The sequence below is a fragment of the Grampus griseus genome, assembly GCF_964374135.1.
Source record: "Grampus griseus genome assembly, chromosome: 19".
Taxonomy (NCBI): Eukaryota; Metazoa; Chordata; class Mammalia; order Artiodactyla; family Delphinidae; genus Grampus; species Grampus griseus.
Genome location: NC_139013.1, coordinates 1,057,163 through 1,129,251, shown reverse-complemented (window position 1 = coordinate 1,129,251; position 72,089 = coordinate 1,057,163). Strand labels below are relative to the sequence as shown.

Sequence of the window (72,089 nt, the reverse complement as noted above, 5' to 3'; positions counted from 1 at the left end):
GAATGCCATGTAGTTGGAATCATACGGTATATAGCTTTTTCAGATTGGCTGTTTTCACTTAGTAACATGCACTTAAGGTTCCTCCATGTCTTCTTATGGCCTGATAGTACATTTCTTTTTTAAAACTGAATGATATTCCATTGTCTGGATATGCCACCATTTATACATTCACCTACTGAAGGAGACATCTTGGTTGTTTCCAAGTTTTGGCAATATGAATAAAGCTACTATAAACAATTATGTACAGGTTTTTGTGTGAACATAAGTTTTTGACTCCTTTGGGTACATACCAAGGAGCACAATTGCTGATAAGAGTATGTTTGTTTTCTAGGAAACTGCCAATGTCTCTTCCAAAGTGTCTGCAGTATTCTCACCAGCAATGAATGAGAGTTTCTGTTGTTACACATCCTCACCAGCATTTGGTGTTTTCAGTGTTCTAGATTTTGGATTCTAATAGATGTGTAGTGGTAGTTCATTGTTGAGGATTTTTGCATCAATGTTCATGAGCAATATTGGTCTGAAATTTTCTTGTAATGTCTTTTGTTTTGGTATTAGGGTAATGCTAGTCTCTGAAAATGAGTTAGGAATTATTCCCTCTGCTTCTAGCCTCTGAAACAGGTAGTAGAGAATTGGTATAATTTCTTCCTTAAATGTTCACTAGAATACACCAGTGAACCCATTTCAGTATGATGTACTCTGTTTGGAGAGGTTGTTAATTACTGATTCAATTTCTTCTGTTGCTTTATTTTTATCTTTTTCTTTTCCTGTTATTCCTGTTACTCATAATTTATAGCTTTTGTAGTTGTCTAACAGTTCTTGAGTATTCTGTTTTGTTTTTCAATCCTCACCCCTCCCCGTTTTGGGGGTTTCTATTGAGATATCCTCAGGTCAGATTCTTTTCTTAGCTGTGTCCAGTCTACGAATTAAGCTCATCAAAAGCATTCCTCATTTTTGCTACAGAATTTTTGCTCACTAGCATTTCTCTTTGGTTCTGTTTTAGAATTTCCATCTCAGTTTACATTGCATGTCTGTTCTTGCATGCTGTCTACTTTATCCAATAGAGCACTAAGCATATTAATCATAGTTGTTTTGAATTCCTGGTCTCATAAGTCCACATCTCTGACTTGTCTGAGTTTGGTTCTGATACTTGCTCTGTCTCTTCAAACTTTCTTTTTCTTTTTTCTCTTCAAACTTTTAAAAACATTTTTATTATGCCTTAAAGTTTTTTCTTGATAGCTAAGTATGATGTGCTCAGTAAAAGGAACTGCTGTAAATAGGTCTTTTAAGTGATTTTAAGGTGTGGGGAGAGGGGAAGTGTTCTATAGTCCTATGATTAGGACTCAATATTTCTTTTTCTTTTTGCATTATAACTTCCTCTTTAACCTATTCGGTCTTTAGAAATGTTTTCTTAAAAATTTCCAAACTTTGGACGTTTTGTTTGTGGTTTTAAGTTTTCTGTAAAAAAAATATTTTAACTTGACACATAATGTAGTTCCCAGTGTTTTAGTGAGGTTCTCCTACTGGACTGTGAACTTCACATGTGCCTTTTCAGTCTCTCCTCTAACTTAGGTGGAAACAGGATGGCTAGAGTGGGCTCGAGTTGGGTATTTTCCTTCCCCCCAGGCATTTAGGCTCTGATAAAACCTAAGGCTCTGCTTTAAAATTTTCTCCTGGAGCAGACTTTGCATAAAGAACAGAATGCTTTGGCATATTTGAAAATGGTTCCTTTTCCTTTCTCCCTGCTGGGAGCATGACAGGATTTTTCTCGGATATTCACTGCGAGAAACAGGTAGAACTCTAGGAGATAAAACACAACAGAAGTGTGGGTTTTCTTTCCCATGACTGGGCTCCCCTGGAGTTCTTCTCTCTCAGATTTGTCCCCACTGAGAGGAATTTGTCAATTACAGTTCAGGTTTCCCTGTCCTGGCATTGGTTACCACAGTGATTTCAGCTTGTGGGTTTCTGCTTCAGTAACTTGTGATTCTCTGTGTTACCCTTTCAATCTCTCCAATTTGGGGACAGTGGTTTGCCCTGTGACCACACTTCATTTAGGAATCTAGGAAGAGTTGTTTATTTTTTCAGTCTGTTTAGGCTTTTGCTTGTTAGGATGGAGTGGCAAATGCCAGATTTTTATATCCTTGACTGGAAACCAGAGGTACCTTCCTGCCCTTTTTATTTCATCCTTCTGAACGGATTAAATTTCTGATACACTGGCACTGCTATGATCTGAATGTTTGTGTTCCCTTCAAATTCATATGTTGAAATCCTAAGCCACATAGGTGATGGTATTGGGAGGCTGGGCTTTTTGGAGGTGCTTAAATCATGAGAGTGGACCCCTCATGAATGGATTAGTGGCTCATAATAGAGGCCCCAGAGAGATCCCTAACCCCTTACACCTTGTGAGGACAGAGCAAAAAAACAACATTGAAGAGGACCCTCACCTGACCATGCTAAGCACCTTGATCTCTGACTTCCAGTCTCCAGTACTGTGAGAAATAATTATCTATTGTTTATAAAACATCCAGGCAGTGATATTTTGTTATAACAGCCAGAACAAACTAAGACACATTCTATCTTTTGTTACAGCTATTTTTAAATATATACAGAAATGGGAAAAACTATATCATGACAGCAAATGAAGGCTTCCTCAATCTTCCACCATTATTTATCATTTAATGGCCATTCTTGTCTTGTCCATCTTCACATACACTAGTGGATTATTTAATTTATGATCTCAGACATTACATCATTTAATATATAACTTCTTGAGAATGCATTTTTTTAATGTGAGGGCTATTTCATAACCCCAATAGCTACCACACAAAAAATATTTTAAAATATGATAAATATGTTATCACTGCTCAATTATCTCAAAAGTTTTGTATTTCCTAAGTCAGATTAATCACAGTTAGGATCCAAAATGTATTATGGCTTTCAGAAGCTGTCTCATAAGTCTCTTCACCTATAAGTTCCGTCTACCTTTTTTATTCTTATTATTTGTTGATGTTGCTGAGTTATTTGTCATTTTCTAGGTGTGGTTTGTTGAATCTCTGATACTGTTTAATGATCACCCTTTCCTCGTATTTCCTGTACACAAGATATTGATGAGATGAGTGATTGAGATTTCATCCCAGCAGTTAGATTGTGATGGTGACTGTTGGGGAAATAAAAACAAAATCTCCCAACCCACAGATCCTGTCCAAAAAGGTGGTAGAGACAGAAAACACGTTCATTGTTTGCAGTGTGTGTTTTCTAACCTCACCAAGCAATCAATTCTGACATTATCTCCCTGGAGGTAGCATGAGATCCCACAGGTGAAGGACTCAGTCCCACAAGTCTTCCTCCACTTCAGATATCTTTCAAAAGTCCAGGTTGTTACCTCTGCTTCTGAGCGACTGGCTATAAATCAGAAATTCCCATGACCCCCTCCTGGAGTTTGATTATTTTGCTAGAGCAGCTCACAGAACTCAGGGAAACATGTACTTAAATTTAATAGGCAGATGAAGAATTATATAGGACGAGTTCTGGAAGGGTCTGGAGCACAAGAGTGTCTGTCCTCATGGAACTGAAGTCTGTCACCCTCCCAGTAAGTTTAGAGACTTGGAAGCTCCTTAAATCTTGTTCAAGAGTTTGTATAGAGCTTTAAACTCCAGCTCTCTCCTCACACCCCCTTCCTGGAGGTCAGTGGGTGGGGCTATTTAGGACCCCCAACCTAAATCACCTCTTGAAGCATAAATTCAGTTGTGCTCAAAAGGGACCACTTGGGACTTCCCTGGTGGTCCAGTAGTTAAGAATCCGCCTTCTGGGTTTCTCTGGTGGTGCAGTGGTTATGAATCCGCCTGCCAATGCAGGGGACACAGGTTCGAGCACTGGTCCAGGAAGATCCCACATGCCGCGGAGCAACTAAGCCTGTGCACCACAACTACTGAGCCTGCGTGCCTACAGCCCTTGCTCTGCAGCAAGAGAAGCCACTGCAATGAGAAGCCCATGCACAGCAATGAAGAGTAGCCCCCACTTGCCGCATCTAGAGAAAGCCTGCATGCAGCAAAAAAGACCAAATGCAGCCAAAAATAAATAAATTAAAAAAAAAAGAATCTGCCTTCCAATGCAGGGGACACGGGTTCAATTCCTGGTCAGGGAACTAAGATTCCCACATGCTGTGGGGCAACTAAGCCCACATGCCACAACTACTTGAGCATGCAAGCCACACCTAGAGAGCCCACATGCTGCAACTACAACAACAGAAGGGGCCTGTTATGAGTGACAAAAGATATTCCTGTCACTCAGGAAATTCCAAGGGTTTTAGAAGCTCTGCCAGGATCTGGGGACAAAGGCCAATTAAATTTCTCATTATACCACATTATTGGGTTAGTATTAAAGCAGGATGTGATGTGCATCCAAAGCCATCTGCTAAGAAATTGTAAAGACAGAAAAATAACCAAAAAAGCCTCACTCCCTTATATAGACAAGCACATAGAACCCATTATTTACATGTTTTCAAGATAAATATAACTAGTCTTCAAGTAACAGGACTTGACAGCATTGTGAAAGATGAAATAAAATGGAGTCGCTTATGTCAAGGGGTTTTTAAATGGAGCTGAGAGGCCATTAAAGAAGTGGGTCTTACGCACGTCCTCACCAGGTGAACTGGAATGGGCCAAACCACAAGTGTTTCAAGAACTCTGCAAAAGTACCTTGCTCCAGTAACATTTTTGCTTAGTGACACCTTTAGCAACCAAACATGCTTAGCCAAGACTAGCTTTCTGCCGCCAGCAGCAATCAAAATACTTTGAATTATGTAGACATTCCGCTTTTTGTCTTTAAAAACCCGACTTTCACTCCCTAGTAGGACACTATTTGGGTTGCTACCCGAATCTGTGTATCCTGAGTTGCAATTCTTTGACCCAAATAAACGCTTCTGCTTGATTTTGCCTCAATATTTTCTGGTTGACAGCATCATTTGTCACAGATAGTTTATCCTAACTATACCTGGTAATTGGGGTGACCATCTGTGTTAGCAAATTGGCTTTATCTAGAGGAAAGACAAACTACTTTGGGAAGTTTTTTCAAATTGGAACAAGGAACCCACCGAGGTTAGGCTCCTACCCTCCCTCGGGTACCGGGAGATAGGTGAGCTAGCTCCCTTGCTGTTTGCATTTCAAGAAGCTGGGTCTAAAGATGTTTCCATTTTAAAGAATGGCTCCTAGGTTCTTAAGAAAGACTATTCTGGGTCATGAATCTGAAAAACAAAAAAGCCCAACTGACAAAAGTCCTATCTAGTATTCAAGTGGATGCATTTTAAAGAGATAAGGAAGTGCTTAGAAGTTCTCTAAGCTAAATGCTCTGACAGAAGACAAGGGAGAATCTCCCCATTTTCAACAGGAAGAATTAAGCCTCATATTTAATTTGTATTTCACACATGGGGAAACAGTGTAATTGACATTACAGTGTAATAGTTGTGGATTGAAACACAGTGTAATAGACATGGATCTGCCTAACAAAATACCCTTCGCTAAAAATTCAGGGAGGCAGTCAGAGTCCAAATGGCATTTGGAATCCTCTTCATACGAAGTATAGAGAGAGGGCCATTGGTTAATCAGATTTTTATCTCTTTTTTGTCTTGAAAATTAAAAGTATTACAGTGCCCACTTAGGGAACTATGGCTTTATAAGCTTAAAACTTCCTCACTAGGGAATCCGCCTAAACCCTGTCCCTCTTTGTCCTGTTTGTAGCCCTCTCTTCCATTCTTTTGCTTCCCTCTACAGTATTCTTAGTTGGCTGAAATACCTCAGTGTCCCTTGAGTTTGCAACTTCCTTGTGAAGGAGACACATTCCTGGATAATGGATGTTCAGCCTGGTTGTGTTCAAATTTCTGACATTGTCAGACTTCTCAGATTCCAGATGGGAAAAGAAAAGTCTGTTAAATCATTCATTTTTCTCCTGTGCATACACAGTTCCACGGATTAGTCACTCCATCTTTTGATTGAGCCAAGAGTTGCAAAACATGGTTTGAAAAAAGTCTGCTAGACCTGAATGAAATAGATTTGGAGATTAACAAAACTCATTTAAAAAGGAAACAATGGGACTTCCCTCGTGGCACAGTGGTTAAGAATCTGCCTGCCAATGCAGGAGACATGGGTTCGAGCCCTGGTCTGGGAAGATACCACATGCCATGGAGCAACTAAGCCCATGTGACACAAGTACTGAGCCTGTGCTCTAGAGCCCGTGAACCACAACTACTGAGCCCACCACAACTACTGAAGTCTGTGCGCCTAAAGCCCGTGCTCTGCAACAAGAGAAGCCACCACAATGAGAAGCCCGCGCACCACAAGGAAGAGTAGCCCCTGCTCACTGCAACTAGAGGAACCCTGTGCACAACGAAGACCCAACGCAGCCAAAAAAATGATAAATAAATAAATGTAAAAAAAAAAACTTGTGAAAAGTACTTATTGATAATATCTTGAAAAAAAATTGTCCTAACATAGGATGAAAGAAAGATAACCATTAATCTTCTAATGCTTTACAGAGGTTTGGCTCTTTCTTTTTATTTATTTATTTATCCTTTATTGAAGTACAGTTAGTTTACAGTGTTGTGTGGTTCTGCTCTTTATATTGCTACATAAAATCTTGGTGAAAGGTGTTTTTGAAGGAAAAATTGTTGAACTGTGATTTTGAATAATGGCCTTGACTTTTAGATTACTAGATAAGAAGAAGAAGGAGAGCCTCAGAGATTTGCTTTCAAGAGGCTTTAGACATTTGATTTGTGTATGTAGATGTTTACAAATTATGTTTTTAAAATTTGTATAATGTCCTTATCAATTTAGCTTTTTGAACAAATTAAATTGATTGAATAATTTTATTTGTGAAATGGAATTACATCTTCTTGCTGATTTTATCACCATGTAAAAAAATGTCATCACAGTACTGTAGTTTAATAAGACCTAGGATTTAATTTCTAATGATTTCGAATTTATAAGTTGCGTACATTGGATTTATGGGTCAGCTAAGTTATTATTTCCACAAATTATTATTTCTTTCTGCTTGTTTGTTTTTTGGTCGTGCCGCACAGCATACGGGACCTTAGTTCCCCAACCAAGGATTGAACCCGTGCCCCCTGCACTGGAAGTGCAGAGTCCTAACCACTGTACCACCAGGGAAGTCCCTCTACAAATTATTCTGTCTCCTTAGTTCAGAGTCTGGACATGAAGTATCCTTTATTGTGTCTCAGCCCCTTCTGTCTTTCCTGAGTGTTCACACAGCTTCCCAGCACCAACCCTTCACAGGCACTTTTCTCTCTCACTGGAATATTCTTCCCAAAACTCAACATATAGTAAATTATTGCAGAATATTTTTTTCATACACAGAAATACATTCTCAAGGTATCTTTTCTTGAGCCTTCAGACTAGGTCAAGTCCAGTAGTTGTATTTTGTCATAATCACCTAAACTTGATCTCCCAGCATTTACAGTAATTTAAGTTGTGTAATAATTTGTATAGATGTATGCTTAAAGACTGTGTCCTGGCTGAACTTTTTTTTTTTTTTAAACCAAAGCTAAGATACCACCAAGTGTAAAACAGACCATTATTTTATAGACATTTCAGAAAGAAAAGTGCTGTGATAAGGTGCCTTAATGATAGTTTTATATGATACAGAAGTCAGTCATGGAGTCCTTTGTTACTTTCAAATTGCTTACATTCTGAAGGATTTGGCAACTTCTGCTGTGATTTGCCACACTCAGTTGAAGCACTAAGACTAGGATGAAGCCTATGAACTCGATGTCACAACTGCTCAGCCACAAGTATAAGATGCTATTCAGTATATGATACCTCCCAATTTTAGAACTGTTAAAAGGAAGAAAAATGTGTGTCCTAAGATCATTGAAATATATCGCAATCCCTGTGAGGGCTGGAGCTACTGGTCTAATTTAGGTAATTGAATTACCTAATAGTACTTGGCCCATAGTAGAGGCTTAGCCTTACCTAATGGATGAATGGACATATGAATATTTTGTAAAGAACAGAAACCGTCTGGTCTTGTGACAAATTTAGAGAAAATTACCTTTTGCCCCAGCAGAGGAAATAGAGCCTGGAGACAGAGTTGTTGTTATTGATGAGCACAAAGGGAAAACATTGGGGAAACATGTCTCCACAAATGTAACAGTATTTATCAGACATAACCTTGGATTATCAAATAGCACCATGCAAAGAACCAAGATGCAGGAAAGCAAGTAGAAAGTGACAAAGGTGCACATCAGGATCAGGATGGTTTGGGTGGCTCTGGTCTCGGGAGAATCTGGGGCAGTGCTGGGTGCTGTGAATATATCATACTTGCCTCTTGTGCCTGTAGAAGATGCTCACTGTGGAGCCGTTAGACCAGGCCGTAAGGCCCAGACACACATCAGTGAACACGTTATATTTTTATATCGTGACGAGAGAACAGTTATCCCTGAGAAGGGGGTGAACCAAAATATGTCACCCCAATTTGGCACATTGATTTTTTTCTTTTTTAATATATTTTTGGCCATGCAGCGCGGCATATGGAATCTTAATTCCCTGACCAGAGATCGAACCCACACCCCCTGCAGTGGAAGCGAGGAGTCTTAACCACTGGACCGCCAGGGAAGTCCTTACATTGATTATTTTGAGTTCAAGGTACTTAAGAAACAGCAGGCGCAAGGACACTCTGACTCTTTTTCTTCCTTAAAGCAGGACATAGAACTCCCACGTGGATGTTATCTTCCCTAGAGAAGAAGGAAAGAAGACATTCTTATCAACCCAGAGTTGGCACCAGAGGAATCCACAAACAATACTTTACTCCATTAGTTTCCCTCCATATATTTCCCTTCCCACGGTTTGCCCCCTGAGGAAGCCTAAAACTGCTTTCCTCTCTCTTGTCATTTCTCTATGACTTTATTGTTCTTTGTTGAAGTTGCTATAAAAGCTGGAGTTCTGAGCCTCCATTTTGAGTTACTTCTAGTTTAGGTTTCTCCCACAGGGTGTCCACTGCCCTCATTCATAAATTGCTTGTTTTTCTCTTATTTTTTATAAATTTATTTATTTAGTTAGTTAGTTATGGCTGTGTTGGGTCTTCGTTGCTGTGCGAGGGCTTTCTCTAGTTGCGGTGAGTGGGGACTACTCTTCATTGCAGTGTGCAGGCTTCTCATTGTTGTGGCTTCTCTTGTTATGTAGCACAAGCTCTGGGCATGCAGGCTTCAGTAGTTGTGGCACGTGGGCTCAGTAGTTGTGGCTTGCGGGCTCTACAGCTCAGCTTCCGTAGGTGTGGCGTACGGGCTTAGTTGCTCCACGGCATGTGGGAATCTTCCCGGGCCAGGGTTCGAACCCGTGTCCCCTGCATTGCCAGGTGGATTCTTAACCACTGCGCCACCAGGGAAGCCCCTGTTTTTCTCTTCTTGATCCGTCTTTTTGTTACAGCCAAAAACTCAGAAGGTTCTAGAGGGAACATCATTTTCCTCTCTTACACATACTAAATATGGACATAAACTCCAAAATTCTTCTCCCATCCACCCCAATCTTAACCTCATTTGGGTCACACACAGTCTGCAGACATGGACACCAACAAAAGATTTGGCAACAGGCTCAGTTACTCTGCAAGTTTCCAAGCACTGATTGACCCAAGAAATTACACATAATTTGTAGTGTAAATACTTTGAAAGGTGGACAGTGTATGCTTTTAGATGCTAAAATTAACCCCTACCTTTTCTTTTTGAATTACAGCACGTACAACTACTGTCTTTTACAATTTTTATTCACCTCAAGAGGAAGAAAATATTTCTATTTGCTGACCCCTGGTTTTCCACACTGCCAATGACTCTGATAGACCCAGGAACTCCCTTAGTCTGAGTCAGGGAGAGGGTGTTCTGTTTTGAATTGTGGTTAAAAATATGTATCACATAAAATTTATCATTTTGTTATTTATAAGTGGCATTAAGTACATTCACATCCTCCTTGTGTAAACTCATATTAGTTTAGTCTTTAAAACAACCCTGGGTGGGGGAGGGGGGAATTCCCTGGCGGTCCAGTGGTTATGACTTGGTGCTTTCACTGCAGAGGGCCTAGGTTCAATCAGTGGTTGGGGAACTAAGATCCCACAAGCTGCGCGGCCCAAAAACAAAACAGAAAGTAAAATAAAAAAACCCTGGGATCACAACTTAGAGTCACAATTTGCCCAAAGAGAGCACCCGTCTTGATTCAGGGGTGCCATTTGTGGGGTTCAATCATGTTTATCCATCTTCCTTCTTCTTTCTAGTGGTGACAAGGTGGTGTGTGACAGCCAAAAGTGGCTAGATGATAGCACTGTAAATTCAAAGTCCTACACACCAAATCTGACGTACACATCCAGAAATCTTAGGTTCATGTGCTGGAGACCCCGGCATCTATAACTAATCTTCTCCATGTTTTTCTAAGCTTCACTTTCCCTTTTTACGCCTGGTATCTTCCCTGATCGTTCACGGAGAAATTAGATCTCAAACAGCAAGAGTCATCTTCCCACCACATAAGAAAGGAATATGCATGGGCCTGCACCCATCTTATACTTCAGCCTCCCCAGCCCCATCGTTTCAGAAAAATGTCCCTCTTTCTGTCAAAAGCCAAACATGAGGTAAAAGACATAAATGTAGGAGGAACTAGTCTTGTTTTGAGCTACAGACACTTAAAAAAATATATATATATATGCACACCCCCGCCGCCGCCAAAAACAGCAGAAACCTGCACGTGGACATTAACGGTGGCTTTTTTCATAGCTACCAGGACTGGGAGGCAACCGAGATGTCACTCAGGAGTTGAACGGACACAGATGGGTACATTCATGCAAAGGAATTATTTGGTGCTAAAAAGAAGTGAGCGAGCTATGGAACTGTGAGGCGAGAGAAGGGGAACCTTAAATGCATATTACTCACTGAAAGAAGGCAATCTGAAGAGGTTACATACCTTATGGTTCCAACTATGTATGACATTACAGAAAAGGCAAAAGTTTGCAGAGGGTAGAGAGATCAGTGTGTTGCGAGGCGTTGTAGGGGATCGGCGGTTGGGGGTGGGGGTGAATAGGGGGAGCACAGGATTTTTAAGATGGAAGCTATTCTCTATGATACTATAATGGTGAGACAGATTGGTCAAAACTCACAAAATGTACATCAAGAGTGAACCCTAATGCATGTAGAGTCAACACACTGATGTGGAATGTTGATAGGATAGTAGAGAAGGGGAAGGCTCTGAGGTCACTCTCTCTCTCTCTTATTTGTGGGGGTGGTGGGAATCAGCGATGGCAGAGGAGGGGGCATATTGGAATAAACTGTACTCCAGTTTTGCTCTGAACCCAAACTGCTCTTTAAAAAAACAAATAAAAAACAATAAAGAGTTGAACTTTTGTGAATACTTGCCTGTTTAACATATAACCTTTCAATATCTTCACCTGACATCTGCTCTTTATTTCACTGTATACAGTTTCCCACCAGATGGCTCCAAATACTGCTCTCTTTTGCCATGGACACCAGTGACTTCTTTGGTGAACATCTAATGCTCACTTTCCATTTACCACCTTACTGGACATTCTAACAGCTGTAGGGAAGGGAAAATTCTCCTCTTACCTCTTTTTAGGGTCTCTGACTGGGCCTAAGGTTGAAACTGACAAAAGACAGATTAATAGAAGAAGAGCACACACATTTTATTAAATGTTTACGTGTACATGGGAGATTTCATGAGAGATCGAAGTCCCAAAGATGTGACAAGAACAGGAAGCTTTTATATCTTTTAGACAAAGGATCAATTTGTGAAGAATTGACAAGACAAAGGGGTCTGGGCTGTGGGTAGTTTACAGTGAAGAAGTGAACTAGGAAGGTAGGCATGAGATTAGTCAGGTTTTGTTGGTACAAACTGCTCAGTCCCCAATTCTCCCACTCACATTTCCTGTCTCTGGTGATTAAGAATGTCTTCCTCCTGGTACAGGGAGGGTACCTTTCACATGGGAGTTTGATCTCCTGCTCTCAGGAAGAAAAAGTAGTGTCAGAGCATCCTTCCTGCATCTGCTGTGTCATAAGTGCCTGGAATTCAAAATAATTGATGTGTCAAACAGTGGGTGATATTTTGGGGTGACATGTCCTGGTTTCCTTCAAAGCAATTCAGGTAAGTGGCTCACTTATCTTGGTTTCTTGGAATGCTGTTATCTCTGGCTCCTGACAACCAGAGGTTTCTCATTTCACTACTACCTTCCTTGATGCTCCTCCACAGCACTGTTTACCAGCATAGGCTCCTCTGCATGGGTGTTAACTTGAAGCACATCTGTTGCTCCACGCTGGGCCCTACAGTCTATTACCGATATGATTAAAAGAATAAATAACCTCTGAGTGGTCTAGTCCATTTCTAAGGCATTAAGAACTCTATGCTTATAAACCCCATATTTCAACTCTTTCCAGAATTAGATATACAACCACCTAGTTGGTTTTCTGACTTGGATACCTCACAGAAATGACATATTAAAAGTGGTCCAACCCTAAAATCTTGTTCTGCTTCTTCTTTACCCTGGCCACGCCCCAGACTTCCCCCTGTCTGAATGGATTGTACCACTGTTCCCGTAGTGAGTCTTTTCCAAACTCCAGAAGCGTTTCCTCATCCTGTATGTCCCCATGTCATAGACAACACATTGTCCAGTCCTATCCATTCTTCCTTCGCTATGTACATCCAAACACTTCTATTTCCACGACTACCCCTGCCACCAACCATTTCTGTAACCAGTTACTCCTTGAAGGAATCCGTGTTGTTTCCAGTTTGGGGCTCTGATGAACAGAGGGGCTGAGACCATTCAAGTCTAGGATTTTTCGTGAACATAAGTTTTGTCCGGCGGGGGAATAGGTGGGGTCCTCCAGACCACCCTCCGATTTGATGCTTTGCTCCCTAGAAGGACTCACAGGACCCCAAAAAGCTGACTTCCTGGAGTTCAAACTGATAACGCGTGGCCCAAGGCCCCTGCCATAAATCACACTGTTAGCCTCAACTATCCAAGTCCCCAACTAAATAAGGACATTCATCAGGCATTCCAAGGGCTTCCCAGGAGCCAGGCAAGGCCCGACGTTTCTTTGGAATGTGCTGGTTCTGAACATTCTAGACCTGCTGAGTCAATCCTTTACTCGACAATCTATTTTTATTTGACTGGGGGTTGAGTTTCTGGATTGTACAGTACTTGCAAAGCTTTTTGATTTTTGTTATTTGTGTGTTTGGAAGCCACCACAGTGTTTTCCACAGTGACTGTACCATTTTACATTACCACCAGTGATGGGTGAATGACTGGGTTTCTCCTCGACCTCATCAGCATTTTATTACCGTTCTGTATGTTGTTTAAGGCGTTCTGATGGATGTGTCCAGGTATCTCCCTATGATTTTCACTTGCATTCCCAGGAAATGCCTCATATCTTTTTACATGCTTATTTGCCGTCCAATCGTATCTCTTCCTCTTGGGTGAAATGCCTGTTCTGTGTTTTGTCTATTTTGTATTGGGATATTTTTTAAAAAGATAATAGTTTTGAGAGTTCTTTCATATTCATATCTGATATGTGGTTTGCTTACGTTTTCTCCCTGCTTCAGTCCTTGGTCCTTTCATCCTCTTCAGGTGTTTCACAGCCTAGGTTTTTAATTTTGAAAACTTCCAATGTCTCTATTTCTTTTTATGGATCACAATTCTGGTGTCAGATTTTAAAATCTCTTTGCCCGACCCTAGATACCCATTTTGTTTTCTTGGAATATTTTCCTCTGAAGTGTGTTCTAGTGTTAAATTTTACATTAACGTGAGTGATCCATTTTGAATTTGTTTGTAGGAGGTGTGAAGTTAAGGTGTTTAGGTTAAGGTTTTTTTGTTTGCTTGCATGTTTGCTTTTGTGTTTTGTTGTGGATGTCCGATTGCCCATATCATAGAGAAGCCATTTTTTCTCCAGTGAATTGCTTTTGCACATTTGCCAAAAATCACTTGGGCTTAGGCATATTTGTTTGAATCTCTGTTATGTTCCATTGATCAACGTGTCTAACTGCAAACATCACATGGTCTCTATCAGCTCTATAAATAAGCTTTAAATTATGGGCAACTTTATTCTTGGATTTTGAAATTGCTGTAGCGGTTCTAGTTCCTTTGCCTGTCCATCTATCTTTTAAAATAGAAATACATGTACTTAAAACACACACACACACAAAAAACCAAACCAAAGGAAATTCTACACCTTAAAACAAAATTTCATGGAACAGTTCACCATCAACATTAACCTCACTTCAAACACACACAGTCTCTCTCTTTCATACTGTTGCATTGTACAGATATGCTGGAAGTTTATTTAGTAAAAGGCTATTAATCCTCCCCTGTTTTTTATGGTAAGTAATGATGAAATCAGTATTCTTATCACTCCATGTACATTAGCACCAGTGTTCCCCACATCCATTTTTTGTTTTTGAACTTTGTTATGGTCAATGCAGAGACAGATTTTGTTTAAACTTCTATGTGGTCAAGTTATAAATTATTTCCTTCATGTCTTCTGAGCTTTTTTTTTTTTTTTTTTTAGAAAGACCTCTACTCAAAATGATAGAATTAAAATAGTCGGGCAGTCCCTGGCAGTCCTGTGATTAGGACTCGGCACTTTTACTGCCAAGGACGCGGGTTCATCCCCCTGATCTGGGAACTAAGATCGCAAAGCCACACGGCTCAGCCAAAAAAAGAAAAAAAAAAATTTCACCTGTTGTTCTCCATGAATCTTTGTATGGTTTTCGGTGTACACTGCCTGCTGCAGAATTTTTCTAAGTCCTCCTGGGAACTCACTGGTGCCATTCTGGGCAGCCCGAGTGACGGTCCCGGGCTGAGAGATGCGCTCCGAGGTAGGCCCGGACTAGGTCCAGCACCCCGGGGGGCCGCCGGTGCGCCCTCGTCGGTCCGGGATCCGAATCCGTCCCGCTGACTTTGGCGTCGGTTGTCGGGCGCCATTTGGCAGCCACGTTTATATAGTCCCTTCCCTTCCGGAGCTCGGGCAACATCTTCAGGGGATGGGATTCGGCCGCGGTGCCTGCAGCCGAGTTCCGGGAGGCCGGCGGGACTGGCGGGATCGTCCCGGTCGTGCCGGGCGGGCGCGCCTCGTGCTTCCTCCGGAGATTGTACCTGCAGACTAACGGGGAAGAGGCCGCGGCCGCCCGGCCAGAACGACCAGCCCCGCCGGGGCTGCTCCGGCTGCTGAGGGGAGCTGGAGCGGGTCTCCCGGGTCTGGAGGTGGGAACCGGGCCAGACTAGGCTGTGCGGGCAGGCCCACGGAGGGCCCCACGGTCTAGGCAGTGGGCTCGCGTGAGGTTCCGGTAGGTGGACACCGCCCCACCTCTCCCTCCCGCAGCCAGGACACTGTGGCCGGCGGGCAGTGTGCGCTCTGCGTCGCGGGGGAGGCGGGAACTCGTGGGCGACTGTGGGCTGTTCGGCTGGTTCCTAAGGTCATGCTGCACAGCTTGGCTTCAAACCCTATGACTCCTCAGAGGTATCCTCGCACCTCCTGACCCGCAGCCTCTGGGGTTGGGCGGGGGTGGGTGTTCCCCGCCAACGAAGTTTGTCTGACTCTTGGCGGTGGGGTCCCTCTGCTGGTGAAGTTATGAACAACGCCCCAACTGCGAAAATTCACGTGAATTGCGGGATCTGGTGGTCACTTACAGCTTGAACTCACTTGTGGACCCGGTTTCCTCCTGGGGCTATGCCTCTCTGAGCGTTGCTTGACGATCCGTTGCTGTGGGGCGTAACTCCCGGGTGCGCGGCTGGCAGTGCTGCCACAGGGCCTATTCCACCACCTCTGGGTAAGGGGGCATCCCTCTCTTCCCCATGGCAATTCGCCCCTTCCTGCGTTTAACGGTTCGTGAGCTGGGCTCCCTATTGTGTGCTTCCCTTTGACAGGATGTGCTCTCAAAGTACGTGACCCCAGCCAAAAATATAAATCTTTTCTTCGAAATCTGAATCCTTGCAGTGGAACAGTGTCTTATCTGTGGCCCAGTGACATCTCTGACCTCTGCACTGGCCTTCTTTTCCTTGAACAGCTGAAAGTATATTCTGGCCTCAGGCATGTTACTATGGTGTTTCCTCCCACCCCCCCAAATCTCATGCCCTCACCTTCATTAAGTGTGGGTTTGGAAAATCCTTTACCCATGAGGCTTTTAAAAAAATAATAAATTTATTTATTTTTGGCTGTGTGTTGGGTCTTTGTTGCTTTGCATGGGCTTTCTCTAGTTATGGCAAGCGTGGGCTACGCTTCCTTGCAGTGCACAGGCTTCTCATTGCCGTAGCTTCTCTCACTGTGGAGCAGGGGCTATTAGGCGCACAGGCTTCAGTAGTTGTGGCATGTGGGTGCAGTAGTTGTGGCTCACAGGCTCAGTAGTTGAGGCACACGGGCTTAGTTGCTCCCTGGCATGTGGGATCTTCCCGGACCAGGGATTGAACCTGTGTCCCCTGCATTGGCAGGCAGATTCTCAACCACTATGTCACTAGGTAAGCCTTACCCATGAGGCTTTTTTCCACCCCACCCAAAATTTAATTTAGAGCCCAATCCCCTGCACTTGTTATTCTAAGTCAGCCTTTCTCCTTAGAAACTTTTATCTTATTAAAAATTTTATTAATTTTCATAATTAAAAATAATTAAAATTATTTTTTTACAGTAATGTGTGGCACACACAGTAGGGATTTTTAAGTAGGTGTGTTCAAAAGTGACAAATAAATGTTTTGATGTGCATTTCCCCCATTTTGGGCCAGTTTCATGAAGCTGGCTTTTTTCTTATTCTCCCTTCCAAGTTTCTACTGTGAAAGTTAAGAAATTTTGAGGGCTGAAGGAAATTCAACACAGCCATGTGTGGGGTTACTTCTCAGGTCTCAGCATCTTTTGATGACTCTTCCCTGACACCAAGTAGTTTTCAGGGATTAGATGTTTTCCCCTAGCTAATCCTGGCTGACTAAATCCATCTATCAAATCCCCAGAGCACTTTTTAAAGCAAACATACAAAAACGTACGTTTTTTCGCCTTGTACTTTCCCAATCCCCCTTCCTCCTCATTCAAAGATAGATAACTGGATGGAGTTGAAGTTAAACTTTGTCATCAATTTATTATGTATCCTGCCAAAGATATTGTGATTTGCTTAGGGATATTTCTCTTAACAAATGTTTATTAAAATTCCAAGTTTCCCAAGTGAAGTGGATTTATACCTATTACAGGGTGAAGAGTGTTTTAAAGAAAACATTCTAGGGTGATTAAAAATACTGTTAATGTGACAATAATAGAAATATTCTATAAGAAGTTTCCTATGTTTTTATGTCGGATTCTATTCCACTTTACCACTACAGTTAAAGTCTTGCAAAAGTCAGGGTTCAAATATTTCCCTTGGTGCACTTACTGTGCTTTACAAAAAAATTACATACAGGTTGTGATTTTTTTCTGCTTATAGTTGTGGAGTGCTCTCTGAGGAGGGGGTACTTTTTAGTACCACGTGAAGTGACAGGTTTTTTCACTCCTTTCAAGTCACTTTGAGGCTAGTATGTTCTCGTTCCCAGCCTAGTGGCTGTAGTGACTCAGCTGGGAATGCCCAAGGCTCACCTGAAAAAGATACTTATACCTACACCAGGGCCAACCAACACTGTGGCTGGGCCACCCCTTGCAGTTATCTTAGTTTTTTTTTTTTTTAAAATCGTAGTTTTTTGAAGTGCTTCCTACCTATGATCATCATAAGGGAACTGCAAGAGGTGGTAGGAAGCACTTCGAAACTATCAAGCTTGAGGAACATTATTCACAGAGCCTGGAGCGGCACCCTGGGGGCATGCCACAGTGAGGTTGTGGGTGCAGGGAGCATGGATCTGAAGCTCTGCCTTTGTTAGGGTCTAAGGAAGGATGGGGGTGTTCCACGGGTTCACCCTTTCTTCGCAAATTTACACCAGAAGGGTTGGGCATTAGGGTGTAGGAAGGACAGTTCCTCACACTCTTGCACATACAGTACCTGAAAAATTTCCTGGCTGTGTGGAGCTCTGATAGTAAAAAAAAAAATGCCACAGATGTGCACCATCAAGACACTTCAACTTGCCCACCCTAATCTCTTCAAATTGGTGGGGTGGTCAGCATGTTAAATAGTTTGAGAGACCCAACAAACCACATATAGAATGTTGCAAACATGTTGCAAACTCTAGTGGAATGATTGGGGAACTTCAGAGATGTAATAGCTACCTACCTAGAGGTTAAGAGATTTATGAAACACAAAAGCTTTAAAATGGGATGTCTGAGCACTGATATTGGAGTTATGAAAGGTTTACATCTTAGAAATGGACTCTGAAGAGGTTTATGTGTTACATAATTCAGTAATATAGTGTGGCGAGATGCAACAAGTTACCCCTAACATGAACAAAAACAAAGAGGCTTCATCGCCTGTGCCTTTCCATTGTGTACATAAGGCTTTATTTGTAACAGCCGAAAATTGGAAACAAGCCAAAATGGCCATTAACAGAAAAGTGGGTAAACAAATTGTGGTTCATCTAGACAGGATATAGTACTCAGCTATAAAAAGAATGAAGTATTTACATAAGCAAATATTTATGAATCAGAAAATAATTATGCAGCATGGAGGGAAAACACAATTTTTAAAAAGTAAACAAAATTCTATGAAACAAACGAATTTACTGTGAAAGAGTAAATCAGTAGTTGTGAGGGCAGAAAGAGATTTTAAAAGGGTATTCTCTGGTAGCCGAGGGGTTAGGATTCTGGGCTTTCACTGCCACGACCCAGGCTTGATCCCACAAGCTGTGTGGTGTGGCCAAAAATACAAGGGAAGTAACTATGAATTACAGATATGATAACCATCAGCATTTTTAATGGTTTCATGGTTTTTACACTATGTCAAAACTAACCACACTGTACAATTTAAATCAATTATATGTCAATAAACCTTTGTAAGAATTTGTTTAAATAGAAATCTAATTCCCCATTTTTTTTCATAACCAGATGTTTAGAAAGCTTGGGAGGCAGCCCTCCAACAGGGCAGAAAGTATTCATAAAGATCATTTCTGAGTTGGCAGGAACAGCTGCTAGGTCACAAAAACTGTATCTCTGGGCTTCAAGATCTCCCTTCTGTCTATTTTCATTTTCTTCTCCATGCAGCAGTATCCTTAGAGTGAGCAGCCTGGAGGCTACACAAATATACAAAGCTTTATATGCTCTGACAATGACCGCAGCTACAGGAAGAACACAGCTATGGCATGTACACCTCATCCAACACAATGTAGCCACAGTCACTGAATATTTGTGGAGGCATGTTTAGAAAAGGCACACCTCTCTCATCGCCACAGCCTCCTCCAGTGCATATGAATCACATCCACTGTGTGTGAATTTAGGTTCCAGCCTCACCCCTGTCTTACAACCAACACCAGAAAACCCAACTCTAGACATGAAGGCACGTGATTCCTTTGCAGTACCCGGGGAACAGCTTCCCCACAGTAGTGCTCAGCATTATGTGATATCCTTGGGAAAAGGGAACTGATTTATACTTCTCACAGAGGCACTAGAGGTGCTTCCTCCCTTGAAAATTACTCCTCCTTACTGTTCTGTAGAGAATGGGACAGAGACATTTGCCTTCCCTGATCATTGCAAGGGACATACATACTATTGGAACCTGGAAACTACTAAGTGGTAGAGGTGAGGCTTCTGCCACAGAAACTGGAAGGAACATAATTCAGGCAACAGAGCCAGCAGTAGAATATGCAAAGAGGATCCTAATAGCTTCCCACAAACCTAGAACTCCTGGGGAACCTTCCCACTCTGGATGCTCAGCTGTATAAGGTTCAATGTCAAGCAGATGGTTCCCTCACAAAAACACTCTAGTTCTAGTACACTGAAAACCCATGTTCCCTGTAGGTTTCAGAGACCTTTAGATGAAGGTTTTCCCAACTTTGCTGCACAAATAAATTTTATCCAGGCTGTGAACTTGTTTAATTACAAACCATTGGCTGTAACTGATTTTCTCCCAGTCACTGCATTCATGAGGTTATCTGGTGTGAAGTTTTCTGTGTTGAATGATGTGGGAGCTTTGACTAAAGGACTTCCCACATTCCCCACACTCATAAGGCTTTTCTCCTGTGTGTACTCTCCGGTGCTGAATGAGGTTGGACTTTTGGCTAAAGGATTTCTCACACTCGTCACACTTATATGGTCTGGCTCCAGTGTGAATTCTCTGGTGTTGATTAAGAGTGGAGCTGTGGCTAAAGGATTTCCCACATTCCCCACACTCATAAGGCCTTTCTCCAGTGTGAATTCGCAGGTGCTGCACAAGTTTGCATTTGTAGCTGAAGGATTTTCCACATTCACTGCATTTATAAGGCCTCGCTCCACTGTGAATCTTCTGGTGCTGAATGAGGTTGGAGCTTTGGCTAAAGGAATTCCCACACTCACCACACTTATAAGGCCTTGCTCCAGTGTGAACTCTCTGGTGTTTAATGAGAGTGGAGCTGTAGCTAAAGGACTTCCCACATTCACCACACTCATAAGGCCTCACTTTAGTGTGAATTTGTAGGTGCTGCACAAGTCTTAATTTGTAGCTGAAAGCTTTCCCACATTCATTGCACTTATAAGGCCTTGCTGCAGTGTGACTTCTGTGGTGTTGAATGAGTCTGTAGCTTTGGCTAAAGGATTTCCCACATTCACTGCACTCATAAGACCTTGCTCCTGTGTCAGGTCTCTGGCAATTAATAAGGATGGAGCTTTGGTTAAAGGGTTTCTCACAGTCATAGTAACTTTCTCTAGTGTGAAGTTGCTCATCCTGAAAAAGTGTGTATTCATAGCTGAACAATTTCTCATACTCACTATACTTGTAATGACTTTTTCCACTATGAAAGGACTCCCCACACCTGAAGCTGCTGTGTGGCTTTGCCCCTTTGAGAGTGGCCTGATGCTGAAGAAGATTCAACATAGCCAGGAAGTCCCTCCCGACTTCTTCGCAGGTGAAGGTCTTCCCTGAAACATGGAACCTGTAGCTCGTCACAAATGAGGCCCTATCTATGTCCCTTTTGAATGGCTTCTCATCATTGTGCTTCTGGTGCTGGTGACTGTTTGGACTGAACCAAAATTGTTTTCCACATGCCTCACAGGTGTATGATTTCTGCCCAGGATGCAATCCTTGGTACTCAGGCAGATACAAAATGTCTCTCCCGGCCATGACACACTTCTCACAGGGATGAGTCTTCTGAATGGATGGATCTGGAGTTGGAGTCTTGCCCAGTGACATTTGTTCTACAGAAACACTCTGCACAGAAAATGCTTCCTCATCCTCCATTCCATACCAACAACCTGAAAGCACAGAAATGCTGGTGAAATGCGTGTTGTCTTTGGTGGTGGTGGGGCAGCCCCAACACAAATGTGTCAGACACACCAAAGAATGAGGCCATTGGATTGTTTTCAGTATGAGGTTGATGAAAGAGCTGCTTTGCAGTACTGGGACTCTGAAAGCCCTAAGAAGTAGGGAGCCCTTGCAAGATGGAGGCTGTCAGGGTGGCATGCAGCACAGGAAGAAATATCTCCAATTCACTTCTCTGCCAACACCCTTCAGGAGGGCCTTGGCTGCTGCTGATATTTGAGTGCTGTGTTCAAGTATCCAGGCGCAGGAAGATATGGTTGCAACTGACTACGTGGTATTCACAGTCTATTTAATGATATGTGCATGCCTTGCAATACATTATGTGGGACCTAATCTTGGGGAACATTGTAGGGGAAACAGTAGAGAAAAGGTGACACATGAAAGTAGAAAGGTGGGGACAGCCAGGGACCCAGAGAAGAATCAGAAGTTATAGAAGTGTCCACAGTAAGGCAGGAAAGGTAGAAATGAGGTGTGGTCACTGGCATCACCATCAACACACTGGTGGACACAGGACAGGTTCCATATGATCTGAATACAGTCTTGATGTCATGCCCTCCATCAGCTGCCATTCACCAAAGAGAGACCTGCTCTGAGCCCATCTCGCCATGGCTGGAGTCATGTCCATCCCAGCACTCTTCTTTCTGAACCCCAGTTGAACAACTGCCTGGGACCTGAGTCCTAAGGCAATGACAGGACAGGTGATGGACTAGCATTGGCCCAGAGCAATTCTGCATATTATAAGAATAGCCCATGGGAATTCCCTCGTAGTCCAGGGGTTAGGATTCTGCACTTTCACTGCCAAGGGTCCAGGTTCAATCCCTGGTTGGGGAACTAAGATCCCACAAGCCATGCGGCATGGCCAAAAAATAAAAGCCCATCGTCCCCAAATGTAGTCAACATATTATCAAATGGCAACTGCTGGCACAGACAGGAAGAATGTCAACAGAAAGGAGACAGAAAAACCTGGGCAGGAGCCATGGATCTGGACAGTTACCCAGCCAGGGAGAGGGCAAGTAAGGTGTGATCCATCAGGCTCACTGGGGCAGCACACCAGTGGCTGCAGGTTCAAGAAGAGGGCAGTCGCTCAGCCCAGCCCTGTCGACCACAGCACCCAGCCAGGGAACTGGGAAAGGAGACAGAACCTACTGTTCAATTGTGAGAAGATCAGAGTCTAGCTCAAGGTACTGGGATGGGTGTGAGGGCCTTACCCAGTGAGGTCACAAGTGCAAAGTTCTCCAGCATGACATCGTGGTACAGGCATCTCTGAGCCTCATCAAGGAGCCCCCACTCCTCCCAGGAGAAGTACACTACCACGTCTTCAAAGGTCACACTACCCTGCCATGATGGGGAGAGATGAAATCACAAAAAGCCTCTCTCCCAAGGACCCACAACCCATCATTAACATATCTACCCCATGCTTACCCTCCTCCCAAGCTCTCCAACTCGGAGGCGATACCAGGTCCTGGTGCCACTAATGTCACTCTCTCCTCATGGTCCTGCCTGCAGGGCCCCACCAGCCCCCAGCCAGGCCATATCCCTGGGATACCCCAGAGCATACCTCCCAGGTACAACCAAATGTAGACTCACCCTGCACTCTTAAGTCCCTAATACCAAAGATGTAGAATCATCAGCTCATGCTCCCTCTCTGTGTGCACATCTTTCTTAGCATCTCTTGCATCTGTGCACGCCATAAATGCATCCCCACAGCCACAGGGATTCCATTTGTCTCCCTGTTACTCATCATACAGCATTGACAGTGCCCTGCTACTACAGACCGCTGCAGGACCCCACCTCCTGCTAAGGCTACCACAACAAAGTACCACATAGTGGCTAGCTTAAACAACAAAAATTCATTTTCTGACAGTTCAAGTGTTGGCAGGGTTGGTTGCGTTTACAGCCTCAATCCTTGGCTTATTGATGGCTGTCATTTCCCTGTGACTTCACTTGGTCTTTCTTCTGTGTCTGAGCCCAAATTTCCTGTTATTACAAGGACACTGGACATGTTGGATGAGGGTTCATATAATAAAAATCCCTATCTCCAAACACAGTCACATGCTGGGTTACTGGGGATTAAAACTTCAACATAAGACTTTAGGGGGTCATAATTCCGCCCGTAACATGAGGCCGAGTAACTCACAGGTGTCCTATTCATCCCTAAGCTCATCAACCAGCCTTGGAGGATCCACAAAAGGTCACCACAAAATTCTGGTGAGTCAAGAATGGTGAATAAGCAGCAGCCCAATCCTCAGGGTCATCCTGCCTCAGTTACTCCTAGGCCTCTACATTCACCTCATGTCCACTCTTCCCTTGGAAACTGTGGCTGCTAGATTATCCTCTCCTCTCTCAATGGCTACCTCTCTTAAAACATTTTACCTATGTCTGAGAGACCACTTCCTCCAACCTGGTGCCCAAGAAAGACACCCAGAATTGACATCTACTCTCTTCTTCCTGATTTGTTAATAATATTACCACCAGGACAAGAATTCCCCTTCCTAAACATGACAGAAAGCCCCACCCAATCCACCAAGCAGTCACCACCCATGTGTGTCTAATGCTGAACTCTGTCTCAAATTTCTAGACCTTTCTTTTCTGCAGATAGATGGAACAGGTTAAGGCATGTGTAAGTTCACCTCCATTTATGACCCAAACTCCCCCACTGCTCCAACCACCTCCAAAATCAACACCCACTTCTCAGGGAGACATTCCAGGCCTGAGTCCTGCCTCCCTAACTCTGTTCTCATCAGAAGGAGACTTACATTTCCCTGAATATTCCCAGCTTGGCCTCACCTTCAAGCATCTGGCACATACTGGTGCCTATGCCCTTGACGACTTTACTAATTTCTGGAATTGGGAACACCTCCATATAACCTCCAGCCTCTGTTGACGTTTCTCCAGGGTCCCAGACTAAGAGCTGGGAGAATGGCAGGTGAAGGGTCCCATGATACCACAACCCCAGATACCACATGCATAGGGTCATGATCAGTGAGACCCTGGGACACCCTCACCTCTTACTTGTGTAGATTCTAAAAGCACTTCAACTGTTATGGGAACCACTGGGCAGAGGTCAGTGGAGGCAGGCAACCATGCTGGAGCTCAGTGGGCTCTGGTCTCCATTATAGCTCTGCTCACCACTGGAGCAAAGAGACCTCAGGCTGTCTAAACTCTGGGGTTCAGTCCTCAGTGCTGACTCTTAGCGGCTATGTGACTTGCACAAGGACTCAGTCTCCCTGTGCTTCACTGTCATCAAACCTCTCCAGTCTGTTCTTCCTTTAAAAATCCTCTTGGAAAACATCGTCTTCTTTGTTGAAATTCCCCATGGTTCCCAGGGCCTTCAGAATGAAGAAACAACCCCCTGAGCCTGCCAATCCAGGGGCCACTCCATCTCAATGCTCTGTTCCCTAAAGAAATAGGTTTCCCAATCCTCCGACCTCCAAACCTATACACCTGCTGATTCCTCCACCTGTGACCCTCTCCCACGCACCATCACACTGTCTGTCAGAAACAGGGCCCCAGGCCCCCACCCATGGCTGCCTCACCATCCTGGACACCGGGGCCTGGGCTGCGGGCACAGGAGCAAGCGCCCCACACTCGGGGCTTTAGTGTCTGGTGGAGTGAGGGTGGTGAGGGCCTGGAGGACGAGCGTTTACCTGAGGCGTGTCCCTCAGCACTGCCGCCGCCATCGGAGTCTGTGGGTGGAGCAACCCAGTGCTTCAGATCCGACTCTGTACAGCAAGGACAATTCCTCTTCGTCGTGTCTCCTCTTTAATTTGGTCACCTCGGACCAGACACAGAGCTGTGGAACCTCTGAGTAGGAAACAGACTGCCACTAGGAGAATGCCGGAAATCCCGCCTTGACACGATGGCACACATGGAAATGCCCCAGTCCTGGACCTTCATTGGCTCCACGCTGACGTGAATTTGATGGCTCAGGGTCCTCTGGTCAATGTAGTTCTCACAGCAGTGAATAAAACACTGAATTAAAGAGTAAATAAAACACTGAATTAAAGCATTCAATAAAACTCCTCTGTATATTTTATCTACTTAATGAGTTTAAATAGATGAAGATATAAAATCTTTAAGGATATTTTGAGGTATTTACTTTTTTGGCCATGGCTTGCAGCTTGTGGGATCTTAGTTTCCCAACCAGGGCTGGAACCCCCGCCCTTGGCATTGAAAGCACAGTGTCCTAACCATTGGACCACCAGGGAACTCCCTTGAGGTATTCACTCTTGAATTGAGCTGCCAAAGATCACACCCACTTTCTGTGAGAATGATTTAGTGACAGTGACTTGCTAATCTACATGTATATAAATCATTTGGTATGAAAGATGCTAAGAAGTTCTAACTAAAAATACCATGTAAATTGACAAGGGACAAGCACTCCCTACAAGTGCATGTGCATGAACAAACAATTGTGTGACTTCATAAGCACTAAAAACATTTCCAAAATATGTGAATTCTTGAAAAAATACAATAACTGCACCAAGGAAAACTTTTGGGATCTTGATTTAGAAAACATTACAAAGCTCATAATTTTCTTGGGGAAACAACAGGTTTTATATTCCACGTAATAGAGCCCTATTCAAAGGACCATCTAGGTAAGTCACTAAGTGCTTACACAGAGCCTCTGAAGACTGAATACATTAGATAAACCCCACAGAGAAAACATTCAGATTCTCAGTTGATGAGATGATAAGACTCTCCCTGCAAAGAAGCAACTCTTACTATGAGAAAGAGTGTTTCTGCTGAATTTATCAGATACAAAGGCAGGGAACCAAAATATGCCACATTGGCATAGGGATTATCTTGAGCTGGAGGCAGATAAGAATCAACACATGCAGAAAGACATCTTCCAAGAACATCCTTTGGAGGAATGAGGAGTCTGACCTGAGCTCCCCAAGACCTGACTCTACTCAACAGCCTACAAACTCTAGTGCTGGATACCTCAGGCCAAACAACCAGCAAGACAGGAACACAGCCCCACTCATCAAAAAAAAAGAAAGAAAGAAATGACAAAAAAAATATATGTCACAGACGAAGGAGCAAGGTAAAAACCTACAAGACCAAATAAATGAAGATGAAATAGGCAACTTACGTGAAAAAGAATTCAGAATAATGATAGTAAAGATGATCCAAAATCACGAATTGAGAAAATAGAAGAAATGTTTAACAAGGACCTAGAAGAACTAAAGAGCAAACGGGATTCCCTGGTGGCACAGCTGTTGAGAATGTGCCTGCCAATGCAGGTGACAGGGATTCGATCCCTGGTCCAGGAAGATCCCACATGCCACGGAGCAACTAAGCCCACAGGCCACAACTACTGAAGTCTGTGCGCCTAGAGCCCAAGCACCACAACAAAGAGTAGCCCCTGTTTGCTGCAACTAGAGAAAAGCCTGAACACAACAACAAAGACCCAATGTAGCCAAAAAAATAAATTAAGTAATTTTTTTAAAATAAAGAAACTGTCTTGCAATGCAGGGGATGCTGGTTCGATCCCTGGTTGGGGAACTAGGATCCCACATGCTGTGGGGTAACTAAGCCCGCACGCTGCAACTACTGAACCACACACTCAAGCCAGCGTGTCACAACTAGAAAGAAGGATGTGTGCCAAAAATAAATAAATAATTTTTAAAAAGAAATGAAAAGGAGAAATTACAATTGACACCGCAAAAATACAAAGGATCATAAGAGACTACTACAAGCAACTCTATGCCAATAAAATGGACAACCTGGAAGAAATGGACAAATTCTTGGAAACATACAGCTTTCCAAGACTGAACCACGAAGAATTAGAAAATATAAACAGACTAATCACAAGTAATGAAATTGAAACTGTAATTAAAAATCTTCCAACAAACAAAAGTCCAGGACCAGGTGGCTGCACAGGTGAATTCCAACAAACATTTAGAGAAGAGTTAACACCTATCCTTTTCAAACTCTTCCCCAAGCTCATTCTACGAGGCCACCATCACCCTGATACCAAAACCAGACAAAGGTATCACAAAAAAAGAAAATTACAGACCAATATCACTGATGAACAGTGATGCAAAAATCGTCAACAAAATACTAGTAAACAGAACCCAACAACACATTAAAAGGATCATACACCATGATCAAGTGGGATTTATCCCAGAGATGCAAGGATTCTTCAATATACACAAATCAATGTGATACACCATATTAACAAATTAAAGAATAAAAACCATATGATCTTCTCAATAGATGCAAAAAAAGCTTTTGACAAAATTCAAAACTCATTTATGATAAAAACTCTCCAGAAAGTGGGCATAGAGGTAACCTACCTCAACATAATAACAATCATATATGACAAACCCACAGCAAACATCATTCTCAATGGTGAAAAACTGAAAGCATTTCCTCTAAAATCAGGAAAAAGACAAGGATGTTCACTCTTGCCACTATTATTCAACATAGTTTCGGAAGTTCTAGCCACAGAAATCAGAGAAGAAAAAGAAATAAAAGGAATACAAATTGGAAAAGCAGAAGTAAAACTGTCACTGTTTGCAGATGACATGATACTGTACATAGAAAATCCTAAAGATGCCACCAGAAAACTACTAGAGCTAATCAATGAATTTGGTAAAGTAGCAGGATGCAAAATTAATGCACAGAAATAGAAATTTTGGAAACACTCCCATTTACCATTGCAACGAAAAGAATAAAAGACCTAGGAATAAACCTACCTAAGGAGGTAAAAGACCTGTACTCAGAAAACTATAAGGCACTGATGAAAGAAATCAAAGATGACACAAACAGATGGGGAGATATACCATGTTCTTGGATTGGAAGAACCAATATTGTAAAAATGACTATACTAGCCAAAACAATCTACAGATTCAACACAACGCCTATCAAATTACCAATGGCATTTTTCACAGAATTAGAACAAAAAATTAATCAGACTCCTTGACCTCAGGCTACACTACAGGGCTACTACGGTAATCAAGACTGTATGGTACTGGCACAAAAACAGAAATATAAATCAATGGAACAGGATAGAAAGCTCAGAGATATACCTACACACCTATGGTCACCTAATCTATGACAAAGGAGGCCAAAATATACAATGGAGCAAAGATGGCTTCTTCAATAAGAGTTGCTGGGAAAACTGGACAGCTACATGTAAAATAATGAAATTAGAACACTCCCCAACACCATACACAAAAATAAACTCAAAATAGATTAAAGACCTAAATTTTTGACCCACCTCCTACAGTATTGAGAATAAAAACAAAAATAAATGGGACCTAATAAAACTTAAAACCTTTTGCACAGCAAAGGAAACCATAAACAAGACAAAAAGACAACCCTCAGAATGGGAGAAAATATTTTCAAATGAAGCAACTGACAAAGGATTAATTTTCCAAATATACAAACAACTCAAGCAGCTCAATATCAAAAAAAACCCAATCAAAAAATTGGTGGAAGACCTAAATAGACATTTCTCCAAAGAAGACATACAGATGACCAACAAATACATGAAAAGATGCTCAACATCACTAATTATTAGAGAAATGCAAGTCAAAACTACGATGAGGTATCACCTCATAGTGGTCAGAATGGCCATCATCAAAAAATCTACAAACAATAAATGCTAGAGAGGGTGTGGAGAAAAGGGAACCCTCCTACACTATATGGAGAAGAGTATGGAGGTCCCTTAAAATACTAAAACTACAGGCTTCCCTGGTGGCACAGTGGTTGAGAATCTGCCTGCCAATGCAGGGGACAGGGGTTCATGCCCCAGTCCAGGAAGATCCCACGTGCCGCGGAGCGGCTGGGCCCGTGAACCATGGCCGCTGAGCCTGCACATCTGAAGCCTGTGCTCCACAGCAGAAGAGGCCACAACAGTGAGAGGTCCGCATACCACACACACAAAAAAACAACAACTAAAACTACAACTACCATATGACCCAGCAATCCCACTACTGGGCATATACCCTGAGAAAACCATAATTCAAAAAGAGTCATGTACCCCAATGTTCATTGCAGCACTATTTACAATAGCCAGGACATGTAAACAATCTAAGTGTCCACTGACACTTTATCCATGAATGGATAAAGAAGATGTGGCACACACACACACACACACACACACACACACACACACACACACATAATGGAATATTACTCAGCCATAACAAGGAATGAAAGTGGGTCATTTGTACAGATGTGGATGGACCTAGAGTCTGTCATACAGAGTGAAATCAGAAAGAGAAAAACAAATATTGTATATCAATGCATGTATGTGCAATCTAAAAAAATGGTACAGATGAACATAATTCTAGGGCACAAATAGAGACGCAGACATAGACAATGGGTGTGTGAACACAGAAGGGGAAGGGGACGGTGGGATGAACTGGGAGAGATTAGGTTTGACATGAATACACTACCATGTGTAAAACAGATAGCTGTGGGAGCCAGCGGTATAGCACAGGGTATAGCACAGGGAGCTCAGCTTGGTGCTCTGTGATGACCTATATGGGCGGGACCTAGGAGGGAGGGAGGGAGGGGATATATGCATACATAGAGCTGACTCACTTGTACAGCAGAAACACAACATTGTAAACTAATTATACTCCAATTAAAAAAAAAAAGATAAAGGAGCAGATTCAGAGCCCTTCCCTTAATAATCAAAGAACTGGGGTTATTAAAAAAAAAAAAAAAATTCAAGTCAGCATGGGATTTCTACCATCAAACTCCCAAAACCTGAAAAAGCCATACGTTACTTTAGAGTAACATCTTTGAATAACTATTTACACAATAGTTTCGTTAGGGAACTGGTGACAAAAACCACCTGCCTTGGCCAGGCCTGCTTGCCTGAGCTGTCTCACAACAGGAGGTTTTGATAAGGAACAAGGTGCGGCAGCAGAAAGCTAACCCGAAAACTAACGGGGAGGGGCCAAAAGAGGGAGGAGTCGACCAACCTCCCAGAGCCCTTCTCACTGGATCCATCTTGGCTGAGAGATGTGTGAGCCACCAGGAAGGACCCTAAGTCAGACTATGGGCCAAGCGAGATGACTGGCCAGAGACAATCTGGAAGCTAACCCCGTCACCATAAAACCTGAGACTGTGAGCCACATGGCAGAGCAGTTCTTCCTGGGCTCCCTCACCCTGCCGCTCTCTGCCCGGGCGTCACTTCCCAATAAAGTCTCTTGCTTTGTCAGCACATGTGTCTCCTCGGACAATTCACTTCCTAGTGTAAGACAAGAGCCCACTCTTCGGCCTTGGAAGGGTTCCCCTTTCCTCGACAGTTTATTTTGTGTCCTACAACTACTATGAGTTATTTCAATTATTATTCAATAATGGATGCAAAATTCCCAACAGAATAACTGACATAGTTTATAAGACTATAAACATAAAAAGAAAAATTTATTAAATACACGATTGAATGTCCTGGAGGGAACTTAGAGCTCAGAGGCCGTATTTGGAAAAAAGGTGTTTGCCTTACCCACCACACAAACAGAACTTAGAGACAGGGTTTTCACTGCTAACCAGCACAAAGGGGCAAAATGTTGAGAAACAAAGACGCAAGTGAAGAAACGTTTTCATCAGCCAACAGTTTGGGTTTACAACTAGGGCCATCTAAAAGGACAAAATAGATGTGAATAAGTAAAAAAGCCAAACATGCTCACCAGGATCAGGATGGTGCATGTGGTTCTGGCTTCATAGGAAGGTCCAGAAGAAGGTCTATTGCTGAGAATGTATTGGACTTACTGCTTGTATCTGTAAAGAACAAAGACAATAGAGTCATTAGCCCAGACCGCAAGGCTCAAACACATTACATCAATATCACAGACACAGACGATATCTCCTCTCAATCTATCTGGAATATCCCAGGAAGATATGCATATGTTTCCCCCCGCCCCCATACTTCTGTTTCTGCTCCTCGCTACTCTCACAGGAATGTTAATATATACCAGGAGTTTCAGGATACAGTCGAGGAAATAGGAGAAGCCAATGTACTCAGTGGATGGAGCTAAGAATTTGATCCCCAAAGAGGTACTGGGACAAAGGTTAATGGCCTAGAAACTACTCAGGAAGCAAGTCATGCTGGGGGAAAGCTCCATGCCCTTTCTGTGTAAACAGAAGACATGTTACTTCCAGCATCATTCAATCCAAAACATGCCATTGGTAGATGATCCCTTTAGAGAAAGAACCAACTTGCTAGCAAAGACCAACTGACGCACAGAGGTCTCAACCCATGCCCCAATTTGAGTTACAAAGCTATAAAGAGTGAGGAATTTCCAAGGATCCCAACCCAGTCTGAATGAAGATAATATGCAAAGTAATGTTAGTAGAAACTACTCCATCAATTTAGAAAGTATGTTAGAGACTGATTTTATTTGAATCTACCAGAAAATTGATTTGCTCACATAGCAAATTGTTTTAATTTAACAACAAGAGCAAGTCTTTTGTAATAACAAAGCTATTTAGTATCGATTGTTTTATAATAAAAAAGATTAATCAACGTAGTATCTATCAATGGGAGACTGAATAAATCATGCTGCATCCTCATAATCAGGGAAGCCCCAGAGTTCTTTTAAATTGGACAATGCCCCTGGTCACACAGAAGCCAATGAGTTCAACACCAAATGCCTTAAAGTGGTCTACTTGCCCCCAAACACATGCCTCTAATTCAGCCTCTAGAACCTGTAAGCCTCATTACATACAGTACTCTATGGAAAGATTATCAATGCTATGGAAGAGAATTCTGATAAAGAAATCATCATGGAAGTTGGGAAGGTTTACACCATTGAAGATGCTATTGTTGCTATAGAAAGAGCTGTGAAAGCCATAAAGCTTGAAACAATAAATTCATACTGGAGAAAACTGTGTCCAGATGACTTCACAGGATTTAAAACAAAGCCAATTGGGCTTCCCTGGTCGCGCAGTGGTTAAGAATCTGCCTGCCAATGCAGGGGACACAGGTTCGAGCCCTGGTCCAGGAAGATCCCACATGCCGCAAAGCAACTAAGTCCGTGCGCCACAACTACTGAGCCCACGTGCTGCAACAACGGAAGCCCATGTGTCTAGAGCCCGTGCTCTGCAACGAGAAGCCACCACAATGAGAAGCCTGCGCACCGCAACGAAGAGTAACCCCCACTCGCTGCAACTAGAGAAAGCCCGCATGCAGCAATGAAGACCCAACACAGCCAAAAATAAAATAAATAAGTTAAAATAAATAAATAAATAAAACAAAGCCAATCAAGGAAACCAGGAAAGAGATTGTGGATCTGACCAAAAAAAGGGTGTGAATGTGAAGGGTTTCAAGATGTGGATCTTGGAGAAATTCAAGAGCTAACTGAACACCACACCAGAGGAATTCACGAAGACGACCTGATGGAGACGAGTGCTTCTGAACCAGTGCCAGACGACGAGGAAGATGATGTAGAAGCATCAGGGCCTGAAAATAAATTGACATTAGACAATCTAGCAGAAGGGTTCTGACTATTCAAGACTGCTTTTGACTTCTTTTACAACATGGACCCTTGTATGATACGGGCACTGAAACTAAGGCAGACAGTGGAAGAAGGATTGGTACCATACAGAAACATTTTTAAAGAAATGAAAAAGTAAAGAAGTTGGACAGAAATTATGTATTTCTGTGAAGTTCGACCAAGCATGCCTGCCTCTCCAGCCTCCCCTTCCACCTCCTCCACCTCTATCACCTCTGCCACCCTGAGACGGCAAGACCGATCCCTACTCTTCCTCCCCCTCCTCAGCCTACTCAACATGAAGACACCAAGGATGAAGACCTTTATGATGATCCACTTCCACTTAGTGAACAGTAAATAATCATCATGACTTACAGTTAATAAACTTATCTGTTGTGTATGTGGGTGTGTCTTTGTGTGAAAATCTAATAACTGTATGGTAAGAACTGTATGAGAATTTTTGCGTCATCATCATCATTGCCTAAGTATTCATCATGTAGAACACTGTGTTCAAGACTTGTATTGAGATATCCCCTGGCGGTCCAAGGGTTAGGACTCCACGCTTCCACTGCAGGGGGCATGGGTTCGATCCCTGGTCAGGGAACTAAGATCCCACATGGTGCGTGGGGCAGCCAAAAAAAAAAAAAACGACTTGTATTGAAGTGGATAGCCCATCCTTACATAGGAATAAGGTGAGTGATATTTAATATAAAATTAATAATGTGTTAGTTTTTTACTGTTTTATAACTTTGCTTTCAAAGAATTATATTATTATATAGTATCTCTCTCCTTTTCTCTTAATTGGAGAAACTGCATATCAACCTGTCATCACAGGTAACTCGTATGAATAGAACTGTAATACTGTATGCCATAAAAATGTTATGATCATTCATTCATTAGTGTATAGGCTAGGCTATCATGAAGCAATCATACTGCTGCTTTATTATTAACACATGAATTATTATACCTATAAATATGAATTTCTTTTTCACATTATCTTATTTTTTAATTAAGGTAGAGCTGATTTACAATAAGCTTCAGGTGTACAACATAGTGATTCACCCTTTTTAAAGGTTATACTCCATTTACAGTTATAAAATATTGCCTATATTCCTTATGTACAATATATCCTTGTAGCCTATTTTATACGTAGTAGTTTGTACGTCTAAATCCCCTACTTCTATCTTGCCCCTCCCCTTCGCTCTCCTCGCTAGTAACCACTAGTTTGTACTCTATATCTGTGAGTCTTTTTAACATAGTTTTAGTGATTTAATTTTTGGCTGCATCAAGTCCTAGTTGTGGCTTGAGACCTCAGCAGTTGCGGCACGTGGACTAAAGTGCTCAGTAGTTGCAATGAGCGGGCTTAGTTGCCCCGTGGCATGTGGGATCTTAGTTCCCCATCCAGGGATCAAACTTGAGTCCCCTGCATTGGAAGGCAGGTTCTTAACCACTGGACCACCAGAGAAGTCCCTGTTTCTTTTTTGTTATCTTCACCAGTTTGTCTTCTTTTTTAGATTCCACATATAAGTGATATCATACAGTATTTACCTTTCTGTTTGAATTATTTCACTAAGCATAATACACTCCAAGTCCATTCATGTTGTTGCATATGCAAAACTCCATTCTTTTTAGGGCTGAGTAGTATTCTATTCTATTAAATATATACACATAATATATATAATACATATATGAAAGATATATACATTTATGTATCCCACATCTTCTTTATCTACTCATTTTTGATGGACGCTTAGGTTGCTTCTATATCTTGGCTACTGTAAATAATGCTGCTATGAACACTGGGGTACATGTATCTTTTCAAATTAGTGGGTTTTTTTTTTTAAACACATCAACCTGAGACACTTTATTAATTAATTAATTTATTTTTGCTGTGTTGGGTCTTCGTTTCTGTGCGAGGGCTTTCTCTAGTTGTGGCAAGCGGGAGCCACTCTTCATCGCGGTGCACGGGCCTCTCACTATCGCGGCCTCTCTTTTTGCGGAGCACAGGCTCCAGATGCGCAGGCTCAGTACTTGTGGCTCACGTGCCTAGTCGCTCCGCGGCATGCGGGATCCTCCCAGACCAGGGCTAGAACCCGTGTCCCCTGCATTAGCAGGCAGGCTCTTAACCACTAGCGCCACCAGGGAAGCCCAGTGGGGTTTTGTTTGTTTGTTTGGATAAATAGCCAGGGATGGCATTGCTGGATCATATGGTAGTTCTAGTTTTAGTTATTTTGAGGAATCTCCATATTCTTTTCCACAGTGGCTGCACCAATTTACACTCCCGCTAACAGCATAGGAGGGTTCTCTTTTCTCCACATCCTTGCTATTTGTGGGGTTTTTTGTTTGTTTGTTTTGTTTTTGGCTGCATTGGGTTTTCTTGCTGCACATGAGCTTTCTCTAATTGCAGCGAGCTGGGGCTACTCTTCGTTGAGGTGTGCGGGCTTCTCATTGGTGGCTTCTCTTTGTTGTGTAGCACAGGCTCTAGGCGCTCGGGCTTCAGTAGTTGTGGTACATGGGCTCCATAGTTGTGGCTCACAGGTTCTAGAGTGCAGGCTCAGTAGTTGTGGTGCACGGCTTAGCTGCTCCGCAGCATGTGGGATCTTCCCAGACCAGGGCTGGAAGCTGTGTCCCCTGCACTGGCAGGCAGATTCTTAACCACTGCGCCACCAGGGAAATCCTGTGGTCTTTTTGGTGATAGCCATCTGACAGGTGTGAAGGGATATCTCATTGTGGTTTTGATTTGCATTTCTCTGATTATTAACAATGTTGAGCATCTTTTCACATGCCTGTTGGCCATCCATAAATACAGTACAATGCTGTAAATGTATTTTCTTTTCCTTATGATTTTCTCAACAGCATTTTCTTTTCTCTACCCTTAAGTATAAAATACATATAACATAGAAAATATGTGTTGGTCAAGAGTAGGCTATTAGTAATTACGTTTTGGGGGAATCAAAAGTTACACTCAAAGTTTTGACTGTGTAGGGGATCGACACCCCTAACCCCCACAGTTTAAGGGTCAACTGCATCTACAATGGATTAAAGAATAAATTTGTAAAAATCCTTTACATTTACTACTACTAAAAAAAAAAACCCCTCAGTTTGGAGAATGGCAAAGGATCAAATCATCACACTGAGAAAGGAGAGATAAAAAGAATCCAGTTTTTTTTTCTTTTTTTTTTTTTTTGTGGTACGTGGGCCTCTCACTGTTGTGGCCTCTCCCATTGCGGAGCACAGGCTCCGGACGCGCAGGCCCAGCGGCCATGGCTCATGGGCCTAGCCGCTCCGCGACATGTGGGATCTTCCCGGACCAGGGCATGAACCCGTGTCCCCTGCATTGGCAGGCGGACTCTCAATCACTGCGCCACCAGGGAAGCCCGAATCCAGATATTTTTGCATATTTTTTTCTATCTGCACTTCTCCTCCAATACCTTTCTTGTCTGTAAAAAACATGTTCCACCTAATACAGGAAAAGGGAGGGTAGAACCATGACCTACATTGATGGTACAGGCAATAATTATCAATGGCTGCTAAAGCTCTTAGATTACAGAGTGACTCAGGTGCAGTTGACACACTGACTACACTGATCATAATCCTACAAAAGAGAAAAATGAATAATTCTGAATCTGATCTCATCTCTAAAATAACTACCTTTTTGCAGGAAATATTAAGCATGGGAGGTCACATTAAAAGACATCATGAGAATACAGTAAGCCAAATCAGAGTATCAGAAAATTCTACATGGATTATGATCTCTTTCAAACAAAAATAATTAATGTATAAAAGGGAGTTATTGGGCTTCCCTGGTAGTGCAGTGGTTAAGAATCCGCCTGCCAATTCAGGGGACGTGGGTTCGAGCCCTGGTCTGGGAAGGTCCCACATGCCGTGGAGCAACTAAGCCCGTGTGCCACAACTACTGAGCCTGCGATCTAGAGCCCACGAACCACAACTACTGAGCCCATGTGCCACAACTACTGAAGCCCACGCACCTAGAGCCTGTGCTCTGCAACAAGAGAAGCCACCTTAATGAGAGGCCTGCACAGAGCAACAAAGAATATCCCCTGCTTGCGTCAACTAAAAAGAAAGCCTGCACACAGCAACGAAGACCCAACGCAGCCAAAAATAAATAAATAAATAATTTAAAAAAGGGAGTTATCCATAGAAGATTATAAAATCAAGAGATAGAAAATATAATAACAAATAAGAAATGATTTCATGTTTCTTTAAACGAACCTGTCAAAATATAAACATTCAGGAATATTTGAATACTGTTTGGTACTGGATAATATGGAAGAATTATTGTTTATAGTTACATATGATAAAATACTACAATTAAGTTAAAAAAGTCGTCTATTAGATACATGTACTTAAGGGTTTTTTTTTCTTTTTTGGGGGGCCACACCACATGTTTTGCAGGATCTTAGCTCCCTGACCAGGGATTGAACCCACACCCTCCGCAGAGAAAGTGTGGGGTCCTAACCATTGGACTGCCAGGAAATTCCCTTACTTAAGTATTTAGGGATGTAGTGATACGACTTCTGGAGTTTGTCTTAGAATAAACAGTTGCTGGAGGGAGATGGAGCAGGATTATAGACGAAATTATTTCAGCTGTGAGTCAGTCCATTTGTAGCTGTTTGATTAGTTCTTGTGGGTTTTTTTCCTATTACCCTCCTCACTTTTCTAGAATTTTTTAATATTCTGTACTATTATTTAAAAATTTTTTATATTAATAATTAGTCATGTTGAGTCTGTTTTCCATTTGCTCTGTTATCCGTTTATTCTGGAGTATAACATATCTCAAAACCTCTCATGTTCAGATAATATCACATTGGATTATAATAATATTATTCTTTCTCATCATTTTTCCTTAGCAAAATTAAAAATACTGAATCCCTTCAACCTCAGGAGAGGCTGACCTTAGTCAGCCATGCTGGCAGAGGTGTAAAGTAGGGAAGAGAAGACCCAACTCTGTGGGTTATTTCACAGTTCTCACCAAGTTTTCACTTCTATTACCACCAGGTCATCAAACTCAGACTGTTATTGAACCCTCCTACACTGTTGGTGGGAATGTATTGAGTTGGCCAAAAAGTTCTTTAGGGTTTTTCTGTAAAACAAGAATGAAATTTTTGGCCAACCCAATAGAATGGTACAGCCACTATGGAGAACAGTATGGAGGTTCCTTAAAAAACTAAAAATAGAGTTATCATATGATCCAGCAATTCCACTCCTGGGCATATATTTGAAGCAAAGCATGGTTTGAAAGGATACATGCACCCCAATGTTCATTGCAGCACTGTTTACAACAGCCAAGACATGGAAGCAACCTAAATGCCCATTGATAGAAGAATGGATAAAGAAGATGTGGTACATATATACAATAGAATACTACTCAGCCATTAAAAAGAATGAAACAATGCCATTTCAGAACGCAGATGGACCTGGAGATTACCATACTAAGTGAAGTTAGTCAGAGAGAGAAAGACAAATATCATAGGATATCACTCATATGCAGAATCTAAGAAAAAAAAAAGATACAAATGAACTTACTTACAAAATAGAAAACAGACTCACCTATTAAGAAAACTAACTTATGGTTACTAAAGGGGAAAGATGGCCAGGGTGGTGGTGGTGGTGGTGATAAACTGGGTGTTTGGGATTGACATATACACACTACTATATTTAAAATAGATAACCAACACGGATCTACTATATAGCACAGAGAACTCTGCTCAATATTCTGTAACAACCTAAATGGGAAAAGAATTTGAAAAAGAATAGATACATATATATGTATAACTGAATCACTTTGTTGTATACCTGAAACTAACACAACATTGTTAATCAACTATATTCTAATATAAAATAATTTTTAAAAAATATTCAGACATCAAAAATAACAACTTTTAATAGAGTTTCAATTAAAACACCTTGCAGGCAAATATATATCTATTATTAGGAGAAGCTTACGGACTTCCAATATACCAAAACTGTCTCAATATCTGATATCATTCATGGATAAATATGCAGTATGGCACCTCATGTACAACTTTTGTTCCTTCCAAAATTACAGGTTTTCAAAAAGTATTATCATGGTTAAATATTAGAAGCATGTGCAAATTGTTCTGAAATAAGACATAATGCTGGGTACCACCAAATATGACATGCCTGAAAAGATCAGGTGAAAATGACAGGTGAGGTCTGAGTAGTGAGAGAAGGAATCTGTGCAAAAGGTCTGGCTCTGTTTAAGGCCAATCTGAGGAGTTTTTCCACTAAATATTATTCAGTTTTCATTTTGGAAAACCTTGCAAAATTATAGCCTGGAAGGGAGAGGAAAAGAAAAAACCACTTAAGTAAAAACTGCCAGAGTCTTAGAAATGAATATGAAGAAGGGGGTCAAACCCATATTCGCTGCCTCAATAAATATGTGTTAAGCACCTAAATTATGTCACATTATTCTCAGTAGGTGAGCTATGTCAGGAAATTAGACTCATAATTAGAGAACCAAGATAGCTAAGAAAGGTGGACATTTGATAATAATTAAAATAAACAGGGACTTCCATGGTGGTGCAGTGGGTAAGACTCCATGTTCCCAATGCAGGGGGCTTGGGTTTGATCCCTGGTCGGGGAACTAGATCCTGCCTGCACGTGCAACTAAGAGTCTGCATGCCACAACTAAGAAGTCTGCATGCCTCAACAAAGATCCTGTATGCTGCAACTAAGACCCAGCACAGCCAAACTAAATTAAATAAAATATATTTTTTAAAAAGTACTTTAAAAAAATAAAATATACAATATGTAATAAGATAAAGGTACCTTAGGAGAAAAAAGGAGCCCAATTAGTGGAAGAGATGCAATATTAAATGTTAGTAAGGGAAGATCTCATTGACAGTTGGATATTTCAGACAACACTTGAAGAGGTGAAGGAATAATCCATGTGAATATTTTGGGCATATGATCCAAGCAAAAGAAACAGCCAGGGTCATGTCATGTCCCAGGAAAACTCAGGTGCCCATGTACATGAAACCAGTTGAGTGAGGCAGAAAGTTTAAGAGATGAGGTCAGTGGGAAATCCCTGGTTGTTCAGTGGGTAGGACTCTACACTTCCACTTCAGGGGGCCTGGGTTCAATCCCTGGTCAGAGAACTGAGATCCCACAAGCAGTGCGGTGCAGCCAAAACAACAAGAACAACAAAAACAAATAAATAAACAAAACAGAGAGAGAGGTCAGAAAGGAACATGAAGCTCCAAAGGGTCCTGGTAAGGATTTTGAATTTTCTCTTAGGAAAATGGTAGTCATTACAGAATTTTGACCAAAAGACTGACATTTTCTATCTCATCCGCTGAAAGGCCATGTTGTCTGGTAAGCTGAGAAAAGACTGCAGAAGAATAAGGGTGGGAGCGTAGAGACTACTATTGAAGAAATCCAGGTAAGAAAGGATGTTAGCTCTGACCAGGCTGGTAGCAGAAGTGGTTATGGAAAGTAGTCAAACTCTGGATAAATTTTGAGAGCAGAGCCAATAGGATTTCTTATGACTGCATGTGGAGTGTCAGAAAAAGAATGCATCAAGGATAATATCTAGATTTTTGGTCTGCCTCAGCAAATGGAAGAACGGAATTGGCACCAACTGAGATAGGGAAAGCTATGACCAGGAAGGATTGGAAAAAAGCTCAGGATAAATTTTTTTTAACATGTTGAGTTCGTGATGTCTACTAGAATTCCAAGAAAAGGTCTATTACACAGATAACTGTGGAGTTTCAAAGTAAAGTATGTTATGGACATGTACACTTGCAAGTTTGGGGCTTACAGTGCTATTTACAGTCATGACACTGTATGAAATCACAATAGAATGTGAGTGAAGATTGAGAATTTAGACATGACTGAGCTCTTGAGCAGTCCCATATTACAGGGATGGGAGAAAAAGAGGACCCAACAAATTCAAATTAAGAATAAAAATGTCAATTGTGGCAAAAGCTTCTGAGAGGACATTTAAACAAAATCTTAGAAGTTACCATTGGACGTAGGAGTTTGTTAATGACGATGCAGCTGTGAGGCTAATAAACCAAACCTGAGTGAGTACAGTTACATAGCTGAGGTAATCGGAAGAGAGAAAAAAAATGCTCTTTAAAAGTTCAGTTGTAAAAGGTGAAAGAGACAGTAGAACAGGAAATGTACTGGATCACTAAGAGAGAAAAAACGATTTTTATTTTTTTAAATTATTCATTCATTCATTCATTTGGTTGTGCTGGGTCTTAGTTGCAGCAGCCAGGCTCCCCAGTTGTGACATGCGAACTCTTAGTTGCGACATGCATGTGGGTGAATTATTTCACTTCCATTATTAAGAATTAATTGCTCAATGTTAATTCTGAAATTTTATTTTGAGGTTTAATTTTCTGCTTTTACTCAACTTTTTTTTAAAAGTTAGAATCTGAGCATTGCATTAGCTGAGCAAATCTATGGGATCTAGCTCCCTGGCCAGGGATTGAACCTGGGCCCCTGCACTGGGAGCAGAGTCTTAACCACTGTGCCACCAGTGAAGTCCCAGAAAAACTATTTTTTAAAAGGTATAAGTGTTTATAATGTTAGTTTAAAAAGAGACTGAGAGAGAGAGCAGTAATAAACAGGTCACCAGTCATGAGATTTGATAAAGAACAAATCCACAGAGAAGTTAAGACATGGGGGCATGGTCCCTAGCTGGCATTAGTGTTAAATGATTTGTTTTAGGTTAGGAGGCAGAAAGTGTTTTCAACTGGTGATTTCTTTTTTCTTTCTGAGGGGGGCAGGGGCAGAATATCAAGATAGAGGGGAGTAATACTGGGGAACTTAATGAACTAACAATTAAGATGTACTGGTCTTGCCAAAAGTTTAATAAACATGTTGAGCCAAGAACTGCAATCTGGAGAGGAAAATAACAGGAGATGGAAAAATGCTGCTGGTTCAGGGGACAACATATGTGCACAGGAGTTCAAGTGAAATCTGTGAGCAGGGTTTGGGAAGTTTTAAATGACAGATCTATAATGACTGAGCTCTTTTCCCTGAAAGTACTGAAATATTTATAATTATTAAGACAGTTCAGGGGAAGATGTCCTAGATTTTCCAAATGTTCCCCAACTAAGTGAAGGTGGTAAGGCTAAAAAGGAAATCTCCATATGGAGTCTTTTTAGTCAATGGGAACACTGAAATCTTAGAACAGTGATGGTCGAACCCAGGACCTGACATCTCTAAAGAGCAGAGAATGTGTCTGAGACCTGAGATGGTGATTCTGAAAGTCTTCTCTCTTTAAGCCAGCATATGCTCCAGGCAGTAAGTGAAACTGTGCCAACAGTCACTGGGGTAGGATGCAATTCTACTCCCCTAATTGGTGGTTGTGGTATAAGGAGAGTTTCAGTTAGAAATATAAATAGGAATTATGACATCTGCTGCAAACAGCTTATGATATACCATGGAGATGATACTGCATCCAACTAAAATTGAAGTGTGGTTGTGTATAAAGAAAAAGGAAAGATCTCCCAAAGCCCTAGCATTATGGATGTCAAATCAAAATATTGTAAATTTGAGAAGACTACTTCTGTTTCACGAAACGTAGTCTCCTTAAAATTGTTTAAAAACCCACTCCTGGACATATATCTGGAGAAAACCATATTTCGAGAAGATACATGCAGGGGAGTTCCCTGGTGGCCTAGTTGTTAGGATTCCTGCTGTGGCAAGGGTTCAATTCCTGGTGGGGGAAGTGAGATCACGAAAGCCAAGGAAGGCAGGAAGAAAGGAAGGAAGGGAGGGAGGGAGGGAGGGAGGGAGGAAGGAAGAAAAGATACATGTATGCATGCACCCCAATGTTCACTGCAGCACTGTTTACAATAGCCAAGACATGGAAGCAACCTAAATGTCCACAACAGAGGAATGGATACAGAAAATGTGGTAAATATATAATGGAATATTACTCAGCCATAAAAAAAGAACAAAATAATGCCATTTACAGCAACATGGATGGACCCAGAGATTATCATACTAAGTGAAGTCAGACAGAGAAAGACAAATATCATACGATATCACTGAAATGTGGAATCTAAAAAGATGATACAAATGAACTTATTTACAAAACAGAAACAGACTTTGAAAACAAACTTACGGTTACCAAAGGGGAAAGGTGGGGGCGGGGGGAGAGGGATAAATTAGGAGTTTGGGATTAACATATACACAATACTATATTTAAAATAAATAACCAACAAGGACCTATTATATAGCACAGGGAACTCTACTCAATATTCTATAATAATCTATATGGGAAAAGAATCTGAAAAAGAATGGATACATGTGTATGTATAACTCAGCCACTTCACTGTACACCTGAAATTAACACAACATTGTTAATCAACTATACCCCAATATAAAATAAAAATTAAAGGGACTTCCCTGGTGGCACAGTGGTTAAGACTACATGCTCCCAATGCAGGGGGTCTGGGTTCGATCCCTGGTCAGGGAACTAGGTCCCACATGCATGCTGCAACTAAGAGTTTGCATGCCACAACTAAGGAGCTCACATGCTGCAGCTAAGAAGCCCATGGCTGCAACTAAGGAGCCCCTGAGTTGCAACTAAGGAGCCTGCCTGCCACAACTAAGGAGCCCACATACCGCAATTAAGGAGCTGGTGAGCCACAACTAAGGAGGCTGCCTGCCATGACTAAGACCCAGCACAACCAAATAAATATTAAAAATAAAATAAAAATAAAAAATTTTTAAATTGTTTTAAAAAAGAGAAAACTGGTCCAAAATGGAGTCACTTGAACTGAACTTCACTCACCAAACCAAGACTTAACACCTAACTTACAGTTTCAGCCTCCCCTAGAAACCGAATCTTAAATCAGTCAATCTGGAATTAACCTGGTCAGCACTAGTGAGGTAATCTGCCTGATAGACCCCTGCCTGCTGTCGCCTAAAGAAAGGTAACCTTACCACAAACAATAAGCTCTTTTATAGTATAACTTTCTCATAGCTCTTCAGAGTTCCTTTCTATTCGTTAGATGGGATGCTGCCCAATTCATGAATTACTGAATTAAGCCAATAAGATCTTTAAAATTTACTTGGCTGAATTCTGTTTTTTAACAAAACCAAATGGGACTACTTTGATGTTACCTAAGCAAACACCAGAGAGATTTATAATTTCAGATCTCTTTGCCTGAATTTCTTTGTTCTCAAATAGCCACATGGCTTGCTGCACAATCCTTTCAAGTTACCGGCCTAATGTCTTCATTAGAGTCCTTTCATGACAACCCTATTTAAAATAATAATAATAATAATAACTCTCTGACCTTTGTCTTAATTTTCTGTAGTACATACTGCAAAATGTACTCTTTCTAATGTACAATTCAGCATCTTTTGAGAGTATATATAATCATAAATACATCACTAAAATATACAGAACTTGGGAATTCCCTGGTGGTCCAATGGTTAGGACTCAGCTCTTTCATGGTTGTGGCCCAGGTTCAATCCCTGGTTGGGGAACTAAGATCCTGCAAGCTGCAGCCAAATAAATAAAAAGCAACAAGGGAAAAGCAACAAATAACATAAAAGGGAATCCACATAAGGTTATCAGCTGATTTTCCAGCAGAAACTCTGCAGGCCAGAAAAGGGAAAAACCTACAACCAAGAATATTCTACCCAGCAAGGCTCTCGTTCAGATTCAACGGAGAAGTCAAAAGCTTTACAGACAAGCAAAAGCTAAGAGAATTCAGCACCACCAAACACAGTTTTACAACAAATGCTAAAGGAACTTCTCTAGAAGAAAAGGCCAGGACTAGAAACAAGAAAATTACAAATGGGAAAGCTCACCGGTAAAGGTAAACATATAGTCAAAGTAGGAAATCATCCACACACAAATATGATATCAAAACCAGCAATCATGAGAAGCAGAAAGTACAAATGCAGGATATTGGAAATGCATTTGACATTAAGAGACCAGCAACTTAAAACAATATATATATATATATATATATATATATATAGACTGCTATATCAAAACCTCATGGTAACAGCAAAACAAACTTCCATGTACAAAATAAGTAAGTCACAGGGATGTAGTGTACAGAGTACGGAACATAGTCAATAATATTGTAATAACTTTGAATGGTGACAGCAACAAGAATTATCATGGTCATCATTTTGTAATGTACAAAAATATCTAATTACTATGCTGTACAACTGAAACTAATAGAAATCAATTATATAATACTTCAGGGGAAAAATCCCACTTGGATTCATCTCTGAATCCTCTGTTTCACTCTCTCACTATTATAAAACTGAATGTTTATGTCCCCCCAAAATTCATAGTTGACACAAAACCTCCCAATCTCATGGTATTAGGAGCCGGAGCCTTTGGGAGGAAATTAGGATTAGATGAGGTCATGAAGGCAGGCCCCACGTGAATGGAATTAACACCCTTATAAATGTCACGAGAGAGCTTGCTCCTCTCTCTGTTCTCCACCATGTAAGGACACAGTGAGAAGACGGTGTCTATGAACCAGGAAGCAGGCCCTCATCTGAACCTGACCATGCAGGCATCCTGATCTTGGACTTCTAGCCTCCAAAACTGTGTGAAATAAACTCCTGGTGTTTATATGTCATCTAGCTTACGGTATTTTGTTATAGCAACCCAAGCAGAACAAGACACTTTCCTTCCACATTAAGAAATCTAGTTAATCCTTAATAAAAACGCATTCAGAATCCAGCCACTTCTAAGCTACCACTCTGTTCCATGAACCCTCAAGTGGCCTAATATAATAGCCTCCACCCTGGTTTTCCTTCCTCTTCCCTCAGTCTCACAATCTGTTCTCCACTATGCAGCCATATGCAGCCTGTTAAGACCTAGGTAAGGAAATTCCCTGGTGGCGCAGTGGTTAAGAATCCCCCTGCCAATGCAGGGGACATGGGTTCGAGCCCTGGTCCGGGAAGATCCCACATGCTGCGGAGCAACTAAACCCCGTGAGCCACAACTACTGAGCCTGCGCTCTAGAGCCCACGAGCCACAACTACTGAGCCCATGTGCCTAGACCCCATGCTCCGCAACAAATAGAAGCCACCGCAATGAGAAGCCTGCACACCACAATGAAGAGTAACTACCGCTCGCCACAACCAGAGAAAGCCCACACGTAACAACGAAGACCCAATGCAGCCAAAAATAAATAAATCAATAAATTTATTTTTAAAAAACCTAGGTAAGATCATTCCCCTCCTCTGATCCAAACTTCCTGTCACCTCCAGAATAGATACTCAACTTCTTTTATTTTTTTTTAAATTAATTAATTAATTAATTTGTTTTTGGCTGTGTTGGGTCTTCGTTTCTGTGCGAGGGCTTTCTCCAGTTACGGCGAGCGGGGGCCACTCTTCATCGCGGTGCGCGGGCCTCTCACTGTTGCGGCCTCTTCTGTTGCAGAGCACAGGCTCCAGACGCGCAGACTCAGTAGTTGTGGCTCACAGGCCTAGTTGCTCCGCGGCATGTGGGATCTTCCCAGACCAGGGCTCGAACCCATGTCCCCTGCATTGGCAGGCAGATTCCCAACCACTGCTCCACCAGGGAAGCCCGATACTCAACTTCTTAGGCAGCCATTCCAGTCCTGAATCTTGTCTTCCTGCTCCTTCTTCCCACCTGATGGAAAGGAGATCTTAATGATCTCAACTCAGCTCTACCTCTAAATATTTTTACATCCTGGTATTGAGATAACCTTCCCACATCCGTCTACATTCGGTGCCAGAAATGTTAATACCTCCATATAATCCTTCGTAGACTCGGGATCCTGAGCTTGGGTCCTTAACGAATACCACGACACCACAATACAGAGAATATATGGGTGGGGGTAGGGATCAGTAAGGGACTGGGACACTCTACACGTACCGGTATAGGTCCCATAAGCGCTTCTACAGCCATGTTTTAAGAGACAGATTACAGATGAATGAATATAACCATGTCAGGTTTCAGTGGGTTCAGGCCCCTGTGTGCCCACGCCTGGCCCTTGAGCCTGGTGAACTAGGGCTGGATACCTAACCTCCGTGCCTCAGTGTCTCACCTTACTAGCTCTGTGTGCTTGAACGCAGATCCAACCTCCTGGTGCCCTAATACTTCATCCTCCTCCTTCAGTCTGTTCCTCCGTTGAACAGCCTTTGGGAAACTTTTAAAATCCTAATGTAGTCTGTAACCCCCTTGGTTTAAAAATTTCCGCAGCGCTCAGAGTTCTGAGAATATAAGCAGAGGCCTCAGCCTGCTATTCCAGGCGCGACTCCGCCTCAAACTTTGTTCCTCACCAGGCACAACGGAGCCCAGGTTTTCCGAATCCTCACGGCTCAATCGCAACTCCAAGCCTTTGTACATGCCGGTTCCTGTGCCTGTAACACTCTCCCATATCTAATCACACCCCTGATAGTAAAACTAAACAGGAAAGCTGAGGTGTTGACCACTGTCAGAAACAGTAGTCCATATACTAGCGCCTCACCGTCCTGGACACCGAGGCCTGGGCTGCAGGCACGAGAGCATTTGGGGCTTTAGTGTCTGGTGGGGTGAGGGCCCGAGGACGAGCGTTTACCTGAGGCGGGTCCCTCCGAGCGGCCGCAGCCATCCAGGCCTGTGGGCGGAGCGGGGCCAGGAGCGGGCCGGCCGTTCTTAAACCGGCCCTGGTGCGGATCATCTCGGGCGGCGCCGCGGCCGAGCCTCAGACTCGCCTTTGTGCAGCGGGAACAACGACTGCCCCGTCGCTTTCTCGGTCCTGTCCCGTCAGCTCCACTAAACGCTCCAGAACTTCTGTCCGTATGAACACACCCGAGCAGCCAAAATGACCGCCCGGAGGAGGACGCCGGAAGTCCCGGCCCACGCTAGGCACCCCTTACGGAAACGCCTCTGTTCTGAGCCTTCATTGGCTCAACAAGGCGGCTGGTCGACGCAGAGCTTTCTGGGTACTGTAGTTCACACACTTGGGGTAACCCGCGCGTGGACTACTGGCAATCTTAGACCCCTGAGGGGCTCTGGGAAATGGAGTCAGCGGACCAAAGGACTTAGAAGGCGCTTGTCCTTTTTTAAAAAAAAATAAATTTTTTATTTATTTTTATTTTTGGCTGCTTTGGGTCTTCCTTTGGGTGCGCGGGCTTCTCATTGCGGTGGCTTCTTTTGCTGCCGAGCACGGGCTCTAGAGTGCAGGTTCAATAGTTGTGGTGCGTGGGCTTAGTAGCTCCGCAGCATGTGGGATCTTCCCAGACCAGGGATCGATCCCATGGTCCCTGCATTGGCAGGTGGATTCTTAACCACTGTGCCACCAGGGAAGACCCAGGGACTTGTCCATTCTTAAGGGGTAGATCTCAGGGTTTCTAGGGGATGTTGTGTTGCCTGCAGACGTTCAGCCAAGGTTGATGTATTAGTTCAGACCTTGTGAACTTCATCATGCTCCCTGAGACTAAACATATTGTTACAGAAGCTCCCACAGGACAGAGATCCAAATGCACATATCATTCCTAGTCATTCAGACACAAAATGTGTCCACTGGTAGCAGAAGCTAATAAACATTTCATGGGGGATGGGCAAAATAGGGGTATGGGATTAAGAGACACAAACTGCTATTGCTACCAAACCAAATTTGGGCTGTTCACCTGATGCATAGCAAAGCCAATCCATTGACACTCGGTTGTGGTGAAGGAAAGTACAGGGCTTATTGCAGGCACCAGCAAGGAGAACAGGCAGCTCATGCTCAAAAGACCTGAACTCCCCAATGTCTTTCAAAGAAGGGTTTTTAAAGACAGTGTGAGGAGGGAGGGTGGCAGGATGTGTGATCAGCTTGTGCACAATTCTCTGGTTGATGATGAGGTAATGGTGATATTTTCGGAATCTCAATTATCAGTTTTCTGGCTCCAACTGGTCTGGAGTCTATGTGCTGGTTGTCAGCACGCAGTTAACTTCTTCCACCTGGTGGTGGTTTTAGTTTCTGCAAAACAATTCAAGGATATGGCTCAAGATATTATCTATAGTCCTTGAGGAGGAACTAAAGGTCCTTGGCTTTGTTTTATGGCTAAACTATTATTATTTTGTCTTGCTTGACTGCTTTCCTTTGTTTCTGCATTTTCTCACTTCTCTGATTTTGCTTTTTGGAATTCGGGAAAGGCCTAGGAGGCTAAAACTTTTCTATTAACAAGAGTCAGGTCGGTAATTCCTTGGCAGTCAAGGGATTAGGACTCCACGCTCTCACTGCTGAGGACCCAGGTCCAATCCTTGGTCGGGGGAACTAAGATCCCACAAGCTGTGCAGCAAGACTGGAGGAGGGGTCGGGGGAAAGTCAGGAGACATGGGGATTGGGGGTGTCTGTCCCAGGGAAGGCCCAACAGGGTCCTTCTCAGTTTCACTATGTATAAAATAGATAAGCAACAAGGATACATTGTATAGCACAGGGAAGTATAGCCACTGTTTTTAATAACTTTAAATGGAGTATAATCTATAAATATATATATATTTTTAATTTTAATTATTTATATTTGGCTGCATTGGGTCTTTGTTGCTGCGTGAAGGCTTTCTCTAGTTGTGGAGAGTGGGGACTACTCTTCACTGCGGTGCGCCGGCTTCTCATTGCAGTGGCTTCTCTTATTTCAGAGCACGGGTTCTAAGCGCACGGGCTTCATTAGTTGTGGCTCGCGGGCTCTAACGTGCAGGCTCAGTAGTTGTTGCACCCGAGCTTAGTTGCTCCACGGCATGTGGGATCTTCCCGGACCAGGTCTTGAACCCACGTCCCCTGCATTGGCAGGCGGATTCTTAACCACTGCGCCCCAGGGAAGTCCCTATAAAAATATTGAATCACTATGTTGTACACCTGGAACTAACTAATATTTTAAAACAACTATACTTCAATAAAAATAAATTAATAATGAAAAATAAACATTACCATGTTGGAATTAAATCTATACACTATGAAGTGTTAGACTCAGTTTTAACAGTCTCTGTATGTTTGGTCAAGGAGAAGAGAAAAAACACTCCAGATGGTCCATGACAGGAAAGACAGTAGAGGGATGCTGGGCTACTCAAAGCAGGAGTACACAGGTGGATCTCTGTAGTCACTTCAGAAAATACTTCTAACAGCATAGTAAATTATTGTGCCCAATTTAGTAAGCAATATTTTTATCCATTTAGTAAATTTTTGGATAGCTTGATAGTTAACTTCTTTTTGGGAATCTGACATCAATCTCAAAAATAGAACAATGAAAGATATGTTGTATTGATATGGGACAATGGGTGCGGTGTTCACAGGTAGAGCATGTATGAAAAAGATGTTCTGAACCCCAAAATGAAAGGGGTAACTTAAACCATGATCTCATATTATTGTTGGGAAGTGGTTATCATTTCCCCTGTGATTACAGAGACTGTTCTGCATGAGGAATTGATATTATCTGGGAAAAAGTTATAAAATTCAAATTATAGAAAGCTATTAATGACTATGTAGTGATTCAGAGATTGTGTCAGAAACGTCTCAGAGAAAGTATCAGTGTATGGTAAAAAGGTGAAAATCTTAGAGAAGTTTTAGCAGTGATGTCTGAGAAGAGGTACAATTAAGCTGAACATGTGACTAGAAAAATCTCTCTGAACACTGTCTCCAAAATGTGATTCCTCTTCATGCTTGAAGTCATTATGCAATATGAGCATTCAGGAAAAGTTAAAGGGGACATTGAGAGTACATGGAATTGCAAAAATACACAGGGAAGCTGAAGCCAAAGTGTCTTGTTTAGTCACTGTTCTGGCAAATGATCAATGAGTAAATATTTGGCTTCAAGAACTTATTGTAGATGCGTGGGAGACATTGGGATACAAAGGCGACAAAGACTCCTGCCCTTCTAGGGGTTATATTATATTCAGGACACAGGAATCATGAAAGCAGAAATGTTAAGTCATATAGTATGTTCAGTGTAGGAGGCATAATGGAAAGAATATAAGGTAAATGTACTTAGAGGTAGAGTGTGGTATGCAGATTACAGAGCTGAGTAATCACTGCGCAAAAACGTGAAGGAGATGAGGAAGAACTATATGGGAATTTTGGGAATAAATTCTAGCCAGAATAAGCACGTGGCTAGATAGCTTTGGCGGGTGGAGCCTCACAGGGCTCCTTGGCAGTGGAAGGCCTGTCTAGGACTTTAGCCAAGTTGGCCATTAGCCGGACTTTCTCACTGCAAAGACACTCAGGGGATGTGTGAGAAAACTTGGCTCCGCCTCTGGGCGTCTGCAGACTTCTTCTCTGGTGGATTCAGTCCTGGAACCAGGAAGCATAATTTTTCAACGAGCCCTGGTTTTCAAGTCTGATCCCTGGACCTTCACCATGAAACGCTCATTTTCATTTCAAAACCCAACCTAGTGAAGCAGACATTTTGTGGGTCAGTCTCTAGAATCTGTGTTTTAATAATCTTTCAGGTGATTCTGATACATTTTCAAGAATATTCCATTGCACCATTGAAGTTTCTGTGGACCAGGTCACTATGTTTCTTGCAATAACAGAAGTCCCCCTGAATCACTATGCTGTACATCTGGAACTAATGTAATGTAAAGCTACTTTCTCATTTTACACCCAATACTTCCTGATACTTCCTTCTCTCAAAACCTTGTAGACCTAAAGCTACCTCCTTTTAAAGACTGCCTTGCATTTTGTCTTCTGCATGTACCATGGCTGGCCAGCTGCTGTGAGCTCATGGCTCATGGCTACTCTCGCTTCTCAGTCCCTATATGGGCCCTTCTCCAAGGCCAAAGAAAATTCTTCAGAGGTGACCAGAGTCCTCAAGTGCCAGTCCAATCCCAATGATGTTCCCTATGGGCAGAAAAACCAGACCAAGTAGTGATGGCCTGAAGGTCTAGAGGCTGATAATTATGTCCCAGGAGTCAGGTCCAGCTGAGGTTACAAATGTGGAGTCCAAGAGGCCACCCCCTGACCAGAGGGCAGGCCCCTGAGATGACATGGACACGTGTGCAAGAGAGGGGCTAGCATTGCTTAGGTGCCACAGGTGGGGAATCAGCTTCTGGAGTAGGAGGAAGTGGGGCCTCAGCTTTTGAGCCAGAGGTGAGGACGTTGCCTCTGGAGGGGGAAGCTGGGATGCAGTGACTGGTGGCACCTGTCCATACCTGACCTCTGATTCAAGAACAAGGGTCTCTGCCCCTGGGAGGTCCGGCCTGAGGTTTCAGAACACCTCTGCCTGGGTAGGGCCCCCTGAAAAGATGCAGCCACGGAATTTCCAGCTGCCTCTGCAGCCCTGGGCTCTGAGCTCTGGTCCCTCCACCTCTGCTTTCTGGGCTCCATTTCCCCGTGCATGTTTAGAAAGTGCCCTGGCAGGAGGATGGGAGGATGCGACCTCACCCACTGTGCCGTCCTTCCCTCAAGCTCACAGCCCCGTGCTTTGTGCCATCCCACTCCTCAAAGCAGGAACTCCGCATATTTTGCCACTTTTATAGTCGTTTATGGTAGGAGTGTGAGTCAGTCTGTTACTGTATCACAACCAGAACCTACAACACACTTGAAAAAACCCAAAGTGGTTCTGAGGGTTTCAAAAACTAAAACTCAGTGTAGGATTTTATTAAACACTTTTACAAATTGGAGTTAGGTTTTGGATTCTAACAGACGCATCACAAAATATACATCTCCAAACCCAATTTCCTTATCATTATGTAATAATAAGCTTACAGTTATGAGAGATTTCCCAAGTGACACTGATCAGGACGCTAGTCATATCCTCTGAAGGTGAACGTTTTTAATTTTCATTTTGTTGCTAATGTAGAACCCACTGAGAGATAATGTAAGAAGAAACACGTGCAAGGATTGCAAAGAACAGAGAATGGAGAGTTAGAAGCACTATGAGCTGTGTTCATTCCTATACTGAAGTATTGAGTGTGTTCAGATCAAAGAGTGAAGGAAATTGCTTTATTTTCTTCAGATGTCTTTTACATCTATTAAGATATAGAATCATAAAACAATTTTGAAGAATGAATCATTACCAAAGATGATATTCAGTCTCTGCAGTAATGAGTTTTGACATTGATTTTTTAATTCGCATATATTTAAGTGACCACAAGTTTCTCACTGTAAATACCATGTAAAGTTGTGGGAACAGGAGAGGATAGGCCCCTCACAGATCACTGCAGTATAATAGGCATAAAAAAAGTTCACATAATATTTATGCTTTTGAAAAATGTGGTAAGGGAACAACAGATAATTTTGAGGATCTTAAATTAGGACAGATTTCAAAGTCAACATTTATTGGTGAAAAGAATAAAAAGACTCAACATTTCAAGGTAATGGCACCACATTCAAGAGATCATCTAATGAGTCACTGAGCAATTACTAAAAATTTTGAGTCTGTAAATAATAGGAAACCGTCAAATTAAAATATTGAAAAAAAATCCATGCAGCGTCTTAATTTACTACAGGAATATAAACTAATGTTGAAAAGAAAAACTCATTCTGGGAGGTAATGTTACTATGATGCTTTATTAGTGGTAATAAATATAACTTATTTCAGTAAAATTTATCATTAATAACAACCACATTACCTAAATATTCTAGATTGAAATAATATTTAGACAAGTTATGTGCTTCATATCTGCACACATTAAAAAGCATTTTACATGATTAAACATAAAAAGATTAAAACAATTTTCCAATCAATTTGAAGTAAAGCAGACACCACAGAACTGCAGAATTACACATTTAGCCACAGGTAAGACTATTTTTCAATTACCAAGTATTGTTTATAAGTTAGTCATAATAAAAAACAAATGATTATTAAATATGGACAATAAAGACTACATGAAAATGTAGGTCTTTGAAAGTTGCTCTTAGGTGCTAATGGCTGTCAAATTTTGCTAAAAATTACTTATATTTCATTAAAAATATTCATTTAGTACTTAAAACTAAAGTTAAATGGTTAAAAAATACAATCTTTAAAAAATAATTTATTTTAATTGAATTTTTTAACGAATCTTATCATTTCTCCTACATAAATAAACACTCAAGTGACCCATTATGTCTCCTCTGAAAAATTTCTCACCTTTCACCTACTACAACTACTACTGTAGTTCTCAGTACTGAGCATTTGGCCAGGTAGCAGTTTCAAAAATAAAGAAAATGGGTTACATGGGGACACACACAATTCTTGAATTTGCTTCAGTTCTTCCAGTCTTCAAAAGCCTCTACTGCCGATACAAGGGACACGGGTTCGTGCCCCAGTCTGGGAAGATCCCACATGCCGCGGAGCGGCTGGGCCTGTGAGCCATGGCCGCTGAGCCTGCGCCTCCAGACCCTGTGCTCCGCAACGAGAGAGGCCACAACTGTGAGAGGCCCGCGTACCGCAAAAAAAAAAAAGCCTCCAGAAGCCCGCATATCCCTAGGACTTTTTCCTCTGCATTTGAAAGGAACTTCATCCAACTAATATGCTTAGAAAATTCAAATAGGTGTTTCCCCGGTGACGGTGTCACAGTGGTTAAGAATCCACCTGCCAATGCAGGGGACACAGGTTCGAGCCCTGGTCCTGGAAGATCCCACATGCCGCGGAGCCACCAAGCCTGTGTGTCACAACTACTGAGCCTGCGCTCTAGAGCCCGCGAGCCACAACTACTGAAGGCCGCTCCCTAGAGCCCCTGCTCGCCGCAACTAGAGAAAGCCCACATGCAGCAACAAAGACCCAATGCACACCCAAATTTTAAAAAATAAATTTTAATAAAAAGAAAATGCAAATAAATCTTTTGGGGATCAGCTTAAAGTTCAAATTAGCAGTGAGTTTTGTAACGGTAAATACAAATTTATAAAAGAAAAATAAATCCGCTGAGGCTAAAAAGGAGAGTTTCATCACCGCATCCACTTTCTCTTAGGGCATTTACTTGAAAATACTTGTTTTTTCTTCCTTTGCCCATTATTATATAAGAAAATATTTTTAAAGGCTACATATGCCTTTTGTCAGTTTTACAATCTGGGAATCTTTTTCTCCAGGACCTGAGAGAGAGACAGCTCTTTGAAATTCAACCATCACGGAAGACAGTACCCTTATGTTTCTGTTTTTGTGGAAGAGTAGGAGCCTAACTTCAGCAGGTGCCTGGGTCTAATTTATAAAACTACCTCCTGTCATAAAGGTAAAAGAAATTTATATTTCTTTTAGATAAAGACACTTAGCAGATGCCAATGGCCACCCCAATTACATGGTAAATTTATCATGAACTATATGAAAACTGGTACTGTCAAAAATCCTCTAACTTGAGAACTAGTTCTCATTTATCTCAAAAACACCTATGTAACGGATTATATTGCCTGGCTATATAAAAGGGTGAGATTTCTTACTTACTTCACAGTCTCCTTACTAGATTGCCTGTAATGCACATCACATTCTGCTTTAATGCTTATTCAACAGAAAAAAATGTTTTCTTTCTCTTCTATTTATGTGCAGAGGTTTTCTGGGTTAACAGGACATTTTATTTATAATTATGTTTCCACAACACTTCCAAACCCAGAACTCCAAAACACTGAAAATTTCCTAAATGGTATTATCAGGAAATCCCTGAACTTCATTAGTAAATAACATACACATTTTAGAAAGTCATCTTTGAGTAATTATTATTTTTACATTTTTTATTATGGTAAAATATACATAATGAAAAATGTACCATTTTAACGATTTTGAATATACAATTTGGTGGCAGAAAGTACATTAACATTGCTTTGCGACCATCAAGACTATCCATCTCCAGAATTCTTATATCCTTCCAAACTGAAACTCTGTACCCATGAAACAATAACTTCCTATTTCCTCATATCCCTAGATGTTGGCAACCACAATTCTACTTTCTGATGACTCCCAGGACCTCATGTAAATTGAAATGATAAATCATACAATATTTGTCAGACAGAAATGACGTATTTCTGTGAAGTTCCACTGAGTGTGCCTGCTTCTCCAGCCTCCCCTTCCACCTCCTTCCCCTCTATCACCTCTGCCACTCCAAAGACAGCAAGACTGATCCCTCCTCTTCCTCAGCCTCCTCACCCTACTCAACATGAAGACATCAGGAATGAAGACCTTTATGATAATCCACTTCCACTTAATGAATAGTAAATAACTATCATGCTGTACAGTTAATAAACCTAGCTGTTGTGTATGTATGTGTGTCTGTGTGAAAATCTAATAACTGTACAGCAAGAACTGTAGGAGACTTTTTTGTGTCATCATCATCATTGCCTAAGTATTCATTGTGTAGAACATTGGTAGATATTAGGCTTATGTGCTAGGTCTCTTCCTAATGAGGTCCCTGTCATGAGGGGCAAGAGTAAGACCTAAACACACAGGCAGCATCAGTATCAATTCTTCACAGACCCAGAGAGTGAGCCCCCAGGTTAATATCATGAGAAGAGCAAAAGATTAGTCTATAAAATGAAAATAAATAAGCAAAATAAAGACCTTACTCAAAATGATACATTTAATTTCAAAACAACAAAAGCAGAGATCATCAGATGTACTTACAAGCAAACTGCTGCTTAATCACATTGTGTTGAACATGGAAAACCTGGAGTTAAAGTCAAGTTGTGCCATACAATGGTGGTTGCAGTTATATGTGGATATTTATCTCATGGCTGAGTTGTGTGGATAAATTATGAGTAGATTTATATAAATAAAATAATGTCAGACTTACTATTGAGAAGGTAAAGAATGAAATCTGCTATAAAACCCAAAGGTGAATTAGGAAAAGAGACTGTGGTTGGAAGAGTTTTGATGGCTGTGAACTTTGACTCCTGGGGTTACTCCCATGAATATGTTATGTTACATGGTAAAAGAACTTTACAGATGTAATTAAAGTTGCTAATCGTTTGACTTTAAAATAGAGATTACTCAGGTTAGCCTAATGTAATCACATGCACTCTTAAAAGTAGAGAACTTGTTCTGGCTAAGACAGAAGTGGAAGTCAGGCAGATCTGAAGTGTAAGAAGAAAGACTGCAACTGACAATCTCCTGTTGCGGCTTGAATATAGAGGAAGTCAGATGGAAACTATGAGAAGGAGATAAATTCTGCTTTGTGAGTGTGAAAGCGGACCTAGAGTTCCAGGTGAAAAGAAATAAATGAATCCACTATTATATTTGGGAGACTTCAACACCCGTCTACCAGAAATGGACAGCTCCAGCAGTCAGGAGTGAAGGAATAGAAATCATACAATGTCTGCTCTCAGACCACAATGGAATTCAAGTAGAAATCAAAAAGAAAAAGATAGCTGGAAAATCCCAAAATACATGGAGATTAAAAAAAATACTTTTAAATAACACATGCATCCAGGAGAAATTTCAAACTATTTGGAACTAAATGAAAACACAACTTGTCAAAACTTGTAGGTTGCAGTGAAAGCAGTGCCTAGAGGAAAATTTACAGCATAAAAGGAAAATACAAAATCATTAGTCTAAACTTCCATCCTAGAAAACTTTAAAAAGAAATCCAAATTAAATCTAAAGCAGAAAAAGAAATAATAAAAATTAGAGTAGAAACTAATGAAATCGAAAACAGGAGAGCATGGGTGTTAGATTTTCTCAAATACTTTTTTTGGCATTTATTAACTTATTTAAAAGATATAGGCTGGGGACTTCCCTGGTGGTCCAGTGGTTAAGACTCTGTGTTCCCAATGCAGGGGCACAGGTTCAATCCCTGGTTGGGGAACTAAGATACTACATGCTGTGTGATGCAGCCAAAAGAGAAAAATAAATAAAAAATAAAATAAAAAGGCCTATTCAGATTGTCTATTCTTACTTTCTACTGAAGACTTTGAATCAATAATTAATAAACTTCAAAAGCAGAAAGCACCAGGCCCAGATGGGTTCACTGGTGAATTCTACCAAATATTTAAGGAAGATATTATACCAATTATCTACAATCTCTTCCAGATGAAATGTGCCGAGGAAATACTTCCTAACTCATTCTATGAGGCTAGCATTACTCTAATACCAAAACCAGAAAATAACATTACAAGAAAACTACAGACCAATATCTCTCATGAGCACAGAAGCAAATCCAACAATGTGCAAAAAGAATTATACACCACAACCAAGTGGGATTATCCTAGGTATGCAAGCTGGTTTAACAGTCAAATACAAATTAATGTAATCCATCACATCAATAGGCTAAGAGAAGAAAAATCACAGTATCATATCAATAGATGCAGAAAAAACATTTGAGAAAATCCAACAATGATTTATGATAAAAACTCTCAGCAGGGCTTCCCTGGTGGCACAGTGGTTGGGAGTCGGCCTGCCGATGCAGGGGACACGGGTTCGTGCCCCGGTCTGGGAAGATCCCACATGCCGCGGAGCGGCTGGGCCCATGAGCCGTGGCCGCTGAGCCTGCGCGTCCGGAGCCTGGGCTCTGCAACGGGAGAGGCCACAACAGTGAGAGGCCCGCATACAGCAAAAAAAAAAAAAAAAAAAAAAAAACTCTCAGCAAACTAGGAATAGAGGGGAACTTTCTCAATTTGATGAAGAAAATCTACAAAAATGTAACAGCTAACATAATAATTACTTGTGAGGAGCTCAAAACTTCCCCACTAAGATCAGGAACAAGGCAAGTATGTCCTGCTACCCACTGCTTTTCAGCATTGTCCTGGAAGTCCTAGCTAATTCAGTAAGACAAGAAAATAAAATAGAAACGTATACAGATTGGGAAGGAAGAAATAAAACTGTCTCTGTAAACAAATGATACAAATGTCTATGTATAAAATCTGAATCAAAAACAACACAAATCCTCAATCCATTAAGCAATTATAGCAAGGTTGTTCCTATACACCAGCAATGAATGAATGGAATTTGAAGTTAAAAATACATTACCATTTACATTGGCACCTCTCCAAAATGAAATACTCAGGTATAAACCTAACAAAACATACACAAGAGCTATTTGGGAAAAACTATAAAATTCTGATGGAAGATATCAAAGAAAAACTAAATAAATGGAGAGACAGTCCATGTTCATTGGCAGGAAGGTGCAATATTGTCATCCAAGTGTATGCTGAATCTAAGAAGAGTTTTAGAATATAAGCTCATGATTCTAGAAAGAAGGTGCAACAGGATTCTAGTCACATACATTGAGACCCCCAGTGCATAGCCCTGCCATGTCTTCTGTACAGTAAAAGAACCTCAGATGTCCTGATGGAAGGGGGAGTGCCAGGTTTACAGCCCACATGGACTGGGATTCAGAGAGTAACACCCCATCATGGAACACAGCAGTGTCAGGTCGTTCCTATTACTGCTGTTTTTGAATGAACTTTCTTCTCTTTGTGAATTCACGCTGCTTCCAAACACTGCTCCTATCAATTCTCCTAATATCATGGCCCAGGGAGAGTTTGTTGGCTTAGCAAAATAAACCTCTATTAGAATTCTATTTTGATTATCCTTCTTTGAAGTCCATCTCACTTCAATTGTGTTAGAAAATGTACTTTCCTTCAGTTCCTGACTTGCAGTTATGTCAGTTCTTAATTTTCATTGTTGAAAACATTATACTGTCCCATCTGTCTAAGAATCTGGATTTTCATGAATATAGATTGTAGTTTCGCTCTATATAGCTTCCTCCCTATTCTTGCTAATGAACTGCTTCTCATTCTCTACACCTTGAGGAAGTAATTGACTAAAAATATTATACATTAATGCTTTCTATGTTCAAAAACCATATATATAACTCTAACAGTCTCTCATTTTCAGAATTGTGCCACTTCCTGACATTTATGTGTGATTTCTACCATAATTCATAGCTCATTTCCTCTCTCTCCCACTTCTCTCTCCTTTGTTTGCTATATTACTCTCTTTGGCTTTCCCCCATGTGTTTGTTCTCTATCTTTCTGATCCAAGAACGTACCTGGCCACAGATAATTTACTAAATGTATGCAGTGACCTTGTACTAAACTTCCATGAAAAGGGAACACAGGAGAATGATGAGCCATCTAGAGTGGCTTCCCAGACTTGGAATCTTCTCCATATGGATTTACTCCTGGCAAAATGAAGAGGAAATGTTACTGAGCTGAAGTCAAGACAGGTCTTAGATGTCATTTTCTCTCTCTCTTTGTACTTCATATTATTTAGTGGAACCCAGAAGGGACATGTGTTTTGATAGTTATGAAACCTAAAATTTATACGGCAGTTGTATTTCTGTCTTCTGCTCTTCCAGCTGCCTTCTGCAAACCTCATGTTACCTCTTCACACTGCAGAGCCATGTATATTTTTATAATGTATTCTTGTAGATGATGGTAGATAACACAGTATGTGGCTGGAGGGGGCCACCAGAACACAAGAGTGTGTTTAACAAACTCAGGACAAGTCCATGGGATTGTTTGCAGGACAAGGGAGGTGATGCATGTTGAGGATCAGGCTACTTTGCTGTACTAGGGAATAAAGAGCACAGAATGGGGAAGGTCTCACAAGGTGAAGGATACAACTGTGGGATGGGATATCTGGAGGAGAGCAGGGCCTACAACTGGTTTCTCTGCAAATAACTTCCAGTAGGCTCTTATTTGCTGGTGACACATGACCACTAAATAGAAGGGTAAGTCCAGGACCAAGAATATCCAACTGCAATAGAGTAGCCTGTGTTCAAGGACTATTTAAAGATATATGCACACCTCACCCATGACACAATATGTAAAAGTCAATGCTGGAGAACACTGCAGATGGAGCAGTAAGAAAAGCAGGTAACAGTCCAGAGAGATGAGGATTACTCCTGCATGGGAGGTAAAAGTAGAAGTGACAAGTAGAGTTGACAAGTCAGCGAAGTGTCAAGAATGGGGAAGGAACACCAGAAATGAGGTGTGGTCACTAGAACTGGCACAAAATACTAATCAAACACAGTTGAGTTTCTCCTATAATTTGAACACAGCCCTGACATCATGCCCTCCCCAAGGTGCCACTCAAAACCAGCAGCCTCTTGACCCATCTTGTTGTGGCTGGATTAATAGCCATTTGTGAACCACTGAAGGCTCTGTAACCTACTCCCAAGATGAGCAAATATACATGGCAACCACGTGATGCAAGTATTTAAAGACATTACAAAAGTGCAGCCAGTACTAGGCCAGAACAACTCAGCACACAACAGGCCACAGAAAAGAAAACTATTACAGAAAACTTTGGAGAGTCTTGCAAGAAAAGATAATGGTCCACGTAATTAGTAACCACGTCAGTGATGGCAATTCCTGGCATAAGCAGGCATGAGGAAATGTCAGCTAGAGGAAAGAAATAGGATCTGGGGTACAGGGGTGTCTTAGATCTGGACAGTTACCAGGCCAGGGAGAAGGCAAGCAAAATAGGATCTATTGGGCTTCCCTGGTGGCGCAGTGGTTGAGAGTCCGCCTGCCGATGCAGGGGACACGGGTTGGTGCCCCGGTCCGGGAAGATCCCACATGCCACAGAGCAGCTGGGCCTGTGAGCCATGGCCGCTGGGCCTGCGCGTCCGGAGCCTGTGCTTCTCAACGGGAGAGGCCACAATAGTGAGAGGCCCGCATACCGCAAAAAAAAAAAAAAAAAGGATCAATTATAGTGACCAGTAGATGCCTAACCCTGAATCATTCTTTGTGAGGCTGCAGGGAAGGTGTTGCGGCTTTTCAAGGAGAGAAGAGGGCAGTGCACACACCTTATCCCAACCAACCACAGCACCTACTTAAGGACTTGTGGAAGGAAGCAGTTTTTGTGGTTCTGATGTAGGAAGGGCAGATCAGGCTCTAGTAAAAAAAGAGAGAGCAGGGAATACCTCACAGTACAGAGGTGGGTGTGAGGACCTTACCCAGGGAGGTTTTAAGTTTAAGGTTCTCCAGCATCACATCACAGTACAGGTGTCTCTGAACCTCATAAAGGAGACTCCACTCCTCTCAGGAGAAGTACACAACCACATCTTCAAAGGTCACAGTGCCTTTTCATGGTGGTGAACAGATAAGACCATAAACAACTTTTCTCTGAGTACCCACAATCCATCCCATACACATCTACCCCATGCCCATCCTTCTCCCAAGCCCCCCAACTCAGGGGACAAACCAGGCCCTGGTGCAACCTGTGCTGTTTTCTCCTTATGGGCTCAATGGTCATGAAGTCCAACAATCAGCAACAAGTGGCAGATGGAGAAACAGGTGTCTAAGCTGTGGGCCTGGGGAAGATGCATCCACCCACTTTTGTCAAGCTATTCCCAATACAACCAAAGACACAGAAGTCTCAACACCAGAGCCCTGGGGCCATCAGACACACTCCCTCTCCAAGTACACATGACTTGCACATCCCTCAACACCACAGCCACATGCCCATGGCCACCATGCCTCACTGCCCCAGAGCACAGGCATCTCCCTGGCCTCTCTATATGTTATTTTTGTTTTAATCACCTCCTCTTTACCCCACTGGAATTCCTGTCCTAGGGTTATGGAGATGCAGACGATATGACACCTGACACTGGACAGATGAGATCAACAACAGTTTATTAATTAGAGATATAGCCTGCGAGAGGAGGACATCACATATCATACAGGGCCACATGAATGTTGTACACTGGAAAAAAGAAAAAACCCCACCAGGGGTTGTGCGGTGGAAGTTTTTTAGGATCAAGAGGTCGGGGTACAACCTGTTTCCTAGAGGATGATGCAATGGCTTGTCTGAATAACTCTGCAGGCCGGTAGAGAACTGAAACCCACTTCAAAAAAGATTAGCAATGTTAAAAAGGAGATGGAAGGTGAAAACAGAGTCACTGTGCTAAACCCCACATAAGCAAACCAAGACTTAATATTCAATACCTAACCTAACTGCGGTTTCAACCTCCAGGAAAGTAACCTTTAACTAATCAGCCTGGAATTTCCTGGTCAGAACTAGTGAGGTAATCCGCCCAATAGACCCCTTTCATTCCCCACTGGAGGGCAAACTTGCCTGAGACAATGCATTCTTTGCTAATAATTTCCCTTTTCCACACTCTTTCCACATTTAAAAACCTTTCCTTTTCTACAGCTCAGTGGAGCTCCTTTCTATTTGCCAGATGGGATGCTACCCAAAGCATGATTGTTGAATAAAGCTAATTTGATCTTTCTTTTTTGGGGGGCCTGCCACACAGCTTGCAGGATCTTAGGTCCCCGGCCAAGGATCGAACCCATGCCCCGGCAGTGAGAGTGCTGAGTCCTAACCACTGTACCGTCAGGGAATTTCCGCCAATGTGAGTTGAGTTTTTCTTAAGAGAAGGAACTGCTCTAGCCCCCTTGATAAAATGGGAGACCCTATCCAAGATCACCAATTCGAGAGGGGAACTTACACTCAGGCCATTTGAGCCACTCTAGGTTTTATTAGATGTCAAGGCAGCACGTGATAATGGGCCTTTATTTTAGGCCTTAAAAATACAACTTTGCAGAAAGCACCCAGAGTTGCCTGGCAAATTCAAACAAGATTCAATATTAGCTTAGACCTCCCATGGCTCCCACTGGGGGTGGAAACATCTAATCCCTCTATGAAGGTCTCCCTCCCTGTATGGCTATTCCTTGCCTAAGACTAAGCCACAGAGAACCACCTGTCGACGTTGGATGCCCATGGCCCTCTTGCATTTCTGTGCTGCTCTTGCTGTCCCTCAGCTATGACAGCCTTCTCTGTCCATCTAACCCTCATTCAAAGTCCAGTCCCACTTACCAACAACCCCAGTCCTATTAACTAACACAAATGACCATACTTGCCCTGACCATATCCACCAGGCTAATTGAAACATTCCAGGCCCCAGCAAAGTCCTCACAGAATCTTGGTGAGTCCATAGTGTGGTGAATAAGAAATAGCTCTGGTCTGCATGTCATCTTGCCTCAAGCACTCCTATGCCTTGACATCCATCTCATATCCACTCTTCTCTTGGAAGCCTTGGCCACTTGCCAGGCTCTCATGTCTGATACACCCTACCTTTATGGCCACATACCTCCCTCAATTGCACTTAAGAAACCAAAACCATCACTCAGGTACTCAAGCAAGAGAATAAGTAGTCAGTCTCTATCCTCCACTTCCTGTTTCCTGAACAGCTTTAGGACCATAACATGAAGATTATACCTCCTGTGACCACAGGTCACTTACTTGGGTCCACATAGTACCTACCACTTTTTGAATGTCTCCAACTTGAACCCCTCTTTTGATTTCCCAACTTGTGAGTCCAGCTGACAATCTGATGCCTCCACTTACTGGTCTCTGAAATACCTCAGACTCTTAACATGGTTAAAACAAAGCTCCTTATACCCCCAGTGATTATTACTCCTACTACCAACTTCCTCATCTCAGTTGGAGCTTCCATCCCTACAGCTGCCAAGACCAAACACGCTGGGGTTATCCCTGAGTTCTCTGTTTCACTCTCTCATCATCCATACTATAAAACCTAGTTGCCCCTTTTTAGAACATGCATCCAGACTCCGACCACATCTCCTAAACCACAGCCCTGGCCCATTAACCCTCAGTAGCCTCCACCTTGCTCCTCCCTCACTCCCACAGTCTGTTCTGCACTTTACAGTCAGATGGAGTCTTTTTAGACCTTGGTAATATCACCTCCCTCCTCTGATCCAAACCTCCCAATACCTCCAAAATAGATGCCCCATTTCTCAGGCAGTCATCCTATATTCCTTTCCTTTGTTCATACCAGAAACAGAGACCTGTGGTTCCTTAACACTCCCAGCTCAGTTTTAACACTAAGTATTTGCATAACCTGGTAGCAGCTCCTGGGTTAACCTTCCACACTAGTTTACACTAGTCGCCAGAAATGGGAACACCTCCATATCACCCCTGATATAGACTTAGAACCCTGGGCTTGGGGTTTCTCTAGGGTTCCCAGACCCAAGGACTGGGAAAATGGCACATAAGAGTCCCAGGACACCACAAACCAGAAAGCATCCGAGTGAGGGTTGGAGCCAGTAAGGTACTAGGACACCACTACCATACCTGTTTTGTTTCCATAAGTACTTCTGCAGCCTTCGGACTCTGTGGGAAGAGAAAGGCCTTATAAGAATGTAACTGTGGGTTAGAAACGTTGAAGCTCATGCCACCCTGTATTCTTCCTTGCCTGGCCTTGGAGCCAGACGACTTCAGGTTGGTCGTCTGACCCCTGTTACTCGGTGCTCTGTATCACCATTTACCAGCAGTATGGCCTTGAACAAAGATTCAACCTCCTAGTGCCTCCATGTCCTCATCACTCCCCTCAAATCTGTTTTTCCTTTGAAGGGCCTTGGGAAACATTTAAAACGCTAATGTAAATCCTGTTCCCCTTTTGTTCAAAATTCTCCATGCCTTCTTAGGTCCTCACAATGAAGATACAACCCTCAGCCTGACAGTCCGGGTATGACACCGCTTCACCTTCTTTGTGTCCTGCAGACATCAGATGGACCCCAGGTTTCCCGAATCCTCCCGGCTCAATCCGACCTCCAAGCCTTTGCACCTGCGGGTCCCTCCGCCTGTCACCCTCTCCCACGCGCCATCACACTGTCGGAAACAGAGCCCCACCCACAACCGCCTCACCGTCCTGGACACCGCGGCCTGGCCTGCGGGCACATGGGCAGGTGCCCAGCATTCGGGGCTTTAGTGCCTGATGGGGTGAGGGCCCGAAGGACTACCGTTTACCTGAGGCTGTTGCCTAAGCGCCGCCGCCGCCGCCATCGGACTCTGTGAGCGGAGCGGCGCCGGGAGCCGCGGGAGAAGTGGGACCAGGGCACGGCGGACCCTCTCCCGGGCCTGGTGCGGGGCCCACGGGCGGCGTCGCCGAGCCTCAGACAGGCCTCTGTGCAATGGGGACTATGCCTCTACTCGGACCTTCCCGGTTCCGTCACCCCGTTTCTAACACGGAGCTCCGGAACTGACCCATAGCAGTTAAAATGGGCAGTAAAATGGTTCCCTTGAGGAGGAGGCCGGAGGTCCCGCCCCTACAAGTTGCGCCTCAAACGGAAACTGCCTATCTCCTGAGAACTCATTGGTTACTCATACTGCCCTTTTCCGTTGAGCATTCTGGGTAATGTAGTTCACATAGATGCACGAACCTACCAGGCTTTTCAGGAAAAAAGGCTAAACTCCACAATGAGCGGTGCTGGAAAACAGGAAAACAGTGGCTCCAGTTCTAAGGACAGATTTTGTTCTTCACAAAAGGACCATACTAAAATCTGTGGGAGTGCTGCTGTTTGTGTTACCAAACGGAACTTAGTCCGCTGGCTTCACAAAGCCAATCTACTGCCACCTGGTTGTGGTTAAGAAAAGAACAGCATTTACTGCAGGGCACCAAGGAATGGAGTGGAAGACAGATCTCAGATCCACTCCCATGCGGTCTTTGAGTTAGGGGTGGTGTTTTTGTTTGGGTTTTTTTTGGCCATGCCACCCGGCATGTGGGATTTTACTTCCCCCACCAGGGATCGAACTTGCACCCCCTGCATTGTTAGCGCACCTGCATTGGAAGCGCACAGTCTTTACCACTGGACCACCAGGGAAGCCCCTGAGTTAGGGGTATTTTTTAAAGGGGAAGAAGAAGAGGCCAGGATTAATTATCTTGTGACACTTCTTTTTTTTTTTTTTGTGGTACGCGGGCCTCTCACTGTTGTGGCCTCTCCCGTTGCGGAGCACAGGCTCCGGACGCGCAGGCCCAGCGGCCATGGCTCACGGGCCCAGCCGCTCCGCGGCATGTGGGATCCTCCCAGACCAGGGCATGAACCCATGTCCCCTGCATCGGCAGGCGGACTCTCAACCACTGCGCCACAAGGGAAGCGCTGTGACACTTCTTAATCGTGGATATGGGAATCAGGATGTCTCTGGTTTATAATTCTCTGGCCACGTGATCCATGGCTCCGGGGTCTGTTAGCTAATCTTGCTCTAGATAAACAACCTGTTTGTATGTTAATGATATCTATAAGAGCATTTTTAGTGCCTACGGTGATGTTATTGACAACAGCAATTTTAGTCATCTGATTCTGGTTGATTAGTGTTCAGTTAGCCCAGGATTGAGGTTATAGGGGATAAGAAAGGGAATAACGTTTTGGATAGAGAGATTAATCATAAACTTTGTAAGGGAACTCCATTTGAGGGGGACTCAGTTTCATTTGGAGACATTATTTCAGACTCAGTGAAGCAGCCCAGCATGTTCCCAGAGTCTAAAAATATCATTTGAGATGCTCTCAGTGGTCACAAATCTAAAGGCATGTATCATTCCATACAGTAATTAAGAAACAAAATGACTCCACTGGAAGCTGAAGCTAATAAACATTATTGTTTTGTAGTTCAAAGGTATGCACTCTCAAGCTTTAGATTCATTTTTTGACAGTCCATGTATATTTGGTCAGGGACAAGAGAAAAACAACTCCAGATAGGGCCAAAACCTGGAGGATAGAAGAGGGATGTTCCCCAGCCTGAAGCAGGAGTGGAAAGATGGATCTCCATCAGTGATTCCTGCATAAAACATTTCTCCTCCATTATAATTAATAATTGTATCCAATTATGAAACACTTATCTACTGAATACCTCTTAATCCATATCCTGACACATATTCAATTCCTTCAGGAATCTGAAATCAATCTCAAACAGAGAATAAGGAAACAAATGTGGAACATATAGCAAAACATGCTCTCAACACCTTGTTAAAGAGAAAAACCACAGGCCCAAAATGACATCACTTGTGCTAAAGACCATAATTCCAAAACTAGACTTAATACCTAACCTAATTGCAGTTTCAACCTTTCTGAAAAATGTAATCATAATCAACCAGTTTGGAATTTCTTGGCCAGCACCAATGAGGTAATCTGTGCACCCTCTCTATCTTCTCCCTGAGGAAGAAGGGGCAATGAGCATGACAAAACCTGTGCCATTCCTTTCCCCACCAAAGATGTTTCAGCCTTAAAATAATTCTTTTCTTTTTGGCAACATCCTTGCCCCACTCCACTTCTGCCTATAAAAACCTTCCATTTTGTGCAGCCCCTTAGAGCATCCTTCTAGTTGCTAGATAGAATGCTACCCAATACATGAATCACCTAATAAAGCCAATTAGATCTTCAAATTTACTCAGCTGACTTTTGTTTAACAATTGAAAGATTGGGAGTATCTTAAACAGATGATTTCATCTTTTTGCTGGAAAATAATGATGATTTTTCTAGTCATTACTGGGACTGACCTCCACGTGGAATCGAAATTATCTCAGAAAAGCAGCTGTAAAATGCAAATTATAGAAAGCTATTAATAACAATTAAGTAGTGATTCAAAGATGGTAGCAGAAATAGTTCTGGTGAAACATCCATGAATGGTGAAAAAAGTTAAGATCTCCGAGGTGCTTTAGCAGTGATGTCTGAGAAGACATGGAATTAAGCTCAGTACCCGACAAGAATGGTCACTCTGGAGAGTCTGTCTCCAAACTGTGATCTTTCTTCATTCTTGAGAACCAAATTGACCAAATCCCAGTTGGAGGAAGAGTTAAAGAGGACATTCAGAGTAAAGATGATTGCAAAAATAAATGGAATAGCTGAGGTTTGCGCTATAGTATTATCCTTTTAGAATTGTGTCTGCATTTATGTGTGTCATTCTGTGTGTCTGTGTTCAGATATTTTCCTATAAAAGTTGTTGGCTCAGGAAAAATAAAGTCATACGTATTTTGTATACAGATCTGTACTTTCCTTTTCTCACTTAGCAATATATCTCAGACATCCTAAGCCTACTTCCTCATTTCACACTTGATGCCTCCTTGTTGCCACACTTAGTAGACCTCAAATTGCCTATTTTGCATTTCATTGTCCGCATGTTCCATGGCTGCTACAGGAGGGCAGGAATCAGGCCAGAACTGATCTCCCCTTGCTCCCTGCAAGGTCCCTCTTCTAGGCTATGGGAAACTCTGTTGAGGCATCTGGCACCATCCTAGGCCAGTTCTTCAGCATTCCAGGTCCCCCAGGCCAAATCCCAGTACAAGGTATTGCTGGTATTAAGTCCAGGGCATAAGGAAGATGTCCCAAGACCTGGGATCCAGATCCATCTGGTCATGCAAGTCGGGGCTGCATTTGGCCTTCTAGCCCACCATGAAGTCCAGGAGGCAGCAACAAAAGCCCTATCATCCTGGCTGTGTTCTGTCCTGGACTGGTCTCTGAGGTTGTCCTGACATTGGAGTTGGCACTGTTCAGGTGCCACAGAGGGTATCAAACGCTGGAGGAAGGAGTGGAGACTCAGCCTCTGAGGCCAGTGATGAGGATGTCTCTGCTGGAGGAGAAAGCTAGGATTCACTGGCTCTCTGCACCTGAAGTCTCATTACAGCCCTCAAGGTTACAGCCCTATGCTATCCACCGTTCAAGGCCTGAAATTAGTTGCTTTGTGTATTTGGTCTAATCTGAGTGAATATTGTCCTAATTATCCCTAGGAGATAAAAAAAAATTGCAGTCAAGATGCATAAAACAAATTAATTCATTGGCTACAACAGATTCCTTAGGACATTTGTGCTTTATTTTCTAGGGGACTCAAGAAGATTTCGATTTCCACAAGAAGGATTAGGAAGATACCCATTAGGGAGTGAGAGTGATCATAATAAAGTTTGTTAGAATAAGTCATCTCATGATTTCTAGATGACACATTAAAAATCTATATTGATTCAGGGTCACCAGAAATCTTTTTAGAGAGAAGGGAGCATAATATTAATAGTAATGAAGATACTATGCACATATAAAATATGTTTTCATACATGGTAACATTTAGAGATTCTTTACATCCCTGCTTACCTTACTATTTTAACTTACATTCTTTTGTTCACATGTTTAGGTGTATTCCTCCTTTCACAAAATGGGGCAGGAAGTTTTTGCTCTTGCATTCTTCAGACATGTTACTAAAATTATCCTAAGGACCCATTTGAAAATCCCACCCAAAAGACTAAAATATGCACAGCCAACTATTACTAAAAAGACACTGCTTGTCCACAAAAAATTACAAGTAAAACAGTCTTGCTCTTCACTTCATGTGGAATTAAGCTATTATAAATAGATGTTATGAGGTTCAGTGTTTAGTCAGTGAAAAGAGGCAGAAAAGTACAGACAGGTTATGAGAGGAAACATGGAGGAGAGATACTAGGCAGCCCTAAAGCAAATGGATGAGGTGGGGCCATGCCTCCGGGACCCTCAGAATACATCCCTTCTGCCTCTCTTTGTCAGTATTTATGTTCCAAATCCAAAAATCTGAATTGTTTTTCGATACAGCATTTATTATTTAATTTTCTGAGATAAGATCTATCCTTCCAAGAATGTGAAACTTACCTGGGAAAAGTGGTCACTTCCCAAATTTACATTTGCTGCCAGGATGGTAGCTGCAGTGATAACATATGTGCAGATATGGAAAGTGGATGTCTGAATACTGAGGTTAAGGTTTTTGATTCCACAATCACTGCCTTGATGAGTAGCAATTATCATTTCACCTGTAAGAGCAATGATGTTGTCTGCATGGGGACTAGAGATTATCTCTGGAAAACAAGAGGAGGGTGAGTTTTATATTTCATTTATTTATTTATTTATTGGCTCCACCACATGGCTTGTGGGGTCTTAGTCCCCAACCAGGGATTGAAGAAGTGTCCCCTGGCATTGAAAGCACCAAGTCCCAACCATCGGACTGCCACGGAATTCCTGAGTTTTATATTTTAGATTCCACATATAAGTGGTATCATACATATTGTCTTTCTTTGTCTTGGCATAATACCCTCTAAGTCCATCCATATTGTTGCAAATGGCATTATTTCACTCTTTTTTGTGGCTGAGTAGTATTCCATTGTATATATGCACCACACCTTCTTTATCCATTCATCTGTTGATGGGCACTTAGGCTGCTTCTATATCTTGGCTATTGTAAATAGTGCTGCAATGAACAAAGGGATGCATGTATCTTTTTGAATGAGTGTCTTCTTTTTTTGGATAAATACCCATGGGTAGAATTACTAGGTCATCTGGTAGTGCTATTTTTAGTTTTTTAAGGAACCTCCATAGTGCACCAATTTGCATTCCCACCAACAGTATAGGAGGGTTCCCTTTTCTCCACACCCTCTTTAGCCTTTATTATTTATAGACTTTTTGATGATGGCCATTCTGACCTGTGTGAGGTGATACCTCATTGTGGTTTTGATTTGTATTTGTCTAATAATTAGTGATGTTGAGCATCTTCTCATGTGCCTCCTGGCCATCTGTATGTCTTCTTTGGAAAAATGCATATTCAGGTCCTCTGCCCATTTTTTAATCGGTCTGTTTGCTTTTTTTGATGTTGAAATGGATGTATGAGCTGTTTATATATTTTAGATATTAACCCCTTAATGGTCATATCATTTGCAAGTATGTTCTTCCATTCAGTAGGTTTTCTTTTTGTTTTGTCAATGGTTTCCCTTGCTGTGCAAAAGTTTTTAAGTTTAATTAGGCCCCACTTGTTTATTTATTTATTTATTTTAAATTTCCTTTGCTTTAGGAGGCAAATCCAAAAAAAAATATTGCTATGATTTATGTCAAAGTATTCCACCTATGTTCTCTTCTAGGAGTTTTCTGGTTTCCAGTCTTACATTTGGGTCATATAGTGTTACTAACTCTAGCCACAAGGCTGAGTTAGTAACACTAACTCAGGAATTATTTATTTTCTAACTGGACATTTGTATCTTTTGAAAACCTTCACCCACATCTTCCTCATTATATCCAACCGGCTGCAGTTTCCTTCACTCCCTATTATTCCCCTGTTGCTGTACCAATTATGGTTGTCCATGACCCTGTGATCGTAGAACCAGTGAACATCACCTGCTAAACTCTGGACGTCAGGGGACACGGCTTTTGGCAAGACCTGAAGAAGACATTCCCCTCATCAGTGCTGTTAGGCCCTGTGAACAAGCAGGGAAATTCATGCTGCTCCCAGAAGCACTTGAGATTGTCACACTGACCCCTCCTCTGAGTCTTCTAAAACTCATGGCATCCAGGCCCCAAAAGAGAACCACAAAGCCCAGCCCTCTTTCCCAGGAGGCCCATGAACAGCAACCTATTCTTGTCCAAAACTGGGAACCTATTTTCCACCATCAAACTCTCCCCTCTGAGGCACAGAATGTTTGAAATTCATATGAAAGGCATTCGTCCTTCTTGCGTATACAGCCTAAATCTGTTTTATTTTATTATTTAAAAAAATATTTATTTAGGGACTTCCCTGGTGTCACAGTGGTTAGGAATCCGCCTGCCAATGCGGGGGACACAGGATCGAGCCCTGGTCTGGGAAGATCCCACATGCCATGGAGCAACTAAGCCTGTGAGCCACA

The 72,089-nt window shown here is 42.2% G+C and overlaps 1 protein-coding gene and 1 long non-coding RNA gene across 4 annotated transcripts; both read right to left on the bottom strand.

Annotated features, from left to right (window-relative positions):
• Positions 1 to 18,445: 18,445 nt before the first annotated feature.
• On the bottom strand, positions 18,446 to 47,661 carry LOC309837091 (zinc finger protein 418-like). Of its 3 annotated transcripts, none has more exons than XM_082677438.1 (5): positions 47,419 to 47,661; positions 31,046 to 31,136; positions 25,040 to 25,364; positions 22,601 to 22,727; positions 18,446 to 21,325 (listed from the first exon to the last, which is right to left on the bottom strand). In XM_082677438.1, the coding sequence occupies exons 3-5, from the start codon at positions 25,070 to 25,072 to the stop codon at positions 20,028 to 20,030; spliced, it is 1,458 nt and encodes a 485-aa protein (XP_082533564.1). In that variant the 5' UTR covers positions 25,073 to 25,364; positions 31,046 to 31,136; positions 47,419 to 47,661; the 3' UTR covers positions 18,446 to 20,027. The 3 variants fall into 3 exon arrangements, with proteins under 3 accessions (XP_082533564.1, XP_082533565.1, XP_082533566.1); XM_082677439.1 differs by lacking the exon at positions 47,419 to 47,661 and adding an exon at positions 32,653 to 32,773; XM_082677440.1 differs by lacking the exon at positions 22,601 to 22,727.
• A 5,688-nt stretch (positions 47,662 to 53,349) lies between these two features.
• Positions 53,350 to 65,686, bottom strand: LOC309837101. Its single transcript, XR_014298213.1, has 3 exons — positions 65,441 to 65,686; positions 64,766 to 64,804; positions 53,350 to 54,139 (listed from the first exon to the last, which is right to left on the bottom strand). It is a non-coding gene; the product is annotated as an uncharacterized lncRNA (long non-coding RNA).
• Positions 65,687 to 72,089: the final 6,403 nt, after the last annotated feature.

What these genes read in the sequence shown, in the direction of transcription:
- LOC309837091 (XM_082677438.1), bottom strand. Translation starts at nt 25,072, where the DNA reads ATGGCGGCGGCAGTGCTGAGGGACACGCCTCAG. An exon ending in TGCTGAGGGACACGCCTCAG is followed by an intron (nt 22,728 to 25,039) that starts GTAAACGCTCGT and finishes CCATCATGGCAG; the next exon opens with GGTAGTGTGACCTTTGAAGA. An exon ending in TGCACTTGTGACCTCACTGG is followed by an intron (nt 21,326 to 22,600) that starts GTAAGGCCCTCA and finishes CTGTGCTTTCAG; the next exon opens with GTTGTTGGTATGGAATGGAG.